At 28.0% G+C, this 56,445-nt stretch overlaps 4 protein-coding genes across 4 annotated transcripts; 3 read left to right on the top strand and 1 right to left on the bottom strand.

Moving 5' to 3' along the window:
* The first annotated feature begins 9,010 nt into the window (after positions 1–9,010).
* On the top strand, positions 9,011–13,940 carry LOC127261918 (2-oxoglutarate and iron-dependent oxygenase domain-containing protein CP2-like). The gene is made up of 9 exons (XM_051290357.1): positions 9,011–9,512; positions 10,364–10,411; positions 10,664–10,840; positions 10,936–11,086; positions 11,175–11,261; positions 12,259–12,383; positions 12,495–12,613; positions 12,717–12,828; positions 13,647–13,940. Exons 1-9 carry the CDS (start codon positions 9,183–9,185, stop codon positions 13,680–13,682), a joined length of 1,185 nt encoding a protein of 394 aa, XP_051146314.1. The 5' UTR covers positions 9,011–9,182; the 3' UTR covers positions 13,683–13,940.
* A 10,940-nt stretch (positions 13,941–24,880) lies between these two features.
* Positions 24,881–32,506, top strand: LOC127261796 (DExH-box ATP-dependent RNA helicase DExH17). Its single transcript, XM_051290198.1, has 29 exons — positions 24,881–25,062; positions 25,822–25,927; positions 26,080–26,263; positions 26,631–26,792; positions 26,869–27,106; positions 27,199–27,235; positions 27,319–27,365; positions 27,534–27,571; positions 27,697–27,718; positions 27,789–28,001; positions 28,105–28,261; positions 28,478–28,529; positions 28,685–28,756; positions 28,833–28,882; positions 28,980–29,097; positions 29,183–29,246; positions 29,320–29,403; positions 29,478–29,603; positions 29,681–29,877; positions 29,959–30,147; positions 30,242–30,493; positions 30,579–30,628; positions 30,727–30,744; positions 30,902–30,984; positions 31,076–31,271; positions 31,384–31,424; positions 31,506–31,844; positions 31,916–32,242; positions 32,326–32,506. Exons 2-28 carry the CDS (start codon positions 25,860–25,862, stop codon positions 32,221–32,223), a joined length of 3,405 nt encoding a protein of 1,134 aa, XP_051146155.1. The 5' UTR covers positions 24,881–25,062; positions 25,822–25,859; the 3' UTR covers positions 32,224–32,242; positions 32,326–32,506.
* Positions 32,507–36,869: 4,363 nt separating this feature from the next.
* On the top strand, positions 36,870–37,654 carry LOC127261845 (E3 ubiquitin-protein ligase RHA2A-like). The gene has a single exon (XM_051290268.1). It carries the CDS (start codon positions 36,913–36,915, stop codon positions 37,417–37,419), a length of 507 nt encoding a protein of 168 aa, XP_051146225.1. The 5' UTR covers positions 36,870–36,912; the 3' UTR covers positions 37,420–37,654.
* Positions 37,655–52,823: 15,169 nt separating this feature from the next.
* On the bottom strand, positions 52,824–55,440 carry LOC127261788 (zinc finger CCCH domain-containing protein 15-like). Its single transcript, XM_051290189.1, has 3 exons — positions 55,315–55,440; positions 54,311–54,982; positions 52,824–53,508 (listed from the first exon to the last, which is right to left on the bottom strand). Exons 2-3 carry the CDS (start codon positions 54,956–54,958, stop codon positions 53,158–53,160), a joined length of 999 nt encoding a protein of 332 aa, XP_051146146.1. The 5' UTR covers positions 54,959–54,982; positions 55,315–55,440; the 3' UTR covers positions 52,824–53,157.
* Between the last annotated feature and the right edge of the window lie 1,005 nt (positions 55,441–56,445).

The raw sequence follows: 56,445 nt of genomic DNA, 5'->3' as shown, positions 1-56,445 counted from the left end.
ACACAATTGCCACTACTTTTTACAATAATATATTCACAAGAGCAAAAAAGTCATTTATCCTTATTTTTTATCAACTACCAATATAATATCAATATTCCTTAAATCTCATGTTCAATACAATAAGACTATACTTTTGGGACGGAAGGAGTATTATATTTGGATGTAGTAAGAATAAAATATAAATGACTAAAATAATTTTATTAGTATGTGCGATATAAATGTAATAGCATTTGTGTAATATATTGTAAGTTGTAAGAGTACTTGTAATGTTAAGTAGATTATACAGTTATTAAAAAAATAAATGGATACTTTGATATGAAACAGACTAAAATGAAAAAATAGATACTTTGTTATGAGACGGAGAGAGTATTTAAATATATTTTTTGTTTATTACCATTACAATTCATTTAAAGTATTATTATATTTTTTCCGTCTGGCTCTAAAAATTATATTTACTTTTTATGTCATTGTGCTAATATTAAAAATATTCTTATATTTTTATAATTTTTTTTTTTACAAATGTCCTTCTATTAGTATTATAAGACACTAATGAAAGTATTTTTTTTATTTTTTTCTTAATTTGTACTATATTTTGATATAATAATTAATATTTAGAGATCAACACACAAAAAATAAATAAGACGTTAAAGCCAAACGGAGGCAGTAATATGTATTTGGATTCCATATTTAAAATAATTTTGACATTTTCATTAATTCAAAAGATAATAAATTATATAAAATATTAAATTTAATATGCTAAATGTTAAAAATATAATAAATAATATATATTAAATATAATTTTTATTTGTAATTTAATAAATAAGTTAGAAACAAATTAAAATAGAGTCGGGAAGGAGGGAGCAAGGCAACAATAACATCCCCACCCCACCAGAGCAAACATGTCCTCTAATGGTCAACTATTCAATTTGTCATCATATTCTTGGATTTTATTTTTTAATTTATTCACTTTGTATATATTTCTTTAGTTTTTTTTTAAAATATTATATAATAATCACATCTCAATAAAAATATAATTGTATTATTTTTTATTTATCAAATATTACATTATATGTCTATTTAAATAAAATTTTAAATCTCAAAATCTAAAAAAATGCATGCATGTAAATTTACTCAGAGCGCACTCGATGATGAGCGATTTCGGTTCCTATGTTATATAAATCATAAGAACAACAACAACAACAACAATAATAATAATAATAATAATAATAATAATAATATTATGAGTTTGTTTGTCGAGGCATGAGAGTTGATCTTTTGATCGTGAGATGATAGATTTTGTTTATAGGTGATGTTTAAGGAGTAATTGCTGTAAATTTTTATATAATAAAAAAAAAAAAATCAAACATGTGTTTGATTTGTGATTTAATTTTGAGTTTTAACTAAAAAGAAAATAATTTATGTATCTCTAATTCACAAATTCTATTTATACAATTTTAATTCAAAAAATTGCAGTTGCTACGCTATTTTTACTCCAATCAACAATTCTATTTTTAACTCAAAAAGAATATTTTTTAAATATTCCATTTTATATATTTTTTAAAATTATTTTTTACATCTACAATTAATTTTATCTTTTAAAAAAATTAAAAATTAAAAATTAATATAATAATTAATATATATATATATATAAATTTAAAAAAGAACAAACCACTCAAAATGACCTTGCTACAATGGATACGAGTGGGTTGAAAATGCTTTAAAATCAGAAAAAATATGTTAAAAGAAAAATTGAACTATTTTCTTACCATATTTATATGGTATTTATCTCAAGAATATTAAATACTATTGAATATCAAAAATTTTAAAATGTATTTGTGTTTGGATTTAAATTTTAATTTAAATAATATTTAATATTATAATTTTATGATAGAAAAATAATACTATATTTTTTTTATAATAATAATAATAATAATAATAATAAGAAAATCATTTGAAATCTATTTCAAATAACGTTTACTTGTGAGATTTTGATTTTTGATTTTGGTTTTGAACAACAAAATTTTGAATTTAAATAGTTGTTTGATGTGATATAAATATGTATTAATGTGATATTTTGAATGTAAAATTTAATTTTAGTGTAATATAATAAATAAAAAATAGGTATTTGATTTGATGTTTTTGAGGGGAAAAAAAAATTGAAATAGTAAAACGGAAAAACAAATCTCACAAGTAAACACACCACAACTTGTATAGAGAGCTGAATTTTTAATTTTAACACCATATTGATGTTATATTTTTGATATAAAATTAATTTTTTTTTCATATAATATAAAAAATTGGAAAATAGGTGTTTGAGTGTGTTTGTTTGGGGTTTTGGATTGGGATTTAAATAGTAAAAATTTTTAATTTGAATAGTTGTATGATGTGATATAAATAGGCGTTGATGTGATGTTTTGAATATAAAATTGATTTTTAGTATAATATAAAAAATAAAAAATAGATGTTTGATTTGATATTTTTGGGGGAACTTTTTTGGATGAATAGTAGGATTTTAACGCAAACAAACACACCCTAGAGGATTTTTAATAAATAGTAGAAATTGAGTAAATTTTGATTAAAGAACACATCCTTATGATGGGCTTTAAATGGGCTTTCCGGTAGGCCCAAACTTACATGTAAATGGGCTTTCCGACAGGCCCAATTGTTTATTCCTCGTGACAGAAGATACAGAATCCGCGGGGCAATGAAAAAAAATAAATAAGAATGGCTTTGTTATGTTTTAGATATTTGTTTGTTTGGTTCTCATTTAAAATTGAATTTTTACGAAGTATTAATTTAAAATTTGTTTAAATAGTGTTTTTATGTGATATTTTGTAGATAAATATATATTTTTATTAGAAATTGTATATAGTGAATTAATATTGATTTTTATTTTGAATTTTAAAATAACAAATCCTAAATTTTTTACTAATAATTTTATCCTTTCTCTATAAGAATATTAAATTAAATATTATTTCATATTTAATATTATACTAAAAAAATCAATTTTAAATTTAAAATATTACACTAATATTTATTTATATCATAAATATTATCACATTAAATCACCGTCAAATTTAAATTTTTATTATAAAAAAATCAAACACATCAAATCCACAAACAAACAAACTTCGAACTTTTGGTTGGTTCGAGGGAACTAAAAGTTAAATAAAAAATAATTATTCGATAAAAGTACATAAATATGAGGTGATATATTTTAAATATATAATATGCTTTTAATATAATATTTTTTAAGCGAGACCGTGAGGAATAATTATAAATTATAAAAAAAAAACTTGAAAATATAAAAAAAAAACTTGAAAATATAATTAAACATAGCCTAAATAAATAAATAATAAAAAGTCATCGAAATTTCAATCTTACAAAAATAATAAAAAGTCGTAGAAAATAAGGCTAGGGTGTGTTTGTTTGGGGGTTTGGATTTTGAGTTGGGATTTGAATAGTAAAAAATTTGAATTTGAATAGTTGTATGATGTGATATAAATAGGTGTTGATGTGATGTTTTGAATGTAAATTTGATTTTTAGTATAATATAAAAAATAAAAAATAAATATTTGATTTGATGTTTTTTTTAGGAGAAAAAAATTGAATGAATAGTGTAAATCCAATCAAATCCCCCAAACAAACACACCTTAAAAATATCTTGTCTGATGCCAAAGTTTTGTCGGCAAATCAGAATGTCGAAAATCGATTTCCATTATACAAAATAAAGATACTAATGTCTTCTATTAATAATAAAAATTTTACAAACAGACAATGTTTACTATGTTGATCGATCAAAGTTACCAATTATTTTACTATTAAGAAAAATGTATATTTTTGAATGAGATAAATCAAGCTGATAAAAATAATATTCCCTCTCTCTATTAAAATTAGTTCATTTGGACTCGGCTCGAGAATTAAGAAAAATAAATATTTTATTGAAAAAAGTAATAGGTAATCGAGGGTATTTTTGGAAATTTAGTTAAAAAATAAAATAAATGAATAGAGAAAATGTAATAAAGTTATTGGTATTTATTGTAAATAAATGTTGAATGGTAAGTAATAATTAAATTTTGATTTGTTGACTTTGCCAAAATTAGTAATGAGATAAATTTAGTAGACAGATTAAGGGTGTGTTTGTTTGGGGGATTTTGTGGGATTTCTACTATTCCCACAATTTTTCCTCCAAAAATATCAAATCAAACATTTATTTTTCATTTTTTATATTATACTAAAAATCAATTTTACATTCAAAATATCACATCAATTCTTATTTATATCACATCATACAACTATTCAAATTCAAAATTTTTACTATTCAAATCCCAACCCAAAATCCAAACCCTCAAACAAACACACCCTAAAAAGAAAAATGAGAATAAATTTGCCGAACATAGGGAGAGAGTATATTGAGTTAGGATGGAGTGACTAATATTACATATTAAAACTTAGAAAAATATTATGTAAACAAAATTTCATTTCTTATTACAAGAAGTTTTTCCTTTTTTTTTTTTTTTTTTTTTTTAATTCTCTTAAAGTTTAATTTTGTTCTTTGATTTTGAATTTTAATTTAAAAAATAATAAAGTAATAGTACTATTTTCATTCGATTTGAATGTATTCATTTATTTTAAAATGTAAATTTCATAATTATAATATATTTTATATATGTATTATAATAGAATAAGGAATTTACAATTTTACTTTTCCAAAAAAGTTTTACAGCTAATGTGTCGATACATTTTCAAGAGATTTTAGTTTATTTAACAGAGTTTTTAACTGTTTTATCAGTAAAATAATATAATTTAAGTGTTTGGTAAATTAGTTTTTTAAATAATTTATTGGCCCCAAAAAGCTCATCTTTTAAAGTTATATAATCCAACATTTTGAAAGAATTTTTTCATTTTTAATATTCTTTATTTCTTATTTGCCTTTAAAATGTAATTATTTGTTTCACATATATATAAATATATTTTTTATTGCAGTAATTACAAATTATGTTAAGATATTATTTATTAAGTTATAATTTTATTTTTATAAATTTAATTTAATTAACTTTTATATATAATTAATTTTATTTGTTAACTATATATATTTATTAAAATAAAATAAAAATAAAAACATAAATACACTCTCCCTCCATCCGGTTGAAATGTTACAATTTTTCATTTTCGTCAATTCCAAAACAAGATTACCTATTCCAATTTAATAATTGTATTACCTACTTAATATAATAAATACCCTTTCAACTTACAATATATTACACAAATACCATTACTTTTATATTACACTATACTAATAGGGTATTTTTGTCTTTTTCACTGCAATCCAATATAATACTAATATTAAAAAATTTACGTGCAAAAAGCAAAAGCCACCGTTTCAACGGACGGAGGGAATATTAATAATTTATTGTTATATTAAAATTAATACAATAGAATAAGTTTATTAATAAATATTAATATAATAAATTAATAAATTAATCAATAATTAATATAATAAATATATATACAAAAATTTTATTATTTTATATTTTACATCATTTTTTTAATATAAAATATTCATATTTCTTAATAAAAAAATATATTATTTTTTTTTATGATTGAAATTAATAAAAAAATATTTTACTACACAATCATAATTTCGAATAACTAATAACAAAAATTTTAAAATTTTTACAACTAAAAAAACACAATTAAAGAATTTTAAAAATTAAAATATAAATGTCCTCAATTGTTATTTTACATATAAATAGCTAATATCAATCATTTATTTTACCTTAACACTTTAATACAAACAACTAATTAAATCAGCTAAACACTAACCGTTAATTGAATCAGCTAGCAGTTAAAAGCTAACGGCTGATTGCCAAACAATTTATGATAGATAACATAAAATTTAGATTACAAATTTAATTTATGATAGATAACATAAAATTTAGATTACAAATTTAACATATGATGTAATAGCTACATTGTAAATACTAATATAATTTCAACATATGATATACATATATCATATATATATATTCATACAGTACATTTTATAAAATATGAAGAAACATCACTTAAAAACATGTTAACATGTAAGTTGTGTTTTTTTTTTGGGGGGTTTTAACGTAGGTTTTTATTATTCAATTTTTTTTTCTTCTAAAAAATCAAATTAAATAATATATATATTTTATATTATACTGTAAATTTATTTTACATTCAAAACATCACATCGATCTCTATTTATATAACATCAAACAACTATTCAAATTCAACTTTTTACTATTCATAAGTCCAAACCCAAAAACTAAAACCCAAAAACAAACACCCCTGTATAGTTTGGTTTGTTGAAAACATACAGTGAGTGAAAAAAATGAACATAATGTTGTCACTCAAAAATCTCATTCGACGACTTATTGGAGCAAGCGGTCGAAAATCAGGTGGATTCTTCAATTTTCTTAAAAAATGATTCGAAATCGTATTCGGAAAAAAATTAATTAACGAAATGAAGTGGAAAAAAGAAAAAGAAAAATAAACAAATTAAACAAGTTTGTATTGATTGTTTGTGAGATTGTTGAAAATAATTTTTTTAATGTGAAATATAGAAAATTGTGTAGAAAATATAAAAATAAGAAATACTAATATTAATTCTTTTTTTTAAAATCGTGCCGAAAAAATATATAGAAAGAAAAAAGTCAGAAATAAATTAAAATGAAGTAAATCAACAAGCTTAGGAAAAAATATGAAATTGAAATTGTATGGTCTTGGACGTGTCATCCTTCAAAATAAACTACATAATAATATATATATATATAATAGTATTTATTATCAAATCTAGATTTAACTGAGTTTCTATTTTATCCGATATACAATATTTTAATAAATTATTTAAGATTAAATAATATATTATCCTAAATAACATTTTGAGATAACAATAATATTGATTTTTTTATTTGATTTTAATTTTAATTTTATCTCAAATAATATTTTGGGATAAGAATAATATTGATTTTCCACTATTATGATAACAAGTGCCAAATTTGATTTTAAATGTATTAAAATAAAAGTTTTGTTTATCCGATAATTTTTAAGTGATATGATTTCTAATAAATATTATTAAAATATACAATATATAACATAAATACTTTATTGATTTACAAAATATTACTATGTTTTACTCTATCTATCCTGGCTATTTATATCACAATGTTCGAATATAAAAATTAAAAAATAATATATTTTTTGTATAAGCCACAGTTAGTTAATTTACTTTATTGACAAAATTTTAAAAATCAACATTTAAATATTACTTTGCTATCAACCTTTGTTTATAACAAATAATACTCATTTTATTACATTCTATCTTTAAATATCTCTAAATACTTTTTTAATTATTTTTACTTTATTAATAATATACTCTCTTCATCTACTACTGAGTTTATATATAATAAAAAATAAAATAAATATTGTTTTATTTAGAGAAAAAAAAGGATAAATATAAATTTACTATTAAAAAAATTATTTTAAAATTAAAATAATTTTTTTAATAGTTTATAAATATCACTATTATAAAATAAAAAAACTAAAATAAAATCCAAAAGAACATAATCATAAAAAAAAATACAAGGGATATACAAGTTTTCTATATTTTGATGAATTCAGAATGATTTTTTATGAAGAATAAATTACTATTTCATTGGGTGTATTAAAATGTTACCGTAATTAATAATTTTCTAACCTGATAAACCAATAACTTTTTTTTTTTTTTAAGGAATTAGATATAATAAAGATATTAGAGAAGAAGATGCAAAAAAAAAAATTAAATAAATTGCAGGAAAGAAATAAAGAATAAATTTAATTGAAATGTGTGAATCTAAATTTTTAAAATAATTACAATGCTTATTTATAAAATTTAAATGGTACCTATAAATTTACGTTATCCTCAATTTTATTAACAATGCAAAGAAATAAACTATTCCATATCGAAATAAATACATTTATTTTTGTCATTTTTTTTATATTTAAATTTGAAAATTATTTCATTTCCTAAATTAGAACAATTTTTTATAATAAATATAATATTTTTAATAATGATTTTAATAAGCACACGTATGGACTTTTAAAATGGATAAATTTTAAAATTCTGACACCCGTGCTAATATATAACAACTTAATTATATTAATAACATCCTGTCAGTAATTTGGGTGATTTCTGCATTAGTCTAAGCTATCTTCATCAACATTTGACTTCTGCATAAGTTTGGGCGGCATCAATCCGAGCAATTTCTGCGTCAGTCAGAACAACTTATGCATTAGTTCGGGTGCCTCCTGTATCAGTATGCAACTTCTGCATCAGTCCTGGCGCCATCTGCATTAGTCCAGGCCACATGTATTTGTTCGGAATAAGTCTGGGTGGCATCAATCTGAGCAATTTATGCGTCAGTCAGGACAACTTATGCATTAGCTCGGGTGCCTGCTGCATTAGTCTGAGCGCGACTTACTTATATGCATTAGCTTGGGTGCCTGTTGCATTAGTCTGAGCGAGACTTACTTATATGCATTAGCTCGGGTGCTTACTGCATTAGTTTGAGCGAGACTTCTGTATCAGTCTGGACGTCATCTGCATTAGTCCAAGTTACATGTATTTGTTCGGAGCCTTCGGACATTTATCTGGTGATTTCTGCATCAGTCCGGACGTGTCGTGCATGGCGACTTCAGACGCCATCTGCATTAGTCCAAACACCACCTGCAGTTCTGAAAACTTCGATATTCCATCATTGACAGTATATATGATCGAGGCGAACGAATATTCAAGCTTTATTCGAGCTCCTTTCAATTTTTATTTTCTAATTTTAATTTTAATTCCCATATATCACTTTTTTAAATATTACTATTATAAAATAAAAAATCTCAAATAAAATCCACATGAACATAATCCATAAAAAAAAAAAAAGAAAAAAAAAAAAAAACCTTTACCGTCACCTGAAGAAGCACATTGGTTTCAGCTAGGTTTTTATATACTCTCAAACCCTAACATTTCTCGTCTTCGTCTTCACCGCGTCTTGCGAGGGCTCCTCTCATCTCATCAACCCTAATCCATCCAAGACTTTCTCCTTTACTTCCAAGATTTTCAATTAAGCTTCCATACATTTTAAGCGAAATCTTCGGAGCCATCAATCCACCCTTCTTCGATGTCGCTTCAGGGTGCAAACGCAACAGGGAAATCCAACGGGAGACCCAACCAATCGGGCCGCCGAAACGGTAACGTAGAGGGTGAGTGCCACAAGAATGGGGCTGTGGGGACGCCGCCGACGTACTCGACTCACCGGCTGAGGCTCAGCCCAAATTCGGATCACGAGCCGGAGAATTACGAAGATTTGGAGCTGGAATTCAGCCCGCTGCTCTTTAGCTCGTTGGAGAAGTATCTTCCCGCGCATATTCTCCACCAGTCGCGCGATGTCAAGGCCGAGTACATGCGCGAGATTCTTCAGCGATACTATCCGGAAAAAGACCGTGCTAGGGTAAGTGGATTGGCGGAATTTCGTGATTTTTTCATCGATTGAGTGCGTTTTTTGCGAGATTTTGTTTGCATGTAGAGTCGATGAATTTTGAGGTTGCTATGTAGTCGAGATCACGACGTGGTGCTGTGCTGTGATTTGCATGAGTTTGTTCCTGACAAGAATTGTGTGGTCGAACTTGGGGAAAATGTTGTTGCCTTACTTGCAATTTGTGATCAATGGATATGGGTAGAATCTTGTGATTGGATGAAGACACATCTGCTGTGAGATAGAATGCTGTAAGAATTCAAATACTTGATTCCTTCTAGAACAAAGCGCTGGCTCTTGATTGGAGGAACTTATAAGATAATTTTCAGTACCTAATTTTAATCCATTTCTTGTTGTTCTATACATTTGAAACAGAGCTTGTTTCGTCGAGAATTTACCCGAAAATCCTGTACTTAAGCAATGTGTTTGTTTAGAGAAAAGAAAGATTTGATGCATGATTGATTTTTCAGTAGATTAAATTTCAATCCATTTCTTGTTGTCCTATGCATTTGAAACAAAGCTTGTTTTTGCGGAGAACTTACATGAATATCCTGTACTAAAACAATGTGTTTGTTTACAGTAAATTACGATTCAATGTATGATTGATTCTTTGTTAGACTTTCTCACTGATGCTGCCAAACTTAGGAGAGGCAAAATATAGATGTTTCAGGTGGTCTTGTATTTCTTCTTTTTAAAGTTAGGTTGTATATAACATGGGTGTGGAATCGGGTTTTGGATTTTTTGCTGTTCATAGGCTTTGAGAAAGATTATTTGCTACATGTTATACTCTGCCGTGACTGAGAATGTACACAAAATGTGTTGGACAGATTCAGAAGCACAGAGAATACCGGCGGAAGATTTTATCCAACTATCAGGTACATTTATGAAATTATTGATAATTGGTGTGTAATCGAAACATCCGTTTTTAGATGCATGGGTCCCATAAACAATCCCTTGCTCGGAGCAGTTTGCAGTTAGCTTTCTAGGGTTCATATATAAACTTGTGATCCTGCTGTATGCTACAATCATTGTTGTGGCATGCTGATTGGTCGAGCTGTCATTGCTGTGGAGCTTACTCTGTTTCTCTTTTACCGCACAAATCTAACAATGGAGTCCCGTCTTTGCAGCCTCTGCACAGGGAACTTTATACCCTCAATGCTTCAAACTTCTTTGTTCCTTCGTTCATCGAGGCAATCAATGAGAACACTGAACAAAGTTTTAGAAGCATACTGTCTGAACCCTCTCCAGGAATCTTTACTTTTGAAATGCTGCAGCCGCGATTCTGTGAACTGTTGATGTCTGAGGTGATTTGTTCGTTCCAACTATGATTCAGCCTTCTGACACAACCCTTTCACAGATTTTTATTGTGCTCCCTCTTATCATGTTTCTAATTGCTCAGGTGGAAAATTTCGAGAAGTGGGTCATCGAGACAAAGTTCGCAATCATGAGGCCTAATACAATGAATAAGTATGGTGCAGTTCTTGATGATTTTGGTATGGAAAGCATGCTCCATAAGCTCATGGAAGATTTCATACGTCCGATGGCAAAAGGTTAGTATTTTGCTCATTTGCAGTAGAATCTTGAATGCTGACTAAGTGTTGGTTCGAGTGTTGACTATTTCAATTGAAATTTATGCAGTTTTCTTTGTTGATGTTGGTGGACAAACACTTGATAGTCATCATGGATATGTTCTTGAGTATGGATTACATAGAGATGTTGGTATTGGTAAGCATCTTAATCCTGAGTTTTTCTTCCTTGATTCACAATCTTTTACGTTTGGGAGTTTTTATAAGATTTCCACTATTTGTAAAATACTTTTCCTAAAAAACATCACACCAAATATTAATTTTTTTATATTATACTAAAAATTAATTTTAGCTTCAAAACATTACTTAACACTTGTTTATATCACACCAAACTACTATTCTAATTCAAAATTCAAACACTAACTCAAAGCTCCAAACAAGTACACACTTAAGAATTTCTTTGTTTTCCATGTTTCTGATATTATTGTTATTTTTCCATTTTTTGCTGAATTTTCAAACTGTGATTTATGAATTCTTGGGTTTATTTGCTACTTCTTTACTCTCTTGGTTTATGTGTGTTTGTTTGGAGGATTGGTTCAGATTTCTACTATTCATCCAAATTTTTTCCCCCAAAAATATCAAATCAAATATCTATTTTTTATTTTTTATATTATACTAAAAACTAATTTTACAATTAAAACATCACATCAAAACCTGTTTATATCGCATCATACAACTATTTCAATTTAAATTTTTTTATATTCAAATCTCAACTCAAAATCCAAACCCCCCAAACAAACACACCCTAAACACAGTTTAAAGGTGTTTTTGGATGTGGGCCTGGGGTTAAGAATAATAAAAAATTGAATTGCATATATGTTTGATGCGACATATTTAGGTGTTATATGTGATGTTTTGAAGTATAAACAAAATTTTGATGTAATATAATAAATACTCCTAAAATCAAAGTAGTTCATTTGATGTTTTTGAGGAATATATATACCCGAACACAAAGTATACTGCAGATAAAGGTACTTGGGCTTATATCTACTCTTATCCACTCTATTATAACCTGTCATGAAGTTCGCAAGTACTATATTCCTGTCAACATTGATGTTAATCCATTCATCATATTATGTGGAAATTTTGCTACCTATAAATCACAAACATATATATATATATATTTAATTCTGTAGGTTTCCATGTGGATGACTCGGAAGTCACCTTAAATGTTTGCTTGGGCAAACAATTTTCTGGTGGTGACCTGTTCTTCCGTGGTGTCCGGTGCGAAAATCATACAAATACAGAAACACAGCCAGACGTAAGTAGTTTTTTAATAATTCCCCTGGAATTGAGTTTCTTTCAATTCATGTTAGCCTAATCCAGTCGATTTTGATAACTCGAATGCAAATTGTCTCAACTCTTTTTCTAGGAGATCTTTGATTACTCCCATGTTCCGGGCCGAGCAGTTCTTCATCGTGGTCACCATAGGCATGGTGCTAGAGCAACTACTTCCGGAAGCCGGGTGAACTTAGTGCTATGGTGTAGAAGGTATAAATTCATTTGACTACACATACCTGCACCCTGTTTTCTACTGTTTACTGTAAAAACCTGAAACCGAACCTTGGATACGACCCACTGTTTTATGGTGCAGTTCTGTGTTTAAAGAGCTGACTAAACACCAAAAGAATTTCTTCAACTGGTGCGCAGAGTGCCAACGTCAAAAGAAAGAACGACAGCGCTTGTCTGTGAATGCTACCAAAATGGTAAGAATTATTAGCATGTTAACTTTTTGTTTATACCTAGAGCTGTTAAACGAATCGAGTAACTCATTAGCCAAGTTTGACTCGGTTTATTAACCGCTCGATTTGATTCGTTTATAGACAATTGGACTCGATAAGCGAGCCGAGCTCAAATTTTTTACTTTTGTACACGAGCCGAGTTCGACCTTGGCTCCACGGTGCTTGTTAGTAATTATATAATTGTATTTTTTTATATATTAATATAATATATAAATTTTTATATCAAAATTTACATTTATTAATGAAATTTAAAATTTTATAATAATATTGTATTTATTTGATTTATATACTTCCTTCGTCCCATTTAAATGTACGTTTTTGAGGTTTTATAGCAAATTAATAAATAATACTAGTACTTTATTGATTGTATGAAGTGTATAAGAGCTTTTGATATTTTTTCGTTGACTGACTTTATATATAGAATAATTGTATGTGTAATGATATTTTTGTAATTTAAGTAAAAATTATCGATATTTTGATATTAATATATAATTATTTTTACTAAAATAAGAAATAAATATTTTTTTAGGGGGACAAACGAAAATGGTAAAAAATGTATTTTAGCTCGGACAAAGGGAGTATTAAAAAACATATAATATATATGAAATTTGATCCCGAGCCCGTGCTCGAGTTCGATTTGAGCCACCGTTTTAACTCGAATCTTAAACGAGCCGAGTCGAGCCTATACTGATAGCATGTTCGAGTAGCTCAGCTTGTTTAATAGCTCTAGTTTTACCTTTTTCTTGAATGGCTATTGAAAACTTCTTCGCCCGTTTTTTCAGGAACTGTTAAGGCGAGTCGGACAAACTGCCATATGAACTTCTGATCATGGTATGCTCTGCTGTCTCAACCTGTAAACTATGTTTTACATATGCGCCGGAAAGAGGAGAAAGTAGCGATATCTCTAGGGTTCGAAACATTTGTTACCTTTTGTTGTCTGCTTATTGCATATTCTCAGTATGTCCATCCTTTACATCTGATATAATTTGTGGGTATGATGGTACCAAGAAGTTTTCTGGATTTTATTACCTGAGGTGAACAAGAATGGTGCCTATTGATTTGGATGGTTTTTCTGATGATGACATTTTTTGTCTTTCTGTTCTTTTAGAATTGTGTTGAAAAATTAGTGTTTTATTTGTTTATTGTATATGGCATAAGATTGTAATTAGCATGACAATGGTCTAGGGTGGGAAAAAACTAAATACTGAAATATTAAGGATACCATACCGAAAATATCACAATTTCAGTATACTGAAAAGTTCGGTACAGTACGATACTGTGACGGTATATAAATTGATATTTTTGGTACGTCGGTATATATTAAAAATACTGTATATTATTTTGATATTTTGGTATTTGATATAATTGTATATACCGATAATTTTGGTATATTGGATTATACAATGTATATTTCTATTATATCAAAACTTTTGATATATCGAATTTTTGGTTCGTTATGACAAAATACCTTGTCGAAATTTTCGGTATGGTATTATGAAGTTCGATACATCGTAATAGCCAACCCCTACAATGGTCAATGAGCATACTACTTTAGAGTGCATGGTTAGCATAATTAAATTAGTGGGCTTTGTGTGATTATTACGTTTGTTAATGTGCTGATTATAACTAATTGTGAGTAATTTTGCTAAATAAATAAATAAATATAAGGGTGTGTTTGTTTGGGGGATTGGATTGGATTTACCCTATTCATTCAATTTTTTTTCCCTGAAAAAAACATCAAATCAAATATTTATTTTTTATTTTTTATATTATACTAAAAATCAATTTTATATTCAAAATATCACATCAACACCTATTTATATCACATCATACAACTATTCAAATTCAAATTTTTTACTATTCAAATCTCAACTCAAAATTCAAATTCCAAAACAAACACATAATCCAAACCAAGACCTACTATATAATGTTCAGAGTAGGAAAAAAACCATATAAAAAGCACTTATGGTTTAAAAATGTGAGAAAATGCACTAATAGTATTTTTGTTAATCTTTTTGAATTTTTTTTTAAAAATGAGTTATTGATTTGAGTTTTTTTTTTTTTTTAAATAGTATTTTAATGTGATATTTTGTAAAAAAGAATAAAATAGTAATATATTTTTATTGAAAACCGTATGAATGAATAATATTGAATTAAATTTAAAATGGTTAAATAAACTACATTTTTTAAAATAAAAGCTATTTCTAGTTAGATAAAAAAAAACAGTTACAATTTTTCTTTATAAATTAATTAAAAAAAAAAAACTATATAAACAATTAAATCAATATATTTTCTATTTCTCACATAAATGTATATCGTACTATAAAATCAAACCTATAAAACCAAGAGAACAAACAATTCAAAATTTTCTCTGTAAATTCAAATTAAACTTGAACCAAAATTTCAGATTTTTTCTAAACTGAAACCAAACACGCCTAAATACTTACATTGACAGAAAAATAACTGATGTGATAATTTTGAATAAAATATATATATATATATATATATGATATATTGAGAAAAATAAAGTAAGCTGAACAGTAAAAATAAAAGAACACAATTAAATACATTTTGATTGTTTGTAATTTTTTATTTTATATATTTAATATTGATGTTATATAAGTGAAAAAAATAATCACTAGATGTAATATTGATATATATATATATATATATAAATGTCTAATGCTTCATATTTAGAAAAGAAACTAACACAAATCTATAGTGTATAGTATTAAATTAAAATATTTTGGATTGGTTTATTTGAAGTTTGTTTGTGTAGCTTAAAAATAATGACTTATAATATAAAATAATACTACCTCCGTCCGGCTCTAAGGTCTCACTTACTTTTTACGTGTTAATATTTGAATATTAATTATTATATTAAAACGTAGTACAAATTAAAAAAATATAAAAAATACTCCAATTAGTGTCTTATAATACTAATATAAAGGACATTTATAAAAATTTTTTTATACAAATATAAAAATATTTCTAATATCAAATACAATGATGCAAAAAGTAAATGTGACCATTAAAAGCGGACGAAGAGAATATATTTTAATTAAAAATTAAACCTTCAAATTTACAGAAAAATCAAACACCAAAAAATAAAAATAATTATAAAATACAACATAAACAAAGAAATAAGAATCAAGGCCACATAATCACAAACAATCAAATCAACAAATTATTTGTTAAGTTTGGAGTTTCGTACCTCTAAAATTAGCGAAAGAATCCAACAAATGGGATATTGGATAGCACAGTGTAACAAGGTCTAAAGTTAGCCGATCCCTAAAATATTAAATGTCATTAAAATTAAATCTCAGGCAATATTATATTTGCAAAAAATCAACTTAAAAAAATCTCATCAAAACTCTCGAATCACAGAGGAAGGAACTCGTCAAGAAGATTTTTATAATTGAAACCACACCTAAAATCACACAAAAAGATAAATGATGAACATATATAAAATCCTAATATTTGGAAAAAATAAAGTAAATTGAACAGTAAAAATAAAAAGAAAGAACAAAAGTGTATATATTTTTATTTATTTATTTATTTTTATTTTATATATTTACTTTTGATGTTATGCAAGTGAAAAAACAATCATTATTAGATGTAATATATATATATATAAATGTCTAATATAAGGAATTTTTTTTAACATAAATCTAGAATGTGTAAGTATAAAACTGAATAATTTGAAATTTGTTTTGTGTTAAGCTTATATATTTATTTTTTAGTAATACTTTGCGATAAAAAATAAGATATTTTAATAAAATATTCAATATGAAATTTTTAGATAAATCTAGCACCAAAAGACAAATAATTTGTAAAATTCAAAAGAAATAAGAATAGTAGAGCATGTAATAACAAACAATCAAATGAACAAATTATTTAATAGATCTGGAGTTTCATACCTCTAGAATCGGTGAAAGAGCCCAACAAATGAGATATTAGATAGCCTCAGGCTTCCAATGTGATCAAGTTTGAAATCATAGATTAACCTTTAAAACACTCAATTTCAGCAAACGCAACATTGTTCTTACTAAAGATTCAATTAAAAAAAATTTCATCAAAACTCTTGAATCGTAAAGAAAAGAATTTGTTGGAAAGATTACTATAATTGAAAGCTACTACGGGAATCATACAGGAAAAAAAAAAAAAAACACTAATGAATTGAATATACAAAAAACCCTAATTGCTCAGGAGAAAAAAAAAACTCACACACAAACATAATAGAATAAAATTCAATTGACAGATAAGATACCAATGAACAAAGTGAAACTAAAAAAATCAATGGTTAAAAGTAAAATAATCAAGTAGACGATTCAAAATTGACGTGATAAAATGAATTTGAAGACCACACAATAACAAACAATCAAAGGAATAAATTATTTATTGGGTTTGGAGTTACATACCTCTAAACTTGATGAAAGAACCCGACCTATGAAATTTTGGATAGCCTCGATCTGACAAGGTCTGAAGCCAGCAAATTCAATATCTAAAATATTCAATTTCAGCCAAATTAGATCTCCGACAAACATAGTATTTGCAAAAAAATTCAAATCAAGAGAATCTCATAAAACTCTTGAATCACAAAAAGAAGAAAATTAACAAAAAGATTATTACAATAAAAAATCGCATCTGGAACCACATATGAAGAAAAAAAAAAAAAACTGAACATACATAAAATTCTAATTGCCCAATAAAAAAAATGATTTACACACATAATAAAATAGAAAAAATTCAATTGACAGATAAGACACAGATGAATCATGTGAAATATATATTAAAAAATCAATAGTTAGAATTCAAGACTTATTGACCCAAATAGAACATGCTCAATTTATTTGATTTTGTTTATTTATTTTTCATTTTTTCATATGCATAAAAAGTTGATATATCCGCATACACTACAATAATTTGGAGATGTTTATTTAAAATTTATTTTGTATTGAACTTAAATATTTATTTTTTAGTTATATTTTATATAAAAAAATAATATATTTTAATAAAAAAATTAAACCTGCCCAAAAAAAGACGACGTAATTACAAACAATCAACGGAACAAATTATTTGTTAAGTTTGGAGTTTCATACCTCTAAAATTAGTGAAAGAATCCAACAGATATTGGATAGCTTCAGTTTGACAAAGAAATCAACTTATTCAACCTTTAAAATACTTCATTTCAGCCAAAAGTAGATCTCAGACAAATATAAAGTTTGCAAAAACTTTAACTCAAGAGAATCTCGTAAAAGTCGTAATCACAAAGGAATAAACTTATGGAAAAGATTACTACAATTAAAAATCATCTCCGAATCATATATGAAGAAAAATAAAATGAATTGAATATATAGAAAACCCTAATTGCCCAACAGAGAAAAAGTGATTTACACACAATATGATAGAAAAAATTCTATTGACAGGTAAGATACAGACGGATGTGGTGAAATATTCAACGGTTAAAATTAAACGGGTGAAATTAACGATTCAGATTTGATAGAAAAGAATTGAATTTAAATTATTAATAGGTGTAGTTGGTATGGTTATAAAGATAATGGGTCGAGTCAGAACTTAGTGGCCCAATATGACATTCTCAATTTATTTTATTTTATTTTTATTTTATTTTATTTTTATTTACATGAAAATTGATATATCTCATACAAATTTATAACAGTGTCAACCAGTTTTGGTAATCTTTTATTTTATTTGTTCATTTGATTTCTTCGCTCCTCGGCATAAATTATTATATTTTATATTTATTTAATATGATTTTGAAATATAAATATTTTAAATTTATGTGAATTTTTATTCAAATTTATGATTATATTTTTAAAACAATGGTGAATAAATTAAAGTTATATTAAAACTTTATTATGTAATAGACATATTTTATTATATACATAATAAATTAAAGTCCAAATTTTATATTGTATTGTTATTTATAGCATGCATATTTTACTGTATAAATATATATATTTTTTTATTTAGTAGATATAACCCTAAGTATTGATAAAATATTTATTATTTAAAAATATCGAAATATCTATTTAAATGCATATTCTTACAATTTTTATTAAATGTGATTTTGTATTCCAAAAGTACTTTTAATCCTGACATCAACACAACATCTATTTTTGTTTCTATTTAAAATACTGCATAATTTTTTTATTTAATGTATGATATAATTTATATTCATCATATATTTATATTTAATTCAAAATTTATTATTTTTTTAAAAATAAATTAAAATATAGAGTACAATAACCTGGATTTGTTTTGTGTTGAGCTTAAATATTTATTTTAGTAATGTTTTATAAGATAAAATAATATATTTTAATAAAAAATCTGCAAATTTCAAATAAATCAAGTACTAAAAGACAAAACTAATATAATATAATACAAAAAAAAATAAAAAATAAAAATCCGAAAACAATATAACAACAAACAATCCAAGAACAAATTATTTGTTACATTTGGAGTTTTATACCTCTAACATTAGTAAAATAACCTAACATAACAAGATTTGGAATAAACTAGATGTTAATCAAATATTGCCTCTTGTAAAAAATTCAACTCAAGAGAATCTCATCATAACTCTTGAATCACAAATGAAGAAACTTGATGGAAGATTATTACAATTGAAAATCACAATTGGAATCAAACCAAAAGAGAAATAATTAACTGAATATACATAAAATTTTAATTATTTAAGAAATAAAAAAAGTTCAGACACAAAACCTGTTGACAGATAAAATACATATAGATGAAGTGATATATGTATACTAAAAAATCAATAGTTAAAATTAAACTAGTCAAATGGATATTCCGATTTGACATGAGAGAAATAAATTTGAATTATTAAATGTAGTTCCTGGTATTGTTTAAAAAGTAATTGACCAAGTCCAAAATTCACTCGTATATAATTTTCTCAATCTAATTTATTTTTTCATTTGCATAAAAAATTTATATATAAGCATACAAACTTGATGTAGCATTTGCATTTAACTTTTGTTTGAATCTTTAGTGTTATTTTTAATTTGATTTCTACGTTATTTTTAATTTGATTTCTACGTCACCTCGGTATAAAACATTATATTTTATATTTATTTATTATGACTTTTAAATAAAAAAATTAACTTTATGTGACTTTTTTTTTCAAATTATAATTATATTTTTGTAAAATTTTAAATAAATTAGAGTCAAATTTTTATTTTGTACTTTCATCTAATAATATACATATTTTTATTGTATAAATAATAAATACTTCCACCATCTATTTAAAAATATATATATACATTTATTTTTGGCGCACAATTTAAATACTAATAGTGTTTTAATTGTAGTGAGAGTTAAAAATAGGTAAAGATAATTTTATTTTTTTTGGTATAAAATTAATAATGTGATTGTAAAATAGAGTATTTGTAAAAAAAACTTAAGGATAGATAGTTAGTTAGTAAAAAAATGATTAATTTGTAAGCAAAAAATTTGTTTACAAAGTAACCAGGCTCTCCGTTTTCAACAAAAACTTTTTCAATAAATTTTTCAATAAAAGGTTATTCATATCATGATTATAAAATAGTTTGGTACACAATTTTTCTTTACCGACGATTAGATCATTCATGGTTTATGAAGACTGTGTTAGTTTCCGGGATTTTCGCTTATCTAGAGTAGATACAACAGCTCTCCATTCAACGTATTTCCTTCCAATTCTGACGCCTTTTCCTCTTCCTTTCGAAAAAGTTTCAACGCAGTGACCTTTCAATCCACGGCACAAAATCGAAGCGCTGTCGGCTTGGCTTGGTGCAGAAGAAGCGACATCGCCAGTTGTTCTCTCTCCTTCTCTTCCTCTCTTCTCTTTTTCTCCATCTCTTACTCCGTGGTTGGAGATCCATCGCTAGCAAAAAGAAAAATTTTATTTTTATATTATCTATGCAATTTTCTATATCTCACACATAGAAAATTTTTATTTTCAACTATTTCATAAAATAAACACACATGAAGCATTTCACTTCGGAAACAAAAAAAATAAAAAAAATATTTAAAAAAAACAACAATAGAAACCTTACCAACGTGATTTAAAACAAAAAATAAAAAAAAATAAAAAAAATATTCAACAATAGAAACCTCCACCAACATTAAAAAAAAACAAAAAAAAAAAAAATGGCATTTTTCTCATAAATTAATTTTTATTTTAATTCACATATATCAAATCAAATATTACTTTTAATTATTACTCACAAATTTTTTTTTTTAATAATATTTAAATATTATTTAATTCAAACTATCACATCAACATTTTTTTTTCAATAAAATAATAATTTCTAATATAATCATTACAAAATTCAAATCCTCAAATAAACACAACTTAAAAATTCTTACTTCAAAATTTTAAAAAATTCAAATCCAAAATCCAAACTTTCAAACAAATATACCCGAATTTTATTTTTTTTTTCAAAATGAAGCATTACAATCAGGTCTTCTTAATACATAATTTTAAAACATATCTTTATACTATCTAAAATCTGATAATGTTAGAAATTTTAAATTTGTTGAAAATACTTTTCATAAATTTAATTCTTCAATTGAATTTCCTACAAAATATACAGCTTATAATAACTATTAAGTAATCAGTTGAATCTGATTTGGATGATATGTTCCCTAATTTATCTTTAGTTTCTCTTCTGTGTTCTAAAATTGTAAATTTATTTTGAAAAAGAATTGCATTATCACACCATTATTTTAATTAACTAGTAAAATCTTAATAATTAAACAAGTAGCTTTCTTTTCATTTACATTTTGAAGTTTATAAGCAAGTCTAGTCATGCCCTTTTTTTTTAAAAAATGTATTTAATATTTCATGTTTTGATTTGCTATCAATATTCTATTCATAATCTGATTGACCATTATATCTACTAGAATGAAATTTTGATTTTTCTTCATATTAAATATCATGTGGTGTAGGTCTATTGTAGTCATTTCTAATAGTTAGTACAATTAAAATGCTTTGATGGTATCAGAGCCACGGGGAATGTATGATTTTTTTCTAATATTCATTTCTTATTCGTTGGTATCTTCAACGGTATCAGAGCCACGAGAAATGTATGATTTCTAAATAAAACACTTAATTTGAGATAAACTAGATCTCAGTCAAATATTATGTTTGCCAAAAAATTCAACTCAATAAAATCTCATCAAAACTCTTGAATCCCAAATGAAAAACTTACTGAAAGATTACTACAATTGAAAATAACTATTGGAATCAGATAGAAAGAGAAAGAATCAGAACATAAAAGAAAAAATACGTTGACAGATAAGATACTGATGGATGAAGTGAAATATATATACTAAAAAACCAATAATTAAAATTAAACGAGTCAAATGAACGATTCAGATTTGGTGTACAAGAAATGAATTTGAATTATTAAGTGTAGTTATTGGTATTGTTTGAAACATGATGGATCAAGTCTAAGACTCACTAGGCCATTTATAAAATGCTCAATTTATTTTATTTTATTTTTTCAACATCTAAAACACTCAATTTTAGCCAATTAGATCTCAGACAAATATTGTATTCGACAAAAATTCAACTCAAGAAAAGCTCATTAAATATCTTGAATCAAAACCAAATAAACTTGTTGGAAGATTACTACAATTGAAAACTACCACAAGAATCAGATCGAACGAAAAAAAATGAACTTAACCTACAAAAAATCATAATTGTCCAAGAAAGAAAAAATTTCATGCACAAAATAGAATATAAAATACTCATTTGACAAATAAGATACAGAAGATTAAATGAGATATATATATATTAAAAAGATCAATGGTTAAAATTAAATAGGTCAAATGAACAATTCATATTTAGCATGAGAGAATTGAATTTGAATTATTAAATATAGTTACATATATGGTTAGAAGGTAATGAACCAAATTCAAAACTCACAGTCCAAATATAATACGTATATTTTATTTTTATTTTTTTCATTTGCATAAAAAGTTGATATATATCTGCATACAAATTTGATGTAATATTTACAGCTAACTTTCGTTTGATTTTTTCTTAATATTTGTTAGTTTTTTCATTTGATTTTTTCGCCTCTTTGGCATAAAACATTATATTTTATATTCATTTAAATAATTTATTATGATTTTTTCAATGAATATTTAACTTTATGTGAATTTGTTTTTCAAATTTATGATTATATTTTTGTAAAAATTATGAATAAATTAGAATCACAATTTTATTTTGTATTGTCATCTAATGATATACATATTTTATAGTATGAATAATAAATACATATTTTTTTATTTAGTAAATATAACCCTAAATATTAATTATTTTAAAATATCGTAATATCTATTTCAATGAGCATTCGTTATTCTTATTAAATATAGTTTTACAATTCAAAACTATTTTAATCCTTATACCATTATACAACATTTTTTATTTATATTTAAAATACTGTATAAACTTTATTTTTATTTAAAGTAGTGTATTCAATATATACTTTATTGAATTAAAATTTCTAATATTTAAAACAATACAATAATTATCAAAGAATTATATTTCTTCTGTTCTAATTTAAAGTTTTTTTTTTATTTACTATTTTTGTTTGTCTAACTAAAAAATATTCATTTAATATGGTTATCAAAATATTCTTTTTACACCAATTACAAAAATCATTACTTTTATTTGTAAGATTTTACTCATGATTTTACAATTTCAACTTTCTTTTTTCTTAAAAAATATCAAATCAAACATCTGATTTTTATTTATTTAATTAAACTAAAATCTAATTTTACATTCAAAATATTACATCAATACATATTTATATCACATCAAACAATTATTTTAATTAAAAATTTTACTATTCAAAATCAAAACCTCACAAGTAAACATTTGTCCTTTTCAAGGGCAAAAAATGTTAAATTATCTTGCTTACTTACATTAACCAATATAATACTATTTCATCCGTATTATAACTAAGTATCTATTTGTTTTTTGCACGTAATTTTAAAAATATTAGTATTTTATTGGAATGTAGTATGAATAAAGTAGAAATGACTAAAATAACCTTAGTATGGTTTGATATAAAAGTAATGACATTTGTGTAATATATTGTAAGTTGTAAGGGTATTTGTAATGCTAGACAAACAGTACGGTTACTGAAAAAGGAAATGAATACTTTGTTATGAGACGAACTAAAATGAGAAAATGAATACTTTATTATGAAATGGGGAAAATATTTGATTTGAATCTAAGGGTGTGTTCGTTTGTAAGATTTGTGCAAAATCTTACTATTCATCCAATTTTTTTTCCCCCAAAAAATCAAATCAAACACCTATTTTTTATTTTTTATATTATACTAAAAATTAATTTTACATTCAAAACATCACATCAACACCTATTTATATCACATCGTACAACTATTCAAATTCAAAATTTTTACTATTCAAATCTCAACTCAAAATCCAAACCCCCAAACAAACACACCTTTAAGTAGAAAACTATACATATTTAGTAGCCGGTTCATTCTTGAGCTGGTTTAAAATGGCCCGGTCCAGGGCAAATCCACCAATGGACAATTTGAATACATAGGAGTATTTACTTGTGGAATTTGATTGATGATTTTACTATTTTAATTTTTTTAAAATTTTATTAGTTTTTATTTATTAAATTATATTAAAATTAAATTTTATATTCAAAATATCACATCGATATATATATTTGTATCACTTCAAAAATTATTTTAATTTAACTTTTTACTATTCAAAATCAAAATACAAAATAAAAAATTCCACAAATAATCACACCCAAAATAATCAGACAAATCCTCGGAAAACGAACCGCTCCGGCTGCTTCTTCAGATTGTACTTTTCCTATTCGTGTCTTCTGCGTTAATTTGTTGTACCTTCTCGTTTCTGAATTTTCATTTTTATTTTTTAAATTCAAAATAGAAATAGCGGGTTCTATACTTCTATCCGTTATTCCACAAACCACAACCCTCGCGCCACTCTCCTCTCTGTTTCGTCTCCGATCACCACCGTCTCTATCTTCATTTACTCTCACCATCGCCGTCGTATTTCGCCTTCACTACAGCTCCTTCTCCTAGACTTCATTCTACCAAAATCAGCTCCGAGCCAAAGCCACCTAGCAGATGAACGGAAAATTTCTTTTATTGATGTAATCAGGTTTGTTGATTTCCAAATATATGCTTCGTCTCCAAGATATAAATAATGCAGTAATGTGAATCGAGGTCCTATTATGTACGTTTTCGTGTATATATATTTGTGTTTTATGTTTAGTAAAATTGTTAGACCCGGAAGGATGCAGAGGTATTTTGTGATGGATTTTTGAGGCTGGTTTGTGGTGTTGCAGAGGGCGGAAGTGTGGAGACTGAGATTCAATGTTTAGAGTAGTTTGAATGAGAGTAGAAGTATGAATTATGAGATTGAAAATTTGAAATGGATGTGATGTAAAATCCAAGGACTAATCTGCAGTTTATTTGATAATTTGAATTAGAGAGTTAAAATTAATCAATGTTTGAATGCGATGGGATTTCCTGATTAATGATGACCACGAGATATATATTACGTAGTGGCGGAGTAGGGAATAGATTTCGTTTTGATTCCTCCATGAAATTTACTTTAAGGACTTCTTAAATTCTGCACATTATTCCAGTGTAAGTGTTGCTATCCTGATTCTTTTGAACTGGGTGGAAGTAATTTTAGTACTGCGGAAAATTAGGAACTTATCTTGAAAGGTCTTAATTGAGTTTCTGACATTCAGTGCTGACCTTTAGCATATGATGAAACCAAATAAACGAAGATAAAATCCGGGCATATCTTTTAGCATGCACTTTGCCATATTTATTTATTCATTTCTTGCTTCTGCTTGGACTTGTTGCAAACACTATTTCCTATGCTAAATTTGATCTTTAGTGCATCCAGGGAACTTTGTTCACTTTCAATTTATCTTGAATTTGCCCATGGATCCTTATGCATTGAAGGCAGTGTCTGACTTGCCTATTCATTTTCGCTCAGCATTTAGTTTCAGGTAAGCCTATATTAGATCATTCTTTCAATGTTTCAAGTAGATGGTTGATGGATAAAATTTATCAACCGTTAGTAATGTCTTTTTAGTATTTGTGATTGCTCCTGTGACTTCCATGAAAAGGTTTAATGTTAAGCCTTCTATCATCTGGCCAGATATTTCAACTCATTGCAAAGTGAGTGCTTCTCCACATGCTACCTTTCAGATGTAAACATGGTCATTTCAGCACCAACTGGAAGTGGAAAAACTGTACTTTTTGAGTTGTGCATAATGAGACTTCTCTCCAAGTTCATCACCTGTGATGGGAAGTTCATTCATCATAAAGGGACCCTTAAAACTGTAGGTCTCCGATGATATTATTTAATGTAAAGTTATGTGTTAGTTGCATCCGGAGAGATTATATTCTACTCAAGTGTGATGACAGTGTTTTTTCTTCTATTAATCTCCGAAGAAGTCTTCAGCCTCAAAAAATGTGATATTTGTGTCATGGTAGTGGGAGATGCCTCAGCTAAGTTCTTGAATTATAGAAGAACATGATAACCACTATGTTATTCCTTTTTCAATGGATGCCATAATTGCAAATCCTGTCTTTTACCTGTTGCAAAAGCTTATGGTTCTAACCTTAGAGGATATGCTACGAATTCAAGTCCAACCTTTTATTCTCTGTTTCTGAAATTACTTACCAGTTTAATGTATTATAATGAAGATCTACATAGCCCCATCAAAGGCCCTTGTACAAGAGAAGCTCCGGGATTGGAACCAGAAGCTTGGGCCACTGGGGATAAATTGCCTTGAACTGACAGGTGACAATGAGTACTATAGTGTAAAGAATATACAAGATGCTGACACCATTCTTACTACACCTGAGGTTTGTCATTGTCTAGATTTATTTCTTATATTTAAATTCCCTGATACTAGCTTAGACCTAATCTACCCTCTCACAGAAATTTGATGCTGTGACTCGTTATCGGATAAAAGATGGAGGTTTGAGCTTTTTCAGTGATATAGCACTTGTGCTTATTGATGAAGTCCATTTACTGAATGATCCTCGTGGAGCTGCACTAGAAGCAATAATCAGCAGAATTAAAATGCTTGCTCGTAACCCTGAAATGCAATCAAGTCCATTATCCCTAGTTCGTTTTCTAGCTGTTTCTGCTACAATCCCAAATATCAGTGACCTAGGTTATCTACAAGCTATGCAATCAGAAACAGTTTTATTTCTGATCTTTCTGCATGGAATAATGTATCTTTTAACAGCAGTTCTCCTTTTACAGCGGAGTGGCTTATGGCTCCACCTCAAGGAATTAAAAGGTACTTCTAACTATTACACAAGAGAGTCTCTTCATTGATCTTTTAGCAAGTTATGAAATCCTACGAGGCTGTTCTGTTTGTAGATTTGGTGAAGAAATGAGACCTGTAAAGTTGACCACCAAAGTTTTAGGTCTGTGTTCTCCATCCTAACTTTAGTTCCATACTTACAAGTATTTAATTAAGACCAGAAGAGAAAGAACATATTTAAGCTATTTCCTGTAGACTGGCTACAACCATTGGATCATTGAACTATTTTCCATTCCAATATTGAATAAGCAAAAATTTTACTTGTTTGCAGGGTATACACCTGCAAAAAATGATTTTTTATTTGAAAAGGTATGTGTAAGAATCCAGAAAGGTTTCTGGGTGAATGTTGATATATATCTCACTAAGGTTTCTAACTACTAGAGATCAGAAGTGTTTAAGATAACCTGATAATACATTTGTTTTTGATTATTCAGCGTCTTCAGAACTATGTGTTTGGTAAGCCTGAAGAACTCACCTGCACTTTGATAATCACAGTGATGCTTAAACTGAACCCCTGAGTCTACAGATCTTCTCATGCAATTTTCTGGAGGAAAATCTGCCCTGATTTTTTGCTCTACCAGAAAAGGTGCACAAGAAGCAGCACAACGACTCTCTCAAACAGCAATGACCTTTGGTCATTCAAGTCCTTTTATAAAAAGCAGAGAACAACAAGATAGATTGAGAGAGGCATCGTTATCATGTAGTGACAAACAAATGCAATCTTACATACCTTATGGTGGTATGCGATTCTTGGTTTTGCTCTATATTGTCTTTTGTCTTTGGAAACCGTTTTATAGGATGTACATGTGTGTTCTAATCAAGCTAACTTTTTTCTTGTGCAGTTGGATATCACAATGGTGGACTTCCTTTGAAAGATCGTAATCTGGTTGAGGGCCTATTTCTAAATGGCGATCTTCAGATTTTGTGCACCACGAATACTTTGGCCCATGGAATCAACCTACCAGCACATACTGTTGTCATCAAATCAACACAGTATTTGTAAGCCATTGAATACATTATATGCAATAGCACTTGCTAGTAGATAGGCTTAATTATCTTATGCTTACCATGAGAAATTATTGATCAATGATAGATGGCAAATAGATGGAGAAAAATCTACTTCTCCAAGTAACTTTTTTATTTCATTGGAGCTTAGAGTTCTTAACATCTTAGAATTTGAGAGAAACAACTCTGATTTTCGTGATCTTGTTCTAGCAACAAGGAAAAAGGGGTCTACATGGAATATGAGCGATCCATGGTATTGCAGGTGCTTGACTATTTTACTAATCATTCTCTAAATATTAAACACATCGTTTTCTAAACTCACAACTTATAGCACATACGTCCACCACCATTGAAACAAGTATGATTTTGACAGCCAAGTGCCTCTTAAATTGATATGAGATACTCTGTTTTATGTAGATGTGTGGAAGAGCAGGTCGTCCTCCATTTGATGACACAGGAATGGTCATTATTATGACTCGAAAAGAAACTGTATACACTTCCTCCCAGTTTTAAGGATTGTGTGCGGTGAATTGGTTGTTCATGACCAATGTAATCTTATTCCCAGGTCCATTTGTATGAGAATTTATTAAATGGATGTGAGATGGTGGAATCACAGTATGTTCACTCTGCTGTTCAACAGTTTCTTTTGCTCTTATCACTTTAAACACCACACAGGACCTGCTTTGACTGTTTTCCTGTTTGCTCTCATCAGGTTGCTTCCATGTGTAACTGAACACCTGACTGCAGAGATAGTTCAATCAACTGTTTCTGATATCACAAGGGCAATTGAATGGATGAAATGTTCATATTTGTATGTGAGAATGAAAAAGGCATGTTTTCTTTTAAATCTCAATATAAGCAACACCTTTGGAATTTTATTAGATTGCTTTTCTGAGCATTCTTATGCTAAATCAGAATCCTGAGAGTTACCCAATTGCAAAAGGTCTGCGCGGTGACCAGATAGAGAGGCACTTGCAAGGTAATTTGGTCAAGTACAACATATATTCATTCTTAAATATTATTTCCTGACCTTAAGTCCTTACAATCTGCAGAAATATGTGTCAAGAAAGTTAATGAATTGTCACAATATCAGATGATATGGACTGATGAAGATGGTTTCCTCCTAAAGCCACTCGGTACATCATCAAATGCTGTCCAAACTTTTTTATTAGAACACTTTGTGACCATGTTTATCTTTACTTGTTTTCAGCACCTGGAGAATTGATGACAAAATACTATCTAAAGTTTAACACAATGAGGCACATTATACAGGCACCTGAAAACTGCAGCATTGAAGACGCACTTCATATAATATGTTTGGCAGAAGAAATTTCATGTGTGTATGCAGGCTAATTTAGTTTCACTTTTAAGCTGAAAGTTGGATAATTTACATCATGATTTCTACAAATGAAGGGATACAACTGAGAAGGAATGAGAAGAAGTTTCTTAATGACATCAACATTGATAAAGAAGGCCGACTTCGCTTTCACATCCTTGATGACAACGGAAAGCGAAGAAGACGCATTCAAACAAGAGAGCATAAAATATTTATTCTCGTGAATGACTGCTTGACTGGTGCCCCTTTAGTGCGAGACATGTCTATGAGCCAGGTTTCATCATCTCAAAAGTCTATAGTATGGTTCGGGTGTTAGTTATCCTACTCATCCTGGATTCTGTGCCATGTGCTGCAGGACATGAATTCTATTTGCTCAAATGGATCTAGGATTGCTAAGTGCATGAAAGAGTACTTTCTGTACAGAAAATTCTACAAAGGGACATTGAATTCAACGGTGCTCGCCAAATGTTTGCACCAAAAATTATGGGATGATAGCCCATACTTGCTGAAACAATTACCTGGCATTGGAATGGTCACTGCAAAGGTACGGTACTTGAATTTTCATCTATTCTCAGATCCAACTATGTCGTCTACTAAACAACTCGTTTCTTGTTTTTACACCTGGAGAATTACATTAGGCACTGCATTCAATGGGAGTGACATCATTTCAGACACTCCTCGAGGCTGATCCAAGAAAGATAGAGTTAGTGACTGGTAGAAAGTATCCCTTTGGTAATCACATTAAGGACTCATTGTTGTCCCTCCCCCCCAAGGTTGATATGACAGTGGAAGAAACTGAAGGCAAAAGAATAGGGAAGTCGAAGCTACTCATTACATTAACCAGGCTATCACAGCCACTGCAATCAACTAGAAGACATTATGCTGATTTGGTATGCCAAAAACATGAATGGTTTCGTACTTTGAGTTTCAGGGCCTTTCCCGTTGCAAAGTTACATGATTGATGTTCTTCCACAGATGGTTGGTGTAGAGGAAGATAACAAGATTTTGTTTTATGAAAAGATAAGGTATTCTACTTTGCATCAGCTTCTTAATAGGCTTGATCAAATTTTATTCATATTCTGGTTTTTTATTACTAAACACTCCTTTTTATCTTTTGTTTCAGAGTGGAGGATTTCTCAAGGTATGTAAACTACATCTCAAATCCGTGTTTACATTCGACAAATGAGGAAACCTGTTTTTTTATTTTCGATTTTGACACGCTCGCCTCATGATATAGATGTGTGGTGTTCGAGCATTGTACAAATCTTCAGTGACTAACATAATTAATTTTCTTACAGCCCTTATCATGCAACAGTGTTGTTTTCAGCCCCTCAGCAAGGAAAGCTAACAATCAAGGCGCATTTGATACACGAAGAGCACAGTAACTCTTTTCTTGGTTTACAACCATTACATTCCTTTATTCTTTTAGCACTGAACAAGTTTGCATCTAGTTTGTGTTTGATGTTTTGCAGTTGGCATTGATCTCCATCAAAAGGTTATTATAACACCACCAGCAGAATTAAATTTCATCCAGAAATATAGACCCAAAGAACCCTCCTTTACTCCCATGGGTGCTAACATCACAAAGGATAACATTGATTCTAGTACTTCTCTGGTTACCTCCAAAGGTTCTGACTTCTTCAATGAATCCATAGAGAACTCAGCCATGTATAACTATCTAACTTTATCTTTATTCTGGTGACTTTACTATGAATTCAGTGAATATATTGGAGAAAATTGTGATTTCTCATGCATTTTGATTTCTTATTTTCATGCTCAGGCCAAGCTTCAAACTCTTAGATGAAGAATTTGAGGAAGATGGTAATGATCTTTATTGTCAGGTCATGTTAATCTTGTTCTATATCCCCCTTGCCGACACAGTTTCTTTTTTCTATTGTTGAGGACAACCTGTTGAAGCTGAAGATGATGATTGCAAGATTATCACTGAAAGGACAGTATTTGATCATATTCGGAAGAAGGCTAAAAGTTTACCCTCATTGCCCCTGACCAACGACATATCTTCTCCATCAATGGAGGTTTTCACACTCATCCGAAAGCGCACTCGTGAGATGCATCTTGAACTTGATAATGGCAGTGAGATTTTCCAAGTAGAAAAGAGCAGTATTACTTCAAGAGAAAGTCATGAAGTTAGAAAATCAGTTCAAGAAATACACATTCTCGACGAAAATTATCCAGCTGATATGCCCGACAGTTCAATTAGCTCTTATCTCCGGGAAACAGGTGAGATATTGATGCACAATACACACTTAATGGATCTCTCTCTGTTTTGAACATTTTAACTCAATGTTCAGTAACGTGGGATGGAGATGGCACAGAAATCACTACACAGCATCAGAATGCTGAATCAGGAATGGTGACTGAAGGGATCACAATTCTTGATCATATAAGAAAAAGGCCAAGAAACTTCCCGGTAGTCAATAACCATTCTGCAATGGCGAAGAATGAAAATGAGGATTCTTTAATCTTTGGTGGAAGGAATGCCATTAATCAGATGTCCCCACGATCACAGAAAGATGAGCTTTGCTCGCTGACAATGGCGGAAAAAGGTCAGAAGGAGAAATCATTTCTTGGGTTTCAGAGCGTGTTTTCGTTCCTCTAAATCTCTGTCTTCATCAAAGGTACGCAGTGCTTATCAGTTCTTTTTATTATTATTATTATTAGTTTCAAATTCGTATGAGAGTTTAGCTTTGACATGTTTCAGAAACATATTTCAAAACAGCTTGAGGAACAGTTTAGGACAGCAATGAAGTAAACTCCAGTCGTGTATTTCTTGGCGTATCGTAATGCATTTGTTCTACCAGAGTACGTACGATTGATTGCCTTATAGGATTCGAATTGGATTTCCTTTTAATTCCTTTGCTAACTAAATAATAATGACCACATTTTTGTTGGGTATATATAAAGCTGTTAAACGAACCGAGCCGTTTGTGAACTCGGCTCGGTTTGGCTCGATTCGGCTCCGTTAAAGCTTGTTTGCGAACGTTAACGAGCCAAGCCGAACAATATAAACAGACTCGTTTGATTAACGAATGAGCCCGAGCTTTGTTCGCGAATGTTCGTTTAAATAATATATTTATTATAAATATTATATATACATATAAAATTATAATTTATAAATAAATAAAATAATTTAAATTTTCTTTATAATTTCTATATAAATTTAAAAAATAAGAGAAACGAGATTGAACGGACACGAACGAGCTTAATCGAGCCTAAATGAGTTGAACACGAACACGAGCTCAATCAACAAAAATTTTTAACAAGCCGAGCTCGAACACTACGAACGAGCTCGAAAGCTTAACGAACGAACACGATCTTTATTCGCGAACGTTAACGAACACTTAAAATTTAGCTCGGCTCGGATCGTTAACAGCTCTAGGTATATAGTATACTTGATGTGCGTTGGGTTATCGTTTACCGATCTATGCTACAAGGATAATCAACAATATTTATACATATCTCTAACATATTTACAATATAGCATAATTAAAATAATTTTATTGGTATTGTGTGATATAAATGCAATGATATTTGTGTAATATACTGTAAGTTGTAAGGGTATTTATAATGTTAGATATATAGTACAATTACTAAAAAAAGAAAATTGATACTTGGGACAGACAAAAATGGAAAAATGAATAGATTACTAAGGGACGGGAGGGAATATTATTTTATAATTCAGCTAAGCTATCATATAACCCATGATATATACTGTCATATATATATAAACCTATGTTGGTCACTCATATAACATATGTCGGTCAAATCAACATCATGTTTGACTTGGCCGTATCAGCACATGATCTGTTGCCATGTTTTATAGATTGAAATTAATTATGGAATGTATAGTGTGAAATTATATCATGTGTGTTTTAGTTTATATATTGTATTTGTATTACTCTATTCGTTTCATAAATGTCATAAATATGTATTTGTTTGTTTTTTACATAGTTTTAGGAATATTATTATTATATTGAGGTATGGTATGAATAAAATATAAAAGACTAAAATAACCTCATTAGTATTGTGTGATATAAAGATAATGACATTTATGTTATATATTTTAAATTGTAAAGGTATTTTTAATCTTAGTAAAAAAATAAAGTTATTAAAAAAAAATAGATAATTTTGTTCTACGACGAATCAAAATAAAAAAATAGATTGTTAAGGAAATATAAAAATGTCTATTTATAACGTTATTGTCTGTCAGCATTAAATGTACTATATGTTGAATTAGTATAATTCTAGCATGGTAACAATGATCTATAATTATGTGATATTATGAAGTATACCTAGGTTTTGTAAAGGAAAATTAAGATCATGTTTATTTTTTAAATATGTTTTTATTTAATTTTGTATGTTGAATTTGTATATTTTATATAATATTTTTGTTAAAAATAGTATGGCGTTATTTTAGATTTTATTTGTGTGCCAATTATTTCGATGGATCATCAAAATATAGTTGGTCAATCTTAGGGTTTTACCCTACATACATGCATACATCATAGACTACTTGCATACATCATATACTACTCATTTATAAATTATACTTTATCCGTTCCTCAAATTTATTTTTATTTTTCTTTTAATTTATTCGCTAAATTTATCACATTATTAATTTTGGCAAAGTCAATAAATCAACATTTTTAATTATTATTCTTCATTCAACATTTATTTACAAAAAAATACAACTAATTTTATTATATTATTTCTCTTCATTTACTTTCATTTCTTACTAAATTTCCAAAAATATTTCCAACTACCTATCACTTTTTTAATAAAATATTTATTTTTGTTAAACCCTATGCTGTACCCAAATGAACTATTTTTAGTAGATGTATATGCTTCTAGAAAGATAGATATATTGGTGTGATGGAGAATAAGTTGCTATTTTCTATTTTGAAAAATCAACCCTACTATTTTAAAAGTGGTGATTTAGGTGTGTTTGTTTGAAGGTTTGAATTTTGGATTGAGATTTGAATAGTAAAAAATTTGAATTTGAACAGTTGTATTTGTACGATGTGATATAAATATGTATTGACGTGATATTTTGAATGTAAAATTGATTTTTAGTATAATATATAAAAAAAATAAGTATTTCATATGATGTTTTTAGGAAAAAAATTTTGTTTGAATAATATAAATCCCACAAATCCTTCAAATAAACACACACTTAAATACCTCTAATCAGCCTATAGAAGATATATGTATATGTGTATATATATATATATAGTCCCAATAACACAATATGTGATGTATTAGTTGAAAGTATGTGTTGATAATTTATATTTTGTGTGCTATATGAACATATTTTATGTGTTAGAAATTAACGATAATATGTGTTGTGTGAATTATTATCACTTGTTATTAGTTTATTGTTATATTTGTACTATATTAATATGAATCAAGTCTTACTCATTCATATTGGATGACAATATGGGTGCGCTTGTTTGAAGATTTGGATTTTTGAAGATTTGGATTTTTAAATAGTAAATTTTATATAATAAGTATTGATGTGATGATTTGAATAATAAATTTATTTTTAATATAACGAGTATAAAAACACATCTAAAATATAGGTGTTTTTAATTATTTATTACTTTTAATTCACTTATTTACATATTGGATTCAAACCTTGTTGGTTGCCTTATTTATTATTTATACCTTAAATGATCGGCATTATTAGGTTAGAATTTTTTGTGATAAAAAATAATATAGAGAAACGACATAGTTCCTCCGTCCAAAAATTATAGTTTTAATTGGGTTGACCACGAAATTTAAGGAATATTGATATTATATTAGTAATTGATAAAAAATACAGATAAAAAACTTTTTTGTCTTTGTGAGTATATTAGTGTAAAAAGTAATGGCAATTGTGTAATAAAAAAAATATAAGGATAGTTTTACGATGATATGGTTATTTATTAAAATAAGACTATTTTATTGGGACGAACAAAATTGATAAACAAGACTATTGTATTGGAACAAAGAGAATATTGTTATTCTTCTTCATTACATGAATGTGTGAGACATAAAACGACCTCTAAAATTCCACAAAGTAGAGATGTCCTCCCATGTTTATGGGGTTCATGAAAATGTACAATACAGTTTTAAAGGGCCAATGCCGATAACATGAATTATTTATATGGTGATTTTCCGTTTTCAACTCAACAGTAATATTCATCAAAAACATTTATTTACATTTTTATTTATTTATTTATTATTATTATTAAAATAATAATAATAATAATAATAATAATAATAAAGGTGAGGTGACCGTGACCCCTAAATAGATCCGTACCTTAAAAAAGTGGATCACAAATATACACACATTTGTCCCGTAAGGGATGATCTGATGGTGTAGGGGTTGGACTTGTGATCATGAGGTTTGATTTGCAGAGTTTTAAATTCGGTTGAAAATTTATTCAGTGCACACTTTCGGGTAACGATAGTGAATTTTAATGTAAAAAAAAAAAAAAAAAAAAAAAAAAAACGCACACTTTCTTTACTTTCTTTACTATTATCACCTCAGCAGCTGGCAATGGCAATGACAATTCCCTAAAGCAGTGGCCACACAAACCCTATTCCAATCAAATCAATTCAACCCTACAAATTGCCTTTTTCTTTATTTTTTATTTTTTTATTAAATAATTCAATCATTAAAGTAGCTTGGAAATTTTCATACAATTAATATGTAATACTATTATTATTTTGAAATTATTGCATACATCACTTCTTAATTTGCAACTTGTGTTGAGGATCTTCCCAAATCTTTTTCGTCAGATGGTCGGTGTTTAAAATTAAAGCCCTTATAATCATTTTTAATTCCCACTTTAGTAATTTACTAATTTTTCTGCATATATAAAATATATAGATGTAAATATAATGTTTTATAAAATTATTTTTTTATGTAATATAAAAATAAAAATTGAATTAAAAATCAACAAACAAATAGAACAATTATTTTCTTTTAATTATAAAATTTTATTATATTAACAAACATATGCAGCCAGCCGGCAACTGGACCACATATTCATACCAAGTCCTGTAACCGGTGATCCCAAACAAATCCAAGCCGTTAATTATAATAAAGATTCGCAAAGGGACTTGAACTCCAGGTCCTACAAACTTCTCAGTCCAACCACTATGGGCCCAATTCACACAGGCCCAATGACCCAAAATAGCATATACTGCTCTCTATATATATATATCAACACACACAGCACTGATCTCATTCATCTCCTCCGTCGATCTGCATGAACTTTCTTGAGCTCAAAACCGTACAAAAATGGGGTTGCAGAATCAATTTTCCGACGTGTCATCGGAATCCGTCGTCATAATCACGGCGGTGCTACTGGCCAAAGCCGTACGTAATCTCCGGTCGCTTCTTCTCCAGGCATTCCGGCGGCTCTTTTTCCACCGGTGCCCTAATTTCAATTACAGTTACGACGTAGCAGAGTCTCCATACGACGTCGTCGCGGCCGGTCGGGGACTGGCCGGCGTCGTCTTGCTCTGCGAGCAATTGAATCTGAATCGGGCGTGTTCGTATCCGAACCGGACCGGCGCCGGACCGGAAGCGGTTTGCGTGGTGTGCCTGAACCGGATGGGCGACGGGGAGTACGTGCGCAAGTTAGCGTGCTGCCACGTGTTCCACAAGGATTGCTTTGAAGGGTGGCTGGAGCGGCTAAAGTTCGATTGCCCTCTTTGCCGTGCGCCGCTGGTTTCCGACGAGAGAGTGGATCGCACGCGGCGGCGCGTGGCCGGAGATCTCCTGGCGTGGTTCCCGGCCCTGTAGGTCGATGCCTCCATCGTCAACTAATTTATTATTATTATTTTGGAAAATATTTAAATTAATTAATTAATTAATGACATTTTAGTTGGTGTAATTGTAAAGTAAAAATGGTTTTTGGGGGAGTTTTTAAGAAGAGTAATTGACTTATCTCTTCTCATTTAGTACCTTAGTCCATTTTGTACTTAGTCCCTTAATTTTTTTTTAAGTAGATCAAGAAGGGGATGGTTACACTATTGACTTTTATATTTATTTAATGTATATTGTATTAATACAACTTTTGTGTTAAGATCGATAATACTAAATATAATTGTATGTATTATTGTTATTTATCGTCGATTCAAATATTATACTTCCTATCATGTTGGGTATTGACACGAGAATTAAATAATAATATTCTCTCCCTTCTATATCTATCTATTTATTTACTTTTTACACGAAGTTTTATAAATATTAGCATTATATTAGTAGATTGTAGTATAAATAAACGTAAAAAAGGCTAAATTACCCTTATTAGTATTATATGATATAAATGTAATGACATTTGTGTAATATATTGTAAATTAAAAGGGTATTGATAATGTTAGGTAGATAGTACAGACGGAGGGAGTTATTAAATTGAAAGTAAGTATAAAGTAAAATATAAAAGATTAAAATTCCATTACTTTTTTTAATAATAATTAGGGATAGTTTGAAAAAATATGAATAATTTTGTTATAAAATGGAGACCATGGTTACTAAATAAGAAAATAGGACAATTGTTTTAAGAAAAACAAGACAATTTTTTTAAGATTGACGAAAATAGAATATCAAGACAACTCTTTTAGAAAGAATAAAGTATTTGTATATATCTTTTGGATTTGGTCACCTAATATTTTTTTTCCACACAATTCTTTATAAATATTATAAAAAATAATATATATATATGTGTGCGCGCATATTAACACATTTTATTAATTCACAAAAAAATAATTCAGCATAAAATATTATTTTTTATATTGCAAACATAATTTTTCATACTTAGCGTAAAAAAAATACATTAATTCAAAAACACAAAATGAACAAACCCGTTGTGTTATGTAAATTAATTTCATATAATGATGATTTATATCCGATTAAAAAATATTAATAGTGTATATGTGATAAATGTGTAGTAGTAATATATTGCTTAAAATACAATTATACGGTATTAATTAAAAATTAACAAATTGATTGTAAATAAATGAATATATTTAATGTAAATATTCACTTGCTATGAGTTAAGAAATTACTATATTGATTGATTTATATGTTTGATGAAAAATGTGGTCAAATTCAAGTTCTAATTAGACTTAATTTGTTTATCACTTTGCTGAATTGTACGATAGTTTTGACTTACATTTTTATAAATATATTGATTCATTTATTATGTAAATTTTATCTGAAATTATTAGTGCAAGTACATGGCTTGGTCGTCTTAAACGTATATTATTGCGATCGAATTGATTTGTAAATAATTGTTCTATCCTACCTCATGTAACCAAAACAAAAAAAATAAAATAAAATAAAATCAAAATACTTAACAAAATATATTGTAGACAAAAAAAATTGTGTTATATTTTTATAAACACAAAATTTGTACAAATTACATTTAATTTAATTTTAATGCGGGTCATATTCTCTATTCGGATCCTTTGATTCTCTCTCCGGGTCAATCCATTTTTCCAATTTGGATTTGGGTGGCTTCTTTGATCCGAAGGGATTTTGGTCTTCGGTTTGACTTCGTCGGTTTTTAGGAAACTTTGATATCCGTGTTGGCGATTTTGATCGTCGACTTTGGATTGATGCCTCCTTTGGATGATCCGACGGAATTTGATCTTTGAGGGAGGGATTTGGTGCTCCATAACGCTTTTGGCGGCGTGTCCCTTTGACTTTTGGATCGAAGAGGGTCTGGTTTGCGCCTTTTATGAAGAACGCGACGAACATCTTCAAGCTTTGGGAGCGACTTTGGAGGTTCTTCCTTGGCTTTGATGGATTCCTCGATGGCTTTGAGAGATTTGATCCTTCCTCCGGCTCGGACATACGACGAAGAACATTAACTTCATCGATTCGTCAACCAATATTGGATCATTTGTCCAAATCGGTGACTTTTCGACGAAGAACGCTTCGAAGGACACGAAGAACAATGAAGAACATTGCAGAGAGTCTAGAGAGACTTACCCTTGCGCGAGTCTTCAAATGAACTTCGGTGTGTAAATGAATTGGCCAAGGCTCCTATTTATAGGGGAGGGTGGCCTTGGCTTCCTTTTCGGATAGTGCCACGTGGATGGAAAGATTTTATAATCTTTCCTTTTTCATCGGATGCCGTTTTCCATTTTTTGACGGATTTGATTATGCACCTTCCTTTTTCGCCAAAATCTTTATATCATTGTCTTTTTTGGAAGATATTAATTTATATACTTCCTTTATTGACAAAATCTTTATATCATTGCCTTGTTTGGAAGATATTAATTTATATACTTCATTTATTGACAAGATTAATTTATTTTGCCGCCAAATTTACTATAGCTCTATTTATGCACGTAATATTTGTACGATATCTTCCATTTTAAGCAGATTTTGCATTAATGGTTGACATTTATTGTACAAAAATTAACATATGTGCATAATTAAATACCATATATTTATTTTATTGGAATTTTATTTTCTTCCAAAATACATGATATTTAATTGATTTTAGACATATATTTTTAGTGTCTACATATATATCAATGGTGTGTTTGTTTGGGGCTTTGGATTTTGAGTTGAGATTTGAATAGTAAAAATTTTGAATTTGAATAGTTGTATTATGTGATATAAATAGGTGTTGATGTGATGTTTTGAATGTAAAATTGATTTTTAGTATAATACAAAAAATAAAAAATATGTATTTAATTTGATATTTTTGGAGAGAAAAAATGGGATAAGCAGTCAATTTAAAATCCAATCCCCAAACAAACACAGTGAACACACATATATAGTTGATTCTCATTCCCTTTTTCTTTTACCATTTTCTTTTACCATTTTAACTTTTATTTTTTAATAAATTTTAAATTATTATTATTATTATAGAAGTGGTCAGGACCGTCCACTTAACTTTCCTGACGCCTAAAGTTCAAACTTTGGGCCAATGAGCCCAATCATTGAATATGGGCCATTAGAATTTATTAATTTGAATTTTTCTAAAATCATTTCAAAAGTAGACTAGTGTTTGGATTAATATTTTTAAAAAATGAGTATTAGATATAATGTTTTTAGAAAAATATATATATAAAAAAAAATAATAAAAAAAAATAGTAAATAAACCCTAATTATATCATATATATACTACTCTCTCCGTCCACAACCTAATACCCTATTTTCCTCGTCCAAAAACTATTGTTTTTTTTTTCCTTTCATTTAAATATCACTTTTAATCTCTTCCTTATCATAAAGGATAAATTTGTCAATCATACCAAAAAGACAATTATTTAAAAAACCGTGCAAATATATTTTAGGACAATTATAAATGAACGGAGGGAGTATTAAATATGGGCAAGCTATTTACCTATAAAAGTTTTTTTGTGGGACAACGTTTTTAATCGTTTATCGAATCGTCTTGATTATATTGAATAGTTCTTAATATTTTGTATTCAATTAATTATATGAAATTTTAGAGTTTGTTAATTTGTGGCTTGAAGTTTACGATTGTTTTGAAATAATAAATTAAGAATTACTTGAAATAGATATGTACTGTTTTATTTATTTTTTTAAAATGATATGTTACTGTAAATAAATACTAGTAGATATAGGTTCTGTTTACACAGTATATTTTTACTCATTTGATACTATTTATTTTTTTAAAAAAATATTACATCAAATACATTTTTTCTCTCACAAAACATCAAATCAAATACCAGTTTTTTTTTTTTTTTTTTTTTTCAAACTTCCAAATTTTCAAAAATCTCCAAAAATTCCTATCTAAACAAACCATTTTGTTTTTAAATTATATTGACAATTTGTTCAATAGTGAAGTTTAGAAGGTAAAAAACATATTTATTAACATTATGTTATATCCAATTATAACGGGATAGTTGGAAAATCAGCATTATGTTAATATTCTCGATGAACATATACAAAATAAAAATATAAAAAAAAATAATAGTATTTTTATTTACCTCTAAGACATGATATATTAAATGATGAACATATATAAAATAAAAATAAAAAAAAAAATAATAGTATTTTTATTTACCTCAACACATGATATACTCCCTCCGTCCACAAACTAATATCCTACTTTCCTAGTTGGGATGTCCAACAACTATTGTCCTATATCTTTTTTTAAATACAAATTTTACATTTTTACTCTTCATTCATTTATTACTTTTAATTTCTACCATACACTTAAGGGCAAATATGTCAATTTATAACAAAAAGACAATCACTTAAAAAACCGTGTAAATATACTTTAGGACAATAGAAATTGAACGGACGAAGTATTAAATAAAATGATGTATTTGTGTTGTATGAATATATATACTTTTTGTACTAAAACTAATTGTAACATATGTTGTGTAGGACCATGTTATGGTATTGTTAATTTAATTCACTTGTAGTTTGTCTCTATAGTGTGTTTTGGCCCTATATTATGTAAGATTGTATTTGTATTATTTTAATACTCCCTCCGTCCCATAAGTAAATATCTATTTGCTTTTTACACGTAGTTTAGGAATAAAATAGAAATGACTAAAATAATTTTATTAGTATGTGTGATATAAAAGTAATGACATTTGTGTAATATATTATAAGTTGTAAGGGTATTTGTAATGTTAGGTAGATAGTACAGTTACTTTAAAAAAAAAAACGAAATGGATATTTTGTTATGGGACAGACTAAAATGGAAAAACGGATATTTTGTTATGAGACGGAGAGAATATGTATTGTATTGATATAATTTATATCTTAATTGTTTCTATATCATGTGTTTTATCCATATCTCTTGGACTATCAATATTGTACTAAATTATATCGTGTATATTATGAAGTTGAACGTCCATCGTATTTTTGTAGCAATACTTGAATATTTTTTTTATAAAAAAAAAAAAGGAAAAATAAAAAATAAAAAAGGTTAGGAGTCAACCCCTTGAAAATTAGTTAAGAATGTTTGCCTAATAATCTGTAAATTAAATATTAAGTTTTATTTAACATTTGTAAATTTAAAAGCATAAAAAAAATATTTTTTTAAACAAAATATTAAAAATACCCGATGTCCACCTCTAATTGTTGGTACAATTGTGTGATCTTATAATTTTATTTTACTTTTGAATATTTAATGTAAATAATATTTTCTGAAAATAAATTTTTATTATAAACTACTCCTACAAAGTAATGTAGGAAAAAAACAAAACTAAAATCTAGTGTAAAGTGATCTAAAGTGTTTTGTTAAAATAAATAGAATTTTTATGATTAATTATTGAAAATTGTAAATATATTTTTTAAAGGATTGACGTTTAGGAGAAAAGATAAATTTACTCTTATAAATTACTCTCTCCAAATTACTCTCTCCGTCTCACATACCATGTCCACGTTGCCGTTTTTATCTGTCCTACATTCCATATCGCTTTCCTTTTTTGGAAAATGATTACACACTTTAATCTCATTTTAAACTTTTTAATTTATTTATTTTTTTAATTTTAATTAAACTAATTAGTTATTTTAATCTTAATTTATAATTATTTATATTATAGAATAATCATTTTCACTAATATATTCTTAATTATCTGCTAATTATACCCCTCCTAAAATACCGTGTCGTGGGAGTATTATTTAGAAATATGAGTAAATGTTTTGTACTTTGAATTGTGTAATAAAATATTTTATTATTATTATTATTATTTAAAAATATATATACATTAAATATATTTTTTTTAGTTAAAGAAATAAATTTAAAATATTAAATAACAAAAAAACTTATTAATATTTTACATATCCATCTAATTCAATTTTTCAGCATAGAGAAACCCAGTTTCGATTAATCCAATCAAAGAAACCCATAATATATATAATTATCCAAAATTACGAGTAGGGTATACGAATTCATAAAGCTGCATTAATTAAGAAATTAAATTAATAATTAATGTAGAAGTGAAATAACAATTAATGTACGTAATTAAAATGATTAAATCGAAAGAAAATCAGACCAGATCAGATGAGATATATGAGTAGACCCATGAATTACAGATACATTAATAATAATAATAATAATAATAATAATAATTGTAGGGTTGTAAGAGATGCATGCACAAGACAGAGACGATCAGCAGTATGTATGCATCTCTTACAACCTCATAGTCTTCGTCTTCATCTTCATCTCCATCTTCGTCTTCGCACTATATTTGTAACGGAATTTCGTCCTTAAAGGTTCACGTTAGTTAACATAATTTTATCTATAATGTCATTAATAACAAAAAAAAAAAAGTGAATTTAAGGACGAAAAATCTTCGTTACATAAATGATATTTTCTTGCAGTAGATTGTCTTCATTGCCAATCAGACAGCACAGATCGATCGAGAAGGACACGAAAGAAGCTAAGATGGATCTATGGCCATATATATATATATGTATGTATGTATATCGGACCGTTACCCTCAATTCCCCTGGCTCACAGGAAGGAATACTGAAATGAAATGAAATGAAATGCCAATTTATTCATTTCATTTCATTTCATTTCGCTTCCCCCATTCTCATTTTAATTCATCTGTGACGCCGTCCGCCGTCCGCCGTCCGCCGCCGCCGGAGAAATGGTTCCTCCTCCGCCGCCGCCGTCGCCGCCGTGTGAATGAGGACGTCGAGAATTACCAACAGTAAACATAATTCTGTGGTCTTTCTTGCCTCCTCTAAAACCCTTAATTAATTTATACTAATTTCCTAAACTACCATACCTCTCTCTCTCTCTCTCTCTCTCTCTCTCTCTCTCGATATATATATATATGTATGTATGTATCTACTGAATTAGTTACTACAAATATTCTTTCAGTCTGTCGAGCAAACCAAAGCTACACCTCCACCAACAACGCACACACCCTCCTATAAATATATATATATATATATATATATTTTGAATAAAATTAATGTTTAAATATAACATTCTATAAGGAGCATGAGCGAATATTAAAAAAGAATTAAATATTAGGAAAATAATAAAATGTATACAATATTTCTAAAATTAAAAATCATTAATTATACTTAATTTTTACTTTATAGTATTTTATTACATCATATTACTCGAATAAAAAATATATATATATATATACATTTCTTTCTTCATCAGAGCACCTAATTTCTAAATTATTTTATTTAATATTCTTCACCTAAAATCTCATACCAAAATTAAATATTTTGGGCAAATGAAATACTACTTCTGTCTCAGAAGAAAAGTGACGTTTACTTTTTGCACATAGATTTTTGAATATTAATATTATATTAGTTTACAGTGAAAAAAATAAAAATGTCTCTTTTCTATTAGATTGTGTGATATAAAAGTAACGATATTTGTGTAATATATTAGAAGTGGTAAGAGTATTAATTATTTTAGGTAAGGAGTACAACTACTAAATAAAAAAATGATATCCTTGTGTTTTGGGATACACAAAAATAAAAAATGTTATTCTTCTTGTGAACGGAGGGAGTACTATTTCATACACCCTCCGTCCTAGGTAATTTGGACGTATTACTGTAGACACGAGAATTTAGATAAAGTATAATTAATAAGTAATTAATAGGTGTATTAGTAAAAATAATTAGAAATTAAGATTAAAATAACTAAATACTTTAATTTAGATTAAAAAAATTATAAAATATAAAGTTTAAAATGTAATTAAAGTGTACAATTATATTTTAAAAAAAAAAAAATAAATTACGTGGAACGAACGAAAATAAAAAATAGTAATAAATTATGTGGGACGGAGGAAGTATATATATATAAATTCCCCCAAAAAAAAAAAAAAAAAAAAAAAAAAGAAAGAAAGTCTAGCTATACATGTGGGGTGTGTGTATATAGTAATATTAGGGGGGTGGGGTACGGGTAGGGGTAGGGTTAAGGGGGGAAAGGCATGTCTGTGTGTGTATGTTTGTGGGGAGTGAGGAAATGTCCACTAGCTCCAACTCCAACGCACCTTTCGACTTTTCATTACTACTACTCTATTCTAATCTTTGGTTTTTATTTATTTATTTATTTATTTTTTTTATGACGTGGGAATCCGCAGTCGCTATCCGAAAGTGTGCACTGGGTAAATACTCAGCCAAATCTAATACCCTGCAAATTAGGTCCGACGGAAAAGTCACACTAGACGAACTATGTGTGACAGGTAACCTCACGGTCACAAGTCCAACTCCTACACAACCAAGCCATCCCTCACAGGATTAAACTTTGGTTTTTATTTGGACTTAGACTTTGTTTGTTTGATTGTTTTATATATTTGCTACTTATTCGTACAAGGGTTTTTTTTTTTAAATGTCATTATAAAATATTTTGATTTTTTTAGTAGTAAAATAATAGTATTTGTTTGTGGGATTTGGATTTTGACTAAAATTATATATATATATATATAAATAATAATAAATTATTTGACGTAACATAAATACTTTAACCGTTTTAATACAGTAGTCTTATTTACCATTTCTGTCCGTTCCAAAATAATAGTCTTATTTTCATAAATAACAATATCACTATAAAATTATTTTACTTTTTCATTATTATTACATAATTGTCACTACTTTTTACACTAATACACTCACAAGGACAAAAAGGTCTTTTATTATACTTTTTTATCGACTATCAATATAATATCAATATTCCTTAAATCTCGTACCCAACGCAACCAACCAAGACTATAAAAGTCTTTCTTCATTACATTCACTTTTCAGTTTTATTATAGCCTTATTATTGACAATAAATTATTACAACATCATGTTCATATTCATATTTCAACACAAAAGAATATTTTACTTTCCAAATGGAATCATGACTTTAATCTTCTTTGACAAATTTTTACTCTATTTATTCATACACATTATTACATTTACTTTTGCCTCATCACTTATCTTCAATTGTTAGGGCTTTTGATAATTATATTAAATACATTTTAGAGTGTTGATATAAATAAATTAATAAATAAGATAGAATATACATATATCTTCTATTGTTAGGGCTTTTGTTTGGAGTGTTAGTTTGAAATATATATATATATATATTTAATATGAGGTATGAAATATTTTGTTGGTAATATAAAAAAAAAAGTAGTAAATATTGATTTCTTGTGAAAAAATGAAATATATATTATATATATTCGAAGCGTGTAGTAAAAAACATTGTTGGATGAACAAAGCTGTACAATTTTGAAAAAAGAAATGGGACCAATAAAAAATATATATATATTTGATGTGATACTTTATTAGAAGAAATATATATACATTTTTTTAAAAAAATAATTATATGTAAAATCCTAGATAAATTAAATATATAGTAGAAATTTGAATTTTTGTCTACATTTTAGCAAAATAATACTCTATCTGTCGTTCAATTTTGTGCTCAAAATTTTTAGCACAAGTTTTAAATAAGAGTAGGTAATAGTTAGTATTATTTTTTTTTTCTATATTAAAAATTACAAAAAGAAAATATATATATACATTTTTGCTAATAAGAATTAAATTAAAATATTTTTTATAACAGCTCAAAAAGAAAATTGAGGAAGAATGAATAATGAAATAATGAATTATACAAGAAAAATCACCCAAATTCCTGAAAAAAAAAATAATAAAATAAAGAATCCTATTAAACTTTACGCAGAATCTCATATCAATTAAAATTTAACGGAAAATATATTTCAGATACTATTACTACCATCGAGATTGTACATTTGACTGATCGAAACTCTCCTTAATTAGTTGTAGATCTTATGAAATCATGAGAAAATGTGACGCAATTTTGACGTAATTTCGTAAAATTGTAGATAAATTTTGTGCAATTTTTGCGAATCTTAATTAAGTGGTTGTTTGTGTAAAATTCACAAAATATAGATAAATTTCACAAATTTTAAAATTATGATATTTATTTTTTTCAGTGAAATATGCAAAACTATAATGTAATTATTCAAAATTATTTAAATTGTTTGACTTAGGACTCCTACACTTTTTGTTGGTGATCAATAATTAATCATGATCTTTTGCATTTGTTTGACTTATTAATTTCTGTCACCCTTTTTGTGAATTATTTGGGCTTTTTGTTTTATTTTATTTTTTTTGAAAAAAAAAGAAAAAAAAAACTTTACATCATCATGTCTACACTACAAAATACTCCATCCGTCTCAAACACCTTTGCAAAATTTCCTTTTTGGTATATATTCTAAACACCCTGCAATATTTCCAAAATAAAAAATAAATAATTATATTAATCTCTACCCCACACTTTATCCCCTCACATCATTCAAATAAAAAAATATATATATATTTCTCTCTCCATCACATCACCTGATTTCTAAATTATTATACTTAATACTACCCACCTAAAAACTCGTGTAAAAAACAAATGTTGCACCTTGTTTGAGACGAATGGAGTATATGACATGAGAACCGGAGCCAAATTTATTAGATATTTGGAGACCAATACTTTAAAATAATTTATTGTTTAACATACATATTTTTAAAATTTTTGATATTGTTTAATAAAAAATTATCATATATATATATATATATTTTTCTCTAGTAAAATATTACATTAATTATCCAATTTTGTATGGTTATTATTCTTGGATTTTTCACAATACTTTCTCAATTCATCAATTTTTTTTAATTCTTTTTCAAACACTTTCATAATTCTTAGTAACTAGCAAGAAGTTTTACTCTCTCTTTCTCATCTTATTTATCTAATATTTTTATTTGCATCCATCCCATATTATTGTCCTTTCATTTTTTCATCTTAATTAAATTAATTAATTATTTTAATTTTAAATTTTAATTTAGAATTATTTATATTATATAATTATTTTTACTAATATGCTTTTAAATTATTTATTAATTACTCTCTCAATCCGTCCGCTTCTAAGAGTCACATTTACCTTTTGTATCATTGTATTTAACATTAAAAATATCTTTATATTTGTATAATTTTTTGTACAAATTTTATTCTATTAGTTTTATAAGACACTAATAAAAGTATTTTTGCAATTTTTTTCTTAATTTGTATTACGTTTTGATATAATAATTAATATTCAAATATCAACACGCAAAAGTAAATGAGACCCTTAGAGCCGGACGAAGATAACATATTTTACTTAAATTTTCGTATCTACGAAAAGTGGACATAAAAAGCAGGGCCGTCTCTGATTTTTTTTAGACCCTGAGCGAAAATAAATTATAGGCTCTACAAATATATGATTAAAATGTATTTTTAATAATATTGTTGATTGACTTTGATTAGACAAGAGGTTGAACGTGACCGTTTGGACAATATCAATTTGAGAAAAGAAGATGAAAGACGGTCTGTCTGAAAGTTCGAAAAGCAAGAAGGACTGAAAGAGGGTGAAGAAAAGGTGAGGCAGGTTTGATCGAGTTGCTGGGAGCAGCTGTAAGGTAAAGAAGTGTAGACGATTAGAAAGATATAAAAAAATATATATATATGATTAGAAATTAAACTTTAATTTTAAAATTAAATAGAATAATTACGAAGAAAAAAAATATTAGTTAAAAGTTAAAATTTAATTTTAAAATTTAATAATAATAATAGATAATATTTAAAATATAGACCCTCTATAATTATGGGCCCTGAGCAGTTGTTCATCCTGCTGCTGCTATGAGCCGCCGCTGATAAAAAGCAAGATGGAGGGAGTACTATTCTTAATACACTCAACTAACACAACCTAAAAAAGATGTTTTCACTTCTCACTACTTTTTTTAGATTTCTTTTTTTTTTTTTTTTTTTTTTTTGAAGATATATATATATATATAAATATAAATATAATATAGTGGATTAATATGAAAGTGCTACTGAAATTCAAAAAAGGAGATAGTGTAAAATTGGTAAAATGGATACATAAGTCAGCCACAAGATTCTCCTGTCCCATGCATGCAGCTGCATGGATTATTGCTTTATCATTTTATTTATTTAATTATTTATTTATTAATTAATTATTTCTATTAAATCTTTCCTTCTTTCTTTGCAACTTTATCTTTTTTCGAGTGAGTGGTGATTAGTCGTCATCATTATATTTATATTTATATTTATATTTATTTGATATTGATATGATCACCAACAAAAAAGTTGCCAATTATTTCAATCACTTAATTGACTATACTTACAAATTAGGGCATCCTAGGCTCTGCTTTCCTCTTATAATATTCATTATTTTAAAAAAATTAAAATTATTAAATCAAATATTTATTTAATTTAATATATTAATAAAGTATTTTTTTAAGTTATGATACCATTTTTACAATTTTTAAATCATAAAGTAGAAATTCAGATAATTTTATCGTGCACTCTACATTCATGTAAGCATATGTGACCAAACAATGACATCATCATTTACATTATTAAAGATATAACATTAATTTTTAATATAATAGAAAAATAAAAAATAAATATTTGATTTGATATTTTTTAAAGATAATAATAAATAATAGATATACATAGAAATTGTCCAAAATAACACACCCTAAGTTGTTTTTTTTTGTTTTTTTTTCTTTTAAATATGTTTCACTTTGAGTTAAATAATACTCCCTCCGTCCCAGATACCGTGTCTGCTACACTGTAGAGACGGTATTTTAGGAGGGGTGTAATTAGTAGATAATTAAGAATGTATTAGTGAAAATAATTATCCTATAATATAAATAATTATAAATTAAGATTAAAATAACTAATTAGTTTAATTAAAATTAAAAAAATAAATAAAATTTAAAAATTTAAAATGAGATTAAAGTGTGTAATCATTTTCCAAAAAAAGAAAGTAACATGGTATGTGGGACGGACAGAAACGGCAACATGGACATGGTATCTGGGACGGAGGGAGTAGTATTTTAATAAAATGTTCTATAAGAAAAATAATAGGTGTTTATTTTAAATTTTTTTTATGTTAAGTATTAGAAAATCTATCCTTAATACATAGCAAAATGTATATATTGTTTTTGTTGAATTGTGAACTTTTTATGAATTGGAGTATAAATATTATATATTGTGTGAATATATATATATATATCTCTTGTATGTTTTTAATGATATTCATCGAAAATTATATCATCAAGAAAACATTGAGTGAACACTTCATATTTTTTTATAAAAAAAAAAAAAAAAAATTGTCTTGACTGAATGGTAGAAAAACTAGTTTGCAATGCAAAGCAAACAAATCCTACAATGTGTGCTCTTTTGAGAGATTTGATTTAATTCTGACTATATATATCAAATTATATATTTATTTTTTTATATTATATTATATTATATTAAAAATTAATTTTACATTCGGAATATCACATCAATTCGTATCTAAAACAATTTTTCAAATCAAAACCCCAAACAAACACACCAAGTTTGCTCTTCATTGTATCAAACTGTTAGGAACATCAATTTCTAATTTGCGTAGAGCAGGGGCAATTGATATAGATATATATATATATATGGGAAAAAAATCATTTTTCGTCTCAATATAAAAATCTTATTAATTTTGGTCTCAATATAACCAAAACTCATCATTTTTGTCCCAAAATAACCAAAACTCATTATTTTTTATCCAAATATAAATTTTTTTATCAATTTTAGTCACAATATAACCAAAACTCATCATTTTTTGTCCCAATATAATCAAACCTTATCTTTTTTGGTCTCATCGTCAACAAACCCACGGAAAATGCTGACGTGAACTTGTTCTTTTCACGTCAGCACTTTCCGTCGGTTTATTGGCGGTGAAACCAAAAAAGATAAGATTTGATTATATAGGGACAAAAAATGATGAGTTTTGGTTATACTGAGGCTAAATTGATAAGAATTTTATATTTGAACCAAAAATAATAAATTTTAGTTATATTAAAATAAAAAATATGAATTTTAGTTATATTGAGATCAAAAAATAATTTTTTCCCTCTATGTAATATATACATATATAAACGGTGGTTGCTCCATTAATTTTTTTATGAATGGAACAAGTCAGCTTTATCTTTTCTATTATTATTATTATTATTACCATGTGGGCATAAGCTCATTTCATGCATGCATCACTCAAATTACAAAAGCCACATAATAGATCTTCAATGCTCCTAACTATGTACTAATAATAATAATAATCCTTCCGACCGGATATCATTGTCCACGTTGTCGTTTCAGTTCGTCCCACGTACCATGTCACTTTCCTTTTCTAGAAAATAATTATACACTTTAATCTCATTTTAATCTTTTTAATTTTTTTAAAAATTTTAATTAAACTAATTAGTTATCTTAATATTAATTTATAATTATTTATATTATAAAATAATTATTTTCACTAATATATTCTTAATTATCTACTAATTACACACCACGGAGGTAGTAATAATTAAAATTATTGGCAATATATCCTTCCATCTAATCATTAATTATCATTTTGGACCCCTTGTTTTCTTCTATCACTTGTGTTTTAACCTTCTTTAACCTACTACTACTACTAAAACTAGTATAATAACCAGTCGGGTATGCAGGGTATTAGGTTCGGTCAGATTTTATCTAATACACACTTTTGAGTAGCGGCTACGGGTTTCCTAATCATAACTAAAAATAAAAATAAAAATAAAAATAAAAATAAAATCCTACTACTACTACTACTACTACTAATAATAATAATAATAATAATAATAATATATGCTGCTTCTTTATTCAATAATAAAATAATCAATTTCAATAATCTCTATCAGATAAAGCTATAAGTCTCATGGCTAGATATGCATGTGCCTTACTGACTCACTCACACTGTCAAAAATCATAATATATATATATATATATATTTGTGCGTGGTCCTGATTCCTGAACTTATCCAATACTATAATTCATAGACAGAGATAGAGAGATACCCACACATCTACTAGTCGTAGGTTTCTCTGTTCGAATTATTTCACTAATTATTATCCCAAAAAATCACTAAACTCAGGATGGGCTTCCCAATTCCAAATGGGCAATGGACCTTCTAAATAAATCTCAAAAAAATATATATATATATACATATATATATATATATATCTACCATTTTCTTCACAGTGTTGTTTGGACTAATCAATCAAACTCAAGACAAGATGTTTACAATTGCATCAAAAATTAGTGATTGAGAGAATCAAAAAAGATCAAACAAAATCCAACCAAAACAATACTACATGATCACAGCAAAGGCCAAGAACTATACAAATTCATCTCACTTAAATGCATTGTGTATATATGTATGTATCATAATAGGGAACAGAGAATTTTTGGACAAAAATGAGGCATACCCACAAAATATAATATTGTTTGAGGACCTCCTTCACATGTTCTATAGTCTACTCTACATGAATGTGTATATGTATATATTCATTCAATTGTTAAAATCTTTATATATGCAGCAGCAGCAGGAGGAGGGACATTTTCTATACATCTTATTTACCAATCAAAACCTTAATTTCCATCAAAAATAATGAGAAAGATCATGATGATGCATATATAAGAAGATCGAACGAAAGAGAGTGAGTCAAGGATTATTACTGGTGGTAGTTTGGGGGCAGCAGGAGAGCGGCCGAGTGGGTGTTGCTGATCATGGCTGTTCTTGTGAGTTGCTCCTGGTCAGTCAGGGTGTGCCGGAAGTGGCAGCGGTGGCCGTAAGGGCAGGGGATCCCGTTCAGGACCATGCGGCACACCTCTGTCTTGTAGCGTGGGTGGCGCAGCACGGGGCGGAGCTCCTCGATGCCATGGGCGAACTGGCAGTTGTTGCCGTAGGGGCAAGTGCCAGTGTGCTGCCATTTGTTGCACAGCTCTGTTTTGAACATGCCCTGATTGTACACTTCTAGTTCCACTGCTTGCTCTTTCTTCACCCCTTTAACATACACCCTTTGCTGCACCAATCCATTTACAACATCAAACATATATATATATATATATATGTAGACACGACGGCTGTTATGTAATATATATCAACTGTATATGAGGTATAAATCGATAACACTCTGGTAATGGATCCAATGTCGATTGTTTTCTTCTATTTATTCTTATTCTAAGGCAAGATTCAACAATCCTTTAATCAAAATAAAATAGCTGTTCTGAATAGAAATACGGGATTCAACAACCCTTTAATCAAAATCAAAGATTTGTAAATGTGTCATTCAAGATTCATAATAAGCTTATATAAATGAAAAGATTTCATATAACTAAGAATCAAAGATTGTAAGGAATACTAAATTGGAAAATTTAGAAGAATGCATCTCACCAATTTAAAGAAAGACTAGTAATGAGGGTAGTAAATGTTCATTTTCATCGTGTTGTTCTGTTATTTCCCTTCTACAATCCATAGAATCGATGATCAAGAAAACCCCTCAAAAGATAAATATGAATTACTGAAATTGAGAAATTAACCAAGTATCAAAGATTTTATTGGAACACTAAAATTGGAAAATTAGAAGAATTCATCTCACCATTTAAAAAGAAAAAAAAAAAAAAAAAAAAAAAAAAGAGTCCATGATCAAGAAAATGCCTCAAAAGATAGATATAAATTCCTATTTGTCAGATAGCACCAAGAAAAGTGACAAAAAGAACACAATATTCCACATACTGCAAAACAAAGAAACAGCAAGATAATGTAATCCAGTGTCTAATTTATGTAGTAGAGCATATGAAGAAAAGCAAAGGTTTGTTGTTTACCGTTCCATTGTCGATTTTGCTCTGGTTTGCAGGTTGTTTTACACAATTACGAGCAGCTCGACTTGCCTTCAGGTACCCACTGGAACGAACTGAAATACTCTTGGGCAAATGGAACCTCTCCACCCCACCACGCTGCAGGCAATTCGGGCTCGAATCCACAACACTAGCCGCCGGCCTATTTCTTGCGACTTCAATCTCACCCTCTTCCGAACCACCCACAGTTATCTTTCGCATTCCATTCAAAACAGAGTCCAAATCCGGACTGAGATCCGCACTGTGAAACGAAGTCGGATTGAGCATCAAATTCAAGCGATTGTTCAGGTCAAGATTGGTCACTTTGAGATTCACGTTCTCCTGGCGGAGGGCCTGCGCCTGCTGCGCGACGTCCTGAAGATGACAGAGCGCTCCTCGATGACGATACATAAAGTCCTGACGAAGCCTCTGCTGCTGGATTTGAGGGAATCCCGACGGTAAGGCTTCGCCATTTAGCCAAGGAAGCGATAGTGTGGAAATATCGTTGGAGTAATCTGGAACAGGAGATTGCTTGGGCATCAAGCTGTGATAAAGTGACGCCGGAAAATCATAGTCGCTCGACGATACATTGACAGTGGGATATGAATGGCTCGAGATTGAGTTTTCTCTCTGCATCTTCTCTACGAGGAGTGATATTCACTGCAAAATGCAAATCATTCTAAGAAAGACCTAAATTTCATCAAATTCCCCCAAAATTGGGGCGTTCGTACCCAAAAATTGACAAAATTGCGATAATACGCACAAGAACAATACATTCTTTAACAAAACCAACATAATTTCTCTTCCCCCTTTGACAGTCAATAATCATCGCTATAAACCCTAATTAACGTCACAGGCACTGAACAAGCAAAGATTGAAATTCCATTTAATCAATAATGCATCAAACCAGAGAAAACAAACACTGTCCGCAATCGAGAAGAAAAAATTGGGCGAATTGATGGAGGGGAAGGCGATTCACATAACGCAACTACCTGATTAACAACAATTATACATACGGAAGCTCCAAATGGATCTTGAAAATTCCTTCTGCTCTGACATCCGATAGAGGAATTGTTTTAGAGAGAGAAGCGCGCTATTCAGAAGACTCAAGGTAGAAGAAAAAATGAAGAGTTATTATATATATATATATATATATAGTGCCGATAGGTAATTTGACTCTCCGTACCCTTGCATGGCGATGGCTTTTGCCTTGCTCTCGAGGGTATTTTCGTCCTTTCATATAGGCGGTTGGAGACAATACGCGCGGAAAAATAACACCCAAGGAAGTTACAAATTTACTCAATACTTATAAATAAATGAATATTTAATATTACATTATGCATGGATATATAATTTAATTTATTGAAAAGAAAAGTTACCAAAATCGGTTAAATAAAAACGACAAGATAGCAAATATATGTTGATGCTACTTATGAAGTGAGGTTTGTTAGATTGAAGAATAAATAAATAATACTATTATTAGTTTGATCAAAATATAAATCTATAATATTGCTTCATTTGGAAGTTTGCAATGAATAGCTGCTGCTGGTGGCTTTCCAAACTTTTTATATTATTGTCATTAAAGAAAATAATTAATAATAATAATAATAATAATAATAATAATCATCGAATTGTACTTTCCCCCGGATAATAACGACATATACTAAAATGTCGTATCCGTGCCGAAAAGTCCTGTGACATGATGATTCAGATTAGACTCAGCATTTTTTAATCACAAGACACTTATTTTTTATAATAATAATAATCCCTCCGTCCTCGTGGAAGAGTGACGTTTATTTTTTGTACGTAAAATTTTGAATATTAGTATTATATTAGATTGCAGTAAAAATTAAAAAAAAAAAAAAAAAAAAAAAAGACAAAAATACCCCTATTAGTATGGTGTAATATAAAAGTAATGGCATTTGTGTAATATATTGTAAGTTGAAATGGTATTTATTATGTTAAGTAGATAGTACAATTACTAAATTAAAAAATGGTAACCTTGGGACGGACAAAAATGAAAAATTGTAGCATTTCAATGGGAGAGAGAGTAACAAAATTACCATTACTGAGCTGATTTTAATAAATCGTATTAATGTATACATTAATCAAATATACATCTT

This window comes from Andrographis paniculata, unplaced genomic scaffold (genome assembly GCF_009805555.1).
Source record: "Andrographis paniculata isolate CXL003 unplaced genomic scaffold, ASM980555v1 Contig64END, whole genome shotgun sequence".
Lineage (NCBI taxonomy): Eukaryota > Viridiplantae > Streptophyta > Magnoliopsida > Lamiales > Acanthaceae > Andrographis > Andrographis paniculata.
The sequence above is the reverse complement of the archived record's forward strand: the minus strand, read 5'-3'. Positions and strand labels throughout refer to the sequence as shown.

Bases quoted from the DNA above. Each gene is read 5' to 3' on its own strand.
- LOC127261788 (XM_051290189.1), bottom strand. From the start codon at position 54,958: ATGCAGAGAGAAAACTCAATCTCGAGCCATTCATATCCCACTGTCAAT. The intron at 53,509-54,310 runs GTAAACAACAAA...GGATTGGTGCAG, and splicing joins GCAAAATCGACAATGGAACG to CAAAGGGTGTATGTTAAAGG.
- LOC127261796 (XM_051290198.1), top strand. From the start codon at position 25,860: ATGGATCCTTATGCATTGAAGGCAGTGTCTGACTTGCCTATTCATTTT. The intron at 27,366-27,533 runs GTCTGTGTTCTC...ACTTGTTTGCAG, and splicing joins GTTGACCACCAAAGTTTTAG to GGTATACACCTGCAAAAAAT. The intron at 31,845-31,915 runs GTGAGATATTGA...CTCAATGTTCAG, and splicing joins CTCTTATCTCCGGGAAACAG to TAACGTGGGATGGAGATGGC.
- LOC127261845 (XM_051290268.1), top strand. From the start codon at position 36,913: ATGGGGTTGCAGAATCAATTTTCCGACGTGTCATCGGAATCCGTCGTC.
- LOC127261918 (XM_051290357.1), top strand. From the start codon at position 9,183: ATGTCGCTTCAGGGTGCAAACGCAACAGGGAAATCCAACGGGAGACCC. The intron at 10,412-10,663 runs GTACATTTATGA...CCGTCTTTGCAG, and splicing joins AGATTTTATCCAACTATCAG to CCTCTGCACAGGGAACTTTA. The intron at 11,087-11,174 runs GTTAGTATTTTG...AAATTTATGCAG, and splicing joins CATACGTCCGATGGCAAAAG to TTTTCTTTGTTGATGTTGGT.